Consider the following 72,089-nt stretch of genomic DNA (forward strand, 5'->3'; position numbering starts at 1 on the left):
CAATGTTCCCAACATATCCTACACATCATACAATGTATCAAACAACATATCCTATACATTAAAAATACATGCTACACATCAATCTTAACAATATACCCTACACATCATATAACATATCCTACACATTAATTAATCAACATATCCACAACCCATATATGAACCTACATAACATATAAATGATCCGACATGTTATAAAATTTACACAAAGTTCAAAATACCACATACACATTACATATATGAACTCACGCATGATAAAATTTACACATACACAATTCGAAATACCACCTCCACAGTACATACATGAAGCTACACACAATAAAGTTTACAAATACACAATTCAAAATACCACTTACACAGTACAAAATAAACTCCTTTTTTATATTAAACTACGTATAATAAATAGTGGATTACGCTAATAACTTACAATTATAAAATTTTCACATACATTAATATCTAGCTTAATGAAAGAAATAAAATAGTAAAAATTATATACGACACTATGACTATTGATTAAGCATAAAAAATGAAACCGTTAATATCACTTACACAGTACAAAATAAACTCTTTTTTTATATTAAACTACATATAATAAATAGCGGATCATGCTAATAACATACAACTATAAAATTTTCACATACACTAATGTCTAGCTTAATGAAAGAAATAAAATAATAAAAATTATATATGACACTATAACCATTGATTAAGCATTAAAAAAAATGAAACCGCTAAATGCATTAATGTCTAGCTTAATAAGGGATACATCACAAAACACATATGCACCCTTTTTAATTAAAAATATGTCATCAACATGTATTTGTATTTATGAATTTGCCATTTCTTTTGTTGACCACTGATTAAACATAATCAATGGTTCAGATTCTCTTCTCGCATTTCTCGCTATAATATCACTCCTTGCAAGATCCATCCCCTACATATATATATATGGTTGAGTTTAATAGAGAAATCATATTAGTGTGAGAAGTTGGAGAAATCTTTTGAACCAATCATATTTTTTCTTTTCTTTTTCTCATTTAATTAAATATAAGGGTATAATGCTAAACCTAATAATTTATTTTATATGATAAGTATTAATTGTATTTTATAGTTTCAAATTGTCAAAACAAATTAAATTATTAACAATAATATCAAATCATCATTCAAGTTTTGTGCCGATCATACCACTTTTTATTTATTGTTATTATTATTATTATTATTATTATTATTGTTATTATTAATCCTTGTCACTTCGTCAACCATTATTATTCATTTCCTTCTTATATTCTTATTTATCATCTAAATTTAATTTGACAACGTTTAACTTAACAAAGTGTCCCATAAGTACACTATTAACACTTCATCAAATTGTATGTATAAAGCATATGTGTAGGCTTATATCAATTTGTGTATCTTTTGACCCCTTCATGTAATATATATGTGTAGTATTTGATTCCTTTGATTTATTTATATAGTGTTTTATTTTGCATACGTATTAATAACACAACAAATTATTTTGAGTCGTATTCATATGTAGGATGTGCTCACTAGACTAGCATAATTTTTTTCAGTATTATTCATGTAACATCCTACACATTTATTATTTAAGTCGTATTCATGTGTAGGATTTGTTCACCAGACCAGCAAAAATTTCTTCAGTAGTACACATTTATTATTTGAATCATATTCATATGTAGGATTTGCTCATCCGACTAGCATATTTATTTGATTGTATTCATGTAACATCCTACACATTTAATATTTTAGTCGTATTCATGTGTAGGATTTGTTCACTAGATTAACATAATTTTTTACAGTAGTATTCATGTAACATCCTACACATATATTATTTAAGTCATATTTATGTGCAGGATTTGTTCAACAGACCAACATAATTATTTTTAGTTGCATTTATGTACCATCCTACACATTTATTATTATTATTATTCCTATACACATTATAATAACCCTACATATAAATATTTTGCATGTGTAGACTTTGTTCAAAGTGTGTGGGTTAAAATATCCATTCGAGTTCTTTATAATTCAAACCTACACAAACACATAATATACTTACAATAAATTATGATAAAAGTTACTCATCCACTATGTCAAAATAAATCTACGTCTGAAATAACAATAATTAATAACAAACAAAATCTAAAGAAATTCTGTATTTTCGTAAAATAGTTAACTTAGAATGTAAAACCTAATAGTTTGTTTTATATACAAAAATAATATAATTAACCTTATCTAAACAGGACACAAATTTGGAATGTGGCAGGCCATCAATTTGGAATGCATTAATATATGAACGTTTTAGCTCAAACTTCTAAATAACTAAATACCAATATACCCTTTTAGCATTAAATATATTAAAAAAGGAATATCAATATTACAAGATTGTCATCTTGAATGTAGGCCATAGATCAACACAATCAACGGTTGTAATTAACTTCTCATCTTCTCACGCTAATATGATTTCTTCACTGAACCATTTTATATATATATATAACATTAAATATTAAATTATTATCATACATATACTTTTATGATAATTTATTTTTATCTAATGTATGCATATTTGTCATATAATGCAATTGTTTCTTTTTATGTAATACATAATTTCTTAGAAGTTACAAGTAGTATTAAGCTCATGGCTTAAAATATACATTATAGAACTAAGGTCATGGTGCTATACAATTAATTAACATGAAACATGCAATTGTTTATTAAGCTCATGGCTTTATATATACACTTGTGGCATTAATATTTATTAATCTCTTTTTAACATGATGGAAAAGTAAGAGAGAATGTTTATTCAATAAATTAATGTAAATGTCATTACTTTTGACGAAGATCGGCTTTCCTGTCATGTCCAGTTGTTTGTGATGTTTTTTTTGGAATCCTGGCATCTTGTTTTCTTTTAATTAAATAAAGGGAAAATACCTCACAAGAACACACCATAAATATTGTTAAACAATCATGAATATTCGACGTTGAAAAAGGTAGCACGTAAATGTTTTACGTCCATAACTTTGGAATGTTTGTTCTTTCTTTTAAGTTTTAACAACGCCCTAAATCGGGAGTTTGGATAGCTACTTCAAATAGATCTAGAAAAAGAATTGGTGCAAAAGTTGCTTAATGAGACAGTTGAACTAGACAGAAGAAACTGTAGTTGAAGAATTTTTTTTTCAATGGGCTACTCTATCGGATATAGATATTAAGTATTAGCTAACGAATTATGAGTCTTACGAGTTACGACGTTATTGCCGGTAAGGTTTGCTACACAACAAGCGATAAAATCCTCCTCTTGTAATAAAAGAGAGTCCTTAATTTTGTCTACTTGTCACTTTTAGATAGCATCCAAATTGGTTTTTCAGCTCATCTTTTTACCCTTTGCATCGTGGATCCTGCGTATCAAAACTCCCAAACTAATTGAAACAAGATCTATATCGAAACCTCAATGCCTCTAACACAATTCCTATCAAAATTCCCAATCATGTGCCCTGAGGTAAAAATTCGAATTCGCTGCCATCAATTATGTGTTGTGATTAGTTCATGTCAGGATTAGGTTTTTAACGTATTATTATCAATTTTTGTTGCTTTTTGTAATTGTTGTTGTGTTAAAATATCAATTCAAATAGGTTTTATATGTAAATTTACACTTATTGTATGATTAGTATTGTACAGGTTTATATTGTTAAACTTGGATTAAAGGACTAAAAGTGTGATATGCTGAAAAGTTCAAGGATTAAAGATGATGAAGGGCTCAAGAGGCTAACAACATGGTGTATAAAATGATGCTTCTCTCACCTCGAGAGATCGATCGTAATCACGTTCAGTTTTCTTTCATCTAAAACTCTAGTTTGCCTAATCTTCAATCAAAGGAGAATCTATTGAAGAATTCTACACTGCTGCAATCTTGTAATGTTTTACTTCTTTGTTGTTTCTTTTTATCAAAACTGTTAGGTTTTAGTTTTGTGATAATTAGTAGATTAATTGTAATTGTGATTGAATCTTGTATCTTTTTTGTTTTTGTTGAAATAAAATTTGTGTTTTCTGCTCAAATTTTATCATGTTGGAAAGTGTATGATTTCTTTGCTAGTTAGGGTTTTCGTTTGCTTCGTTCTCAAGCTTAATTTGTGATATATTGGTATTTGGCTATTAAGGTTTTAGCCTATTTTATTATGAACTAGCGATCTTGTATGAGCTAACCAAAACTTTATTTTTAGTAGGATTTGGTTTGTTCTCAAGTATAAGCTACCAAAACTTTGGTATTTAGCTGGATTGGGTTTGCTATCTAAAATAGGGTTGTGACATAGGTTGTTGCCCTTTTACCCACTAGCTCATTGTAATCGTTTGGATGTTTTTAATGTGGAAGTTATTTAAAAAAAAAACTACCAATTATTCTTGCTCTTCTTCGTGTTAAGTTATGGCACGGATGACCGTGATAAAGGTATTTAATACTGAAACTTAACTCTTTACCTTCAGTGAAATAAACAAACTTTGGGAAAACATGTGTGATCATGTGTAGTTATATTTGAAAGGCACGTAATATGTAGGATCTTTTAAAGGCACCATTGCTGATTTTTGAAAGGTAGGCTTCAACCGAAACAATTATCCAGTCGGCCGGTGAACCACTTCGAGCCGGCTGGTCTGAGGATCGAACGGCCGAACTGGTCCGGCCTCAAAAGCATTGCTCTAACGTGTAACAAATAAGGAGATTTAAAGAACAAATGAAGAATGAGTTTGACATGAGTAAGCTTAGTCTCCTACTGCTTTGGACGAAGTCTCCTCCAATATAAATGATGGGTTACTTAAATATGCACTCTATACCTGGATATCAAGGAAAACGTCATGGGTGAACTCGTGATAGATGACCCAGTGGGTTGTACCTTACCCTGGCGGCTTGATTAACTACAATATCTCTTCATTTCTATTAAGGAAAATTCCAAAATAACCATTTTTATCAACTTTTTTCCAACTAGCGATGGTTTTGAAAAAAATATCCAAAATAGTCACCCTTTCCCATCGGATCCAATGTAAACAAGAACTAATCTGACGGATTAGATGGGCCTCTAAAATCTCGCCACGTGTCACGATGTTTGGTCTTCTGACGTAACACGAAGCCAATTCGTCGTCCAACGAAACTTGTTTCTTCTTCCGACATAATATTTCATCTTCTACATCTCAAAACCTGAACCTCCATAACCAATCTTCATCTCCGTCTTTCTTATTTCTCCATATAATAAACCAAATTCATAATGTAAATTGTTTAGTTTTTCGACGTGTACAAAACCATAGTATTTGTTTTCCACGAATCACATTTTTTGTTAAGAAATCGATGAAAGATTAATCCGTTAAATTCGACGGTAACTGGAATTAAACCGTTGGACCCAACGGTTTAATTTTACGTCAGTTCATCACTTTTTACGTTAGACGATTTTTTTACGTCAGATGTGACATAATATTTGTACACGTGGCGATTTCTAATATGCTGAGTTAATATGTCGGATCAGTTCTTGTTTGCGTCGGATCCGACGAAAAAATATGACTATTTTTGGTGTATTTTCAAAACCATTGCTAAATTTGGAAAACGTTGATCAAAATTGATTATTTTGAGAATTTTTCTCTTTTAATTAAGTCAAACTGTGAAAATATTCTGTTACGCTAAAGGTTTATATAACAAACTAACGATATCTCATACCATTAAAATTAAAATTTTATTCATTTTTTTACGATATCTCATCCATCATTATCACCGTGACACCGTTGGCCATGAAACCAATTTTTTTTCTTTGCCAATTTAGTGGTTGTGAGTTGTGATTACAATACAGAAAAAAAAGAAAAAGAAAAGTAGGGGTTACACCATTAAACATTTAAATGTTTAATTTGCCATCAAGCATACATGTATTGTACATGACTAAACTAAACCAAAAAAATAAGGAGCCATGATCTATGTAAACTAAGTAGCAGCGTTTGGAAACCAAGACCATACTAGAAAACTTAACTAGCCATTATCAAAGGATCGATACAAGACAGATAAATGTTTTAGAATTTGGAGAGAATATATAACAACAAAATTCAAACATACAATAATTCAACAACACTACTTCTAGCATGTACTGCTTTTTTTTTAATACGTTGGCGTAAAGAAGAAACCGATGCTTGACATTTTGGCTTACTTATGCCTTGTGGGTATAAGGAAAAGGGGGTCTTTATTTCTTAGAACCGGGGTACCTATTCCTTCTATGATCAAATCTTCACTCTTCATTCCATTAGGAAGTTCCCAATCAAACCAGTAAAGTAGGTTCGCAATCACGAACTCTATATTTCCTGGAGCTGTATTCTTCGCTGGGCAGGACCGTCGCCCCCCTCCAAACGGAAGCATCTCAAACCTGTCATATCCAAAATCAACATCCGGATTTGCAAACCTCTCTGGGTAAAACTCATGTGCATTCTCTCCCCACGTTCGTGGATCTCTTGCTAGCCCCCAAGCATTGATTAGTACAACCGTACCAGGAAAAACATCGTACCCACTAATTTGAGTTTGGTTTACACATGCGTGCGGAATCAAGTATGGGGCAGGCGTGTGGAATCTAAATGACTCCTTCACCACCATTTTCAAGTATGTCATTTTTGCGGTATCCAGTTCTTCTACCTTTTGTATTTCTCCTGCGCAATTTCGGATTTCATTTTGTAGTTTTTCCAACACTCTTGGATTTTTAATGATCTCGTACATTACCCACGTCAAGGCCAGAACAGACGAATCGATTCCACCCATAAGTATATCCTGAAACATTATTTGGGGATTATATTTAATTAGACCTCTATCAAAGAAAACACAATAAAATAAACCGTTTACCATCATAAGAGCTTTTAAATCTGCATAACTCGGTCGATAGCCAGAAGCATTTGGTTTAGAAGACATGTCAAGTACAGTATGGACAAAATCTTTGTCCTCATCACTTACATCTTCCACTTTATTTTTGAGATGGTCATCAATGATTGTGTCAATGAACCTATCAAGATTTCTAAATCCTTCATTCAGCCTACGATTCCATCCACTAAGTTGATCAATAAAATAACCCAACCACGGAAAAGAATCACCAACGGATCCATTCAATAATCTAATGGTTTCATCGAGCATAAAATCCAATGACGGATCGTCTAGCAGTTCTCCATAGCTCTTACCAAACGCCACCTTACACACCTTATGCTTTACTATTTCTAGGAACATACTGCTTAGATTCACCTCGGTGTTAGGTGGATTTATCGATAGAGAATGGACAATGCTCTCCATCTCTGTCACCAGCACATGATTAGTTAGCTTAGCTCTCTTAGGACCAAGGAACTCGGTTACCAAAAGCTTGCGCATCTCTCTCCAGTGATCGTTGTGTGGCGAGAAGGAAACATCATTAAAATTGTACGTTAGTAGTTTGGTAGCTTGGAAAAATGCGCGTGAACAAAAATTGTGATCTTGAGTTTTTAAGACTTCTTTGGCCATGTCAGTAGAAGAGATGATAAGAAAGGGTTGTGAACCAATTTGGATTTGCATAACGGGCCAAATTGTTTCGAAAGTTGCCAAAAGGCCTCATGACGAGGCTTACCGAGTAGTTGGTGCAAGTTTCCGAGTATGGGAAGTTTTGGAGGGCTTGGGGGAAGCTTAGCCTTGAATGACTTCTTGGATTTTATGGTACTATAAACAAATATGCAGAAGATGGAGATGACTAATACTGCCCATTCATTGAAAATGGCCATGTGGTCGGTTTAATTTGGCTCATGGTGGTATTTTAAGTTACTCCTTTCTCTATTTATAATGGAGGCTCTCTCTTGTTCTCTTTAATTACTTTTTTTAAACAGCGATTTTCTTATGTGTTAGGCCACTGCATTTTCTAAATTTAGAGACCCCCCTTGTCCCAATTTGTAGACTATGTTGTCTTATGGACGTTCCCCCGCTAACAGTCATTTACAGTCTTTATGTCGTCACAAGAACATAAGTCTATATAATGGTGGCTAATTAGATGAATAATGACGATATGAAAGAAGGAAAAAAGGAAAATCATTAAAATATAATATTCTTTTGAACCAATACAATCCGGTATGAAAAATATCCTTTTTTAATACAAACCGTACTATATAATTTTTTTTTTACTACATTGTTGTTCTTTAGCGCAAGCTTCATTATTTTGAGAGTTGTCTGTTATGTATGCGATATAATTATCATCAATGTATTCATTAGTGCATGTTTCGTTATTGTAACTTATGAGATTAAAATATGATGTATTCGTGGGTTGATTCCACCGGGGGGCATAGGGGCATCAGTGGCCTAACACTTTCCGTGACGGTGTGTCTGGTTTATGGCGTCTTTAGATTTGTTTAATTTTGGTGAGTGATGGTGTCTGCCTACATACAACTCACGAGTTGGTACATCAACCTGACGGGGATTGTGTACAATATTTGTTTAGTGATCAACGCTTATCACTCCTTATACCATACAACTTATGTGACCATATATTTGTTTCGTAATTTGTTATTCGTATAGATACTTATTTTAGACATTCGTTATGATTCGTTTGTTTGTGTTCTGATCATGATAATATTAACCGTATCGCTTCCGCTGCCCTTTGACTTTGTGTCCCGTTTGCTTCCTTCTTGTCGACTTATTGCATTTGTATAGTTCTTTTGTTACTGAGCAATTTTTGACACAGCCATGTATTTTTTTGTTGTTTACTTTGCTTATGTGGTAGGCACTCAAGAATCATGGGGATTTGGGAAAAGAAACTAGAGAATTTTAAAGAAATTGAAAGATACATGGCTGTGTCAAATATATATCATGTTTGCTTCTGTCTTTTCTTTTGACTTCATATAATGAACCGAGCCAAACAAGGTCTATGAACCCAACAATCTCTGACTCAAAGGACTTGAACACTTTCATATGCGCTCCTGATCGTACTTCTGTAATTTGTACATTTGCCTTCCGGTAGTTGCCACTATCAACTAACCTAAAGGCCCGTTGAAGCTCCCCAAAGCTACAACATGTCAATCATGACTAAACATGCCCCTAACCTGTTCTCTGCCCCTTGCAAGCTCCCACTCAAACAAACCATCGAATCCTAAGATATCCTGAGAACAAACACTCTCCATATTCAGCAAGTAATCCACTTGAGAGACCTTTTCAGCTGGAAAACAATTTTTCTTAATCCATTGTCGACCTGGAACTATAACCGAAACAAGATGTGTGCTCCCACTGTCACGGTGTTCTCCGACTGATTTAACCTTCTTAGCTCGCTTATCCTGAATTTTCACTTTGGCTCTAGGTTTATTACTTGCAAAAAGAACCCTCTTCTGCCCACAAATTCTGTGAACCGAGCTTTGTATTTCATTGGAACTGAATCAACTCCTTTCGGTGATACGTCGATAATATACAACGATCCCCTTTTCTTTCCACGAGCCAACATGAGATTCCCTTTGACTACCTTCCACTTCCCATTCCTGAACTTATCATCGTGCCTTGGTCGTCCAACTATCCAACTAAAATTAAATGTTTCTTCAAACTTGGAATAACCCTCATGCCTTTCAAAGTCCAAGAAGTACTGGCTGAAGTCTTCAAATCAATGTCGTTGATGGCCGTAACATCAAGAACTTCATCATTAACAAGTCTTACCTTCCCAAAATCACCAAACTTTAGATTCTTCATCATTTCACTATAGTGAGTGGCATGAAACGATGCACCAAAATCCATAACCTAGGAATCAACATTACACTCAACACTACAAACCAAAGCCTCATCATCTAAATTGTCTTATGCAGTGGTATCTTTTTTAACGTCTTTCTTATCATTCAAATATTGACTCATAATCTTGTCTCTTTATAACTCTAGCATACTATATCTTTACGAGCCTTAGACTGACTCCTCTTCCTACTCCTACTGCCTCATTCTTTTCCTAACCTCTACCTTCTGTGATTAACATATTGCATGATGATTCACCTAAACTTCTACGTCTTGAATATTCTCCCAAAATCAGGTCCCAAATCCCATAAAAGTAATTTTTGTAGATGAACTACAAACCGCAGTCACTATTCTAGACCAACTATTGAGCCAAAGGGATAATAACAACATTCCTTGAACTTCATCATAAAACTAATGTCGATTAATACTAAGCGGGACATGATCGAATTAAGATAATTAATAAGCGTTGTAATAGACCCACCCTCTTTCATTCTTGTTGTCACTAGCTATCAGATAAAATAGACCTTATTCGCTTTTGAGGTATTCTCATACATGTTGGATAGTAAATTCATCATACTACGCGTCGTGGTTTCCTTCATGATGTTAAATGCTACATCTTCTGACAACGACGGAGTTATACAAGCCATAGCTTTCTTATCTAACTTCTTCCATTCTACTTATGACATCTTTTCTGGTTTTTCATCTTTAAACACTACAATCAAGTCTTTCTAACAAAGTAGCGCTTCAATCTGCATCTACCACTAACCAAAATTCTATCCATCAGACTTCTGTATCATAACATTTCCGTCTTCTTCCATGGCAATGACTAAACGAAACTTGAATAAAAAACAGAGACATACACAGCAATGACACGGGCATTAACGACTGTTCTATTGAACTCTGTTAAACAATCAATCTATTCAACGCGCAGTGGAGTAATGAACTTTGATATTCAAAAAACTGAAAATTAGACAGAAACGATAAAACATGACAATACGGTTGGCATTGTTTTTATGGTCTCTGTAATTGGTCTCCTTTGATTCAGCAAACTGTTCTTTGCACAACAGAATTTGATTTCGGCATGATCGAAAAACACAACAGCACAAACGGCTGACTGCCAGTGGCTGAAAACTACTGTCGACGCAAAATCTGTTTTCGTTCTTGGTTATCAATGCAAACTAAATCAATAAAATTGCTTTTGACTTCTGATATCCAAATCATACATATTATTATCTAAATATTTCTGACACTTTTAATACTTTTTGAGCTAGTTTTAATAAATTCTACTCAATCCTAGTTCATATTTAAAAGTTTAAAGGTTTTAAAAGAAAACGAGCTAAGAATTATTATTTTTACTAAACTTAAGACAACGAGTAATATGTATAATAATAGTAATATAAATTAGCATGACGAGCTACACCATGAAAATTAAAAACTAAATATGTTAATTTGCATGTTACAACTAAATGAGCTTAAAAATTAAAAAGATGATAAGACATTTAAATCATTACACATGTAATTTATTATATTAGTTCTCTTATTTATTTTTATTTGTATTTTTGAGGTAGCCACATGATGGTCACGTTGGATAAGAGAAATAAGATAAGCACATGAATTGAAGAATAAGTGGGCTTTGCATTTGTTATGGCCCACAGCAAAAGAGGGCTCGTTATGTGAAAAATAGGAGTTTTTGAGATGTTAGCAATTAAAAACAGAGATGGCAGAAGGCCAGGGCATGTGCCGATAATTTATTTTAGAACCCAACAACCTTCGACAAGGAGAAAAGAGGATCAAGAATTCAAGTTCGATTGATTGGAAGAGATCTTTAATCATTCGGTTTGAGATCTTTAATTTGCTTGTCATTTAATTTATTGTCATGAACTCAAGTACTTCTTTGTTTTTATGACTATGATCGGCTAAACTTGTTAGAACCATCTAGTTTTTGGTTAAATAATGATTGATTAATGAGTTGTTGATTTTTATTGCTTTATTATGTGACATACTACTAAGTTTGATATTTTTTGTCAAAGTAAATCTCGCGTGATCTTGTCTTGCATGAATTAGTTTCGTGTCGGTTTAGGGTTACATGTTTTATCGTTTACTTGGTGTCTGCGATAAATTTATGGTAGACGTGCCATAGGATTAGTTGACTAGATTTGTTTAAGCCCAGTAGTCCACCTCTTTTTAGTCCTACCCAAATAATTAAAGTCACTTGTCTTGTTGCCTTGCCGTTTTAGGTTGGCCATTGCTAGACATCGATCAAATTATCTTTATTAGGTTTGCTCAACCTGTAAGTTGAGTTATTTATCGATTTAAGTTGAATTACTCCTTTTTCCCTAAACTTGTTAAGAGTACGAATCCAAAAGCAGGAAACTGTGTTATTGAGACCTGCCCAGAGATATAGCATTGGGGTACGCTAGGTTTTCACCAGTTATTGCTACACGCTTTCTAGTATGATTAGGGGTTATTAGTGAAATCTACCCAGAGATCTAGTTTTCCTTAGTTATCCCTAGTTAGTTATCTTTAGACCCCGATTTCACATGTTCGTTAGCGGCTGAGGCTTCTTAATCATCATTAGGATACTAGACCTAGGTGGTTCTATTCGTCATATATGAGAGTTCGCGTTAAGTTTCCCGTTGGAATCCGTTAGTGTCGTTAACTTTTGTTAAGTTTCTAGTTTAGTTAATTTAGTAATTTAGTTTTAATAATTAAAATAAAATAGGCAAATCAGGGGTGAAGCTTCTTGGGAGAGTTGTTAGTAAAGACACTGGGTTTATTAGAGGGTTGGAAAAGAAGAGAACTACTAATGTTGCTGATTTGACGCGTCTTCTCCCAAAACTTGGTGACCCGCAGAGTGAGTTACTTTTGCTTCGATCATGTATGGGTATTGCTAAACTTTTCTTCGGTTTGAGAACATGCCAACCTGTACACGTGATGGAGGCAGCGTTGTTCTTTGACAAGGGATTGCGTGAGGCGATCGAGGACATTGTAGTTTGTGGAGGTCCTTTCTTTGGAGACCTCCAATAGAGACTTACTTCCTTACCCATTAAGAATGAAGGTTTGGGGTTGTATTCGGCAGTAGAGGCTTCCTCCTATGCGTTTGTCGCCTCGAGAGCGCAATCGTGGGTGCTTCAGGATCACATTTTGCTAGATAGTGGTATACGCGGAATGGATTCTGATTATTCTTGTGCTTTGGCTTGTCTTTATGATATGATTCCAAACGTCAATTTTAGCAGTTTCACTAACAAAGAGACCGCCCCCTCTAAAACTCAACATGCATTGGCGAGTGCTCTTTTTAGTAAAATTGTTCACGACATAGAGTCAAACTTTTACATGACAAGTAGACAAAAAACCATTTTTGAGTGTCTACGAGCACCACATGCTCAAGATAGATGGGTTAGGCCAACATATGTCTCCAACGGAGTATCGTACTATCCTTAAGTATTGCCTCATAATTCCTCTATTCCTGGTTGATGAGATATGTCCAGTTTGTCGTAAGGCGTGTTTAGACTCATATGGGGAGCACGCGGTGCATTATAAAGAGCTACCGGGTTCAAGTACCGACACAATCTGATTAAGGATGTGCTCTTTGACATATTCAGGCGGGCCAGAATTTCTGTTAAGAAAGAAGCACCTGTGAATTTCCTAGCTGACCCGTCGGAGGAAAAATCATCTCTTCGACCAGCTAACATTTGGTGTTTGGATGGATATGAGGAAAACATGCTTGTGTGGATTTAACAGGGATTTCCCCTCTTGTGGGCTTAGGGAGTAGTGGGTTCACAGCCGGTCAAGCTACTTTGAAAGCTGCTTCAGGGAATGTGACCAAACATGAGAAGGCGTGTCTGAAGCTGTGTTTATTCCTTTTGCTTTGGACACTTTTGGTTTCCTCGCGCCCGAAGCTGTGGAGCTACTTACCCATATTCAACGGGTCATGCATAGTAATGTTATGACTCCAAGATCTGCAAATGTAGTTTTTAAAAGATTGGGTTTTGCAATTCAAAAAAGGATAGCGCCGCAGCTTGTTGCTCGCTTGCCTTTTGTTTCGATGTAATTTAATTTTTAAAAGCGTAAGGATTTGTAATTAAAAAAATTATTAAGTAGGACTTAGTAAGGGTTAGTATTCCAAGCCATCTTACGTGTCTGCGAGACACGATTGATACATTTACTGTTGCATGTGTGAGGCTTAATTAATTTTTTTTCTGTTTTTAAAGCTAGTTGTGAATCAAGGTTTTAATAAGTAGTTTTTCGCACATCAACCTCATAATATGAACACAAGCTGAAAACCCTAAAAATAAACAAAAAAGGGGCATATACTCTCTTGTCTGTCTTTCTTGGTGTGAACACAAGCAAAACAATAAAAATATAATTGCTTTTTTGCCTTGGTAGATTTGACACAACAACAAAAAAAATACCTCTTGCTTACTTTGTCTTTTTCTAATGTGAACTCAAATTAGAAAGCCGATGGCAAACAAGGTGGATGGCGATTGTGTCACGTGTGTAATAGTTCTCCATATTTATTCTATTTTTATTTTTAAAATTTAAAAAAATCATCTAAAACAACTTCAACTTATTCTCTATCTTTAAACTCTATTTCTAAATTTTAATGAAATAATATAGGAAGCCTATAAATTTAAAGTGTTGCAACAACACTTCATTTTTAACTACCCTTTTATAAATATATATTATAAATCAATTAATATTGAAAATGATTATAAAACAAAATAGTTAGAGTTTAGATTATAAATAGAAGAAAGAGAAAAAATAATTAAAAAAAAAGATTATAGAGATGAGAATGAAGAATGGGTTGGGGAGTTTCTAGAAAATGATGTATAAATTAAAAAAATTATGTTTTTTAGTTAAATTTTAAAGATGGAAATAGAGAACCCATTAAGAATGCTCTAAACCTCACAGACAACCCGAAGTCCACAACACCTTATTTTGATGCGGACCTTTTCAGACCTCAAGTCTATCACTGGATACGATGGCTAGCTGTCAACACCGAAAACCTAGATCAACAACCTCTTTCTCCCGCCACCGTGGTCTCCGTGTGTAGCGAGCCTAAGCTCTGATACCACTTGTTAGGATTAACGCACACACGAAACCGAGCACAAACACAAAATCAATAAACAAGCACGAGAATTTAACATAGTTCGGTCTAAAGTGGCCTACATCTACATGTGGCAATTAGGTAATCTTTAATGGGTGACAAAGGATTACAAGTACATAACATCATATATAGAGAGACTAGTCTAGAGTTCGCATCTTACTAAACAAGAAATATAAATCGGGCTGCCGCACCTGTCTCCTCTTTTAACTTTATATAATAAACCGAGCTAAACAAGGCCTACGGACCCAACAGTTTTGTTCTAATTTTTAATCCTGAGATGCTTGCTCTAGCCAAGTTGAGGTGCTACATGCACTTTTATACTTGTAATATTTTGTGTTGCTTTAGCCTTTAATAACCTAGCAAACCATTTATATAATTCACTAGACTTATTATGTTTATGTGTCGGCCAGTTGTGAACCCACCGGTATAGCTAATGTTTATTTTGAGCATGTATATATATATTTTGAGGGCAACTTTGGACGACTTTTCAAGAAAGCTGGAGACTCATACTATGGTGGGTAGACATTTGGCTTGAAGTCCTTGGAACCGTAATCCTGGAGGAAGCTTTGCTTACGATTCGTTTGCCGTTAACATTTCATTTGCTTAATATTGTGAAGTTTATGTGTAAATGTTATTTGAATGTAAACAACCCAATCAAGATCACTGTAATCCCAAATATTGATTTGTTTATGACTATGAAGTTTGTGTTTAAATATTGATTTGTTTTAAGACTTAAGTGATATCCTTTCCTAATCTGAATTCAAGTCGTTAGTAATTGATTAAGTTCACTTATTAGATTAAATATTGATAAATCTCTAGTATCGGTCGTTACGGAATCCACATATCAGTATAATTTGGTTCCTATCCTATCTACTTTACGTTGTGATAGTTCTGCATGCCTTACTATGCAAGTTGGCCATTTATTTTATATTCCATTCAGCATGCGTGAGCAATATATAATTTTATAGAAGGTGCATGAATTTCACTGCATGGTTTAAATTATACATTATAGATGGAATTCTATTCAAGATAAGAATATATTAATTGTTGTCTTCGCTTTCTTCATTTTATGATGGAAAAGAAAGAGAATGTTTGTTTTTAAAAGACAGAATTACATATATTATTGTTTATGTTTGTATTTAATTTCATTGATTGTTTTTAATATTTAAAATTGATATGTTTTATCCTTTACGTTTCAAAATGCTACGGCGTTTGTCCTTTGATCCTAACCTGGTTAGTTTTTTCTCATTAAATCAGTTGCACATAAGGGCAAATTGGGCATTTCATCCATTTGGGCAACGGTGGTCAACGGTGGTGTTCAATTAGTGGTGGGGATGGTGTTCATGTGGTGGATTTCGGTCGGCGACGGTGGTGGTGGTATTCCGGTGGTGTTCAAATTGAGTTTTCCAATAAGAAATGAGTTTTCTGGCAAAAAGACATTTCTTCGACAGCCGGAAACTAACGGAGTAACGCTTCATTAATTGTGGATAATTGGAACCAAACAAGTTAAAAGATGGGATAGTCGTGAGTTGATCGACAACGATCAAAAGATAATAGTTAAGATTATATACAATCAATATATATTTTTTTTCAAAAGGCCATAAGTTTTGAATTTTATATAGTATGCTATAAAATAAACTAATGTAAATGTCATCAATTTTTTGCGTTTTTTTAAGTCTTAACATCTTGTTTTCAATTAAATAAATAAGGAAATTTGAATTTTATTAATCCCATCATTTTTAAGTTAACTAGTAATAAGTTTATCTTCGAAAATTGTAACCACCGGTCACACTTTTAACACTATTTTTTTCATTAGACCACCGTTAAAAAAGCGTAAACCCATTAAGTTACTTTCGAATTTCAAATTGATATTTTAGGGTTTTAGTTCGAAAGGAGTGAATGAGTCGATTAATGTAAAACTTATGTCGAAATGGTGCTCCGAACCACAAAACGGTGCTTCAATTCGGGTGTTTAAACTTTCAATTTACAAAAATCAAGCCGTGAAGCGCCATTTCGTGATAAATTTTACATCAATCGACTCGTATCTTCCTTTTGATAAAAACCCTAAAACATTAATCTGAAGTTCAAAAAATAAAAATTGTTAAACTTTTGGTTTGAACAAGGTGCAATGAAAATAAAAAATATGAAATGTGGAACCAATGACATCAATTTTTAATATCAAATTAATAAAATCTAATTTTCCAACAAATAAAAAGAAAAGTGCCTCACGAAAAAAAAAATCCCCGTTTGTTAATAAATAATGAATGATGGACGTTCAAAAAGTTAGCATGCATCTTTGGAATAATTGATGAAAAGGTGGCTATGTGTTAATTTATAGAATATTCGTTGTCTTTCACTCTTTCTTTCTAAAATCATGACGTTGGATGACAATAACATCAAAGAAATCTAGAAAACAAAATTTTGAAAAAGTTGCTTAAATAATTACTAGAATTCGGTGAAAAAGACAAAGAACAAAGTCGTCGATATCTTGAAAAAAGAATGGTGGAAAAGAGTTTTTCAATGGGTTACTCCGGTAAAAGATGCTCATGTAATAAAAATTTGCAAAGCTGGCAATGAGGTTTGATAATAACAGTTCATATAACGCTATCGGTTGTGGTTTGGCTAGTATGAACTATTTAAAGTGACATGTCACTATCACGTAGACAGTGAGTTTTAACTTTTAACTAATTCGTCCTTTAATAAGCACGTTGTAGTTTACCTATATATTAAAAAAAAAACCCAAGAATTGTGATTGGCCGAAATAGTATGGACCCATCTTTTCAGACAGCCTGGGTGATAACGGGATGGCCGAAGAAGGGCAAAAAGTTTGGTGTCAGCATGTTAATGGGAGATGTTGTGGTTTGGCCGTGTGTCACGTGAGGTGGATTTTGACGCCCCACGTAGCACCTCTATAACACTCAACCTAACAAGTAATTATAGTTAATCAATGTTTATAGGAGTTTAACGCATTGATGCAAATCAAGGTTACGTGGATAGATATTTAGAGAAATAATCATCGTGAACAGTCCATAATTTTAACTATTAATATTTTAAAAAATAAGGGCATTTACATATATCATCTTCCTAAGTTTTCTTATTACATATATACCCATTTCTTAAAAATCAATTATATATTTCCCCTTCCTAAACCACATATATTACATATCTCTCAATTTTACTAAAATTAGCTAATTAAATGACAACTTTAATGTTAATGAACTAATTATAAAACTTTACGTATATCCCCTTCTTAATAACAATTACGTATATCCCTAATTTATACCCAAACCGAGTCGGTGCTAAGACAAACATGTCGATGTTAATAAATGCAATTGAAGTTGATTTTTTTCAATCATTAGCAAATATAAAAAAAAATTTATATAGTTTATAGATTGAATATATTAATTAAGGTTTTATTATTAAAAATTATTTAATTAAGAGACTTAAGAATATACGGAAAAATCTCTTTAATCATTAAGTTCAAGAAAAGTCATTTGCTTATAATCATTTATAAAGAAAAATGGCTATATATTTAATTTTCTAAAAGAAAAACAAATAAATATGTTATTTGTTTATTATGAGTTAATTAATAGTCATGTTCGTTGCAACATAGCAAATAATTGGTTCTTTTTATTTTTAATTTTTTTATAATTCAATTTTGATTTTGCAATTTAAAATATATGGCAGACTCTCTTTACAACTGAATAATGCATAATAAGGGAAAAAGGGTAATTCTATGTTAAAAGAGGAAATATATAACTAAGATTTTAACATTGGAGAAATATGTAATTAAGAAGTTTAGTAAGAGAATATATGTAAAAATTCTTAAAAAATAATACTTAAAAGTTGATATTTAATATTTAATAATGTTTACTTTTGATAGATCTTTATTTGTTATAGATAAATTACTTTGTAGTTTGGAATTGTACAATTAATATATATATATATATATATTAAATAATTAATTTCTTTATGAGCAATTGGATTTAAAAGATTCAAACCTTGGTGTGGCTCCATGGTCGTGGTGGGTGGCGGTGGTGGAGGTGTCCGGTGGGGTGGTGGGAATAGAGGTTGGGTTTTATGGAGTAGAAGAAAGAGAAGGTGGTGGTGTGGGACCCACATATTTTTATTATTCCATCATTAAAAAAGTCACATCAGCAATAATATTAACACACTTGGTGTCTTGTTAGTTTGAGAGTTGTAACATAAAATACATTGAAAGTTCAGAGTGACGATAACATTTTGTTAGTTAGGAGTGTCCACGGCCAACAATTAAAACTTAAGATTACTCAAACCTCAATTTTGGCCTCAAGTCTTCATCAAGAATTGCATAAACAATCTGAATCAACTACACTCTTATTTGATCCATATCAAGTAAGAATCATTCACAAGTTTATCTTAAAAATGTTGACTTTCAATTTATACAATCTGTAATCCTGCACCTTGCTTTATGGTGTATCAATTTCACAGTTTGAATATCCAATCTTGAATTCAATATAATCTGTTGTGAATTTCAAGAACATCGACTTGAATTATCGATTCAGATTTTAAATTATAAGACCGCCATTAAGATATTGAATTTGACTTTTGAATATCACAACTTAATTTTTACTTTTTGAAGTCAAAATATGTTCTTATCTTTGTAGAATTATTGTTCACAAACTTAAAGTACAATAATTAATATTAAATTTTCATTAATATTGATTACAATACATAAGTCGAAGAAAAAAGAACTTACAGTACTTAATAATAAATTACATGAAATAAATAACAAACATAAATACTAAAGAAAACATAAACAAAGCAAAAACGGGTGAAGCCTGATGATTTCTGTTAAACAAAGATTTCTTAAAACAGATTTCGGGTTGCCCAGGTGAACCCGTCTGTCTCCCAGGACACAGCAGACGAATCGGTGTTTACCGTCAGGATTACAACCGAACTATACCTGAAACGAGAGCATGCATGGATGAGAAAGCTGGAAACGGTTCTGGTTCAGAGTTAGAATGCTTGAACTATGTTTGAGTAATGATTTGATTTGCGTGTTTTTCCGGTTATTGTTCCATCCCCTCAAGACTCGAACTTCATCGTCTATATATAACAGGTATGTGTTGACATTTGTCACAAGATGATGACACTTGTTTGAGGCACCTGACGCTTGTAACATAACTCAATACGTAGCAGATGACTCGCTGACACATGGGACACAACTCACTAGGTGATGACACGCTAGGTGGTCACTCGTCGCTACCCAGTCCCACCATCAAACCGCCACATTAAGCATGTTGCTCTACGCCTAAGTCCGTGTGCCATACTCTTGCTAAGGCCACTAAATGTGTCTTGTCATACAAAAATATAAGCTCGTGAGTCCTCCTCTTTATAAGGTACTCATGTAACATCCTATTTATGATAATAATAATAATAATAATAAATAAATAAAAGAATCTTGTTTATTTAATGGTGTGTTATTATTTAATTGGATTAAAATAATAATAAGTTGAGTGTGGGCTTGGAAAATAAAAGATGGAGTAAGGGATGGTGATTGGCCTTTAGGTCCATAGGCTTAGGGCTCTTTAAAGCATTCTCAATCCATTTCCTAAAATTATATGAGGGGGATTTACAAATTATATGGTATTGTTATGAGTGGTTGTGAGTAGAGAAGAGAGAAAATTTATATGAGAAAGTTAAATTTGAGTCTTTATTGTAGATATTGTATAGTTTTTTAATATCTTCAGAAAGTAGTTGTGAGTGAAATAGAGAGAAAATATGATAATAAAAGTATAAAAATTATTATTTAATTAAATAGGAGAGAGAAAATACAGTGCTTTTAGTGTAATTATATGATATATATATGGATATAGGGTAGGAAACGGGCTGGGAATGCTCTTAAACACCCTTCAACCTCCCTAAAACCCTAAAATCCTCATTTCCATCATCATTGTCTCCATACACTCTAAAAAACACACACAAGCACTCTTAACATTTCGGACCCAGATCCAAGCTGAAGAAGAGGTAGATTTCGTGTCGAATATTCAACAAACAATAAGAAAACGCATCCTGATTCACGGGTTGAATTAGATCTGAACCGAGCCGAACCCAAGAGGTATGTTTTCGAATAAAAGGTCGAGTGTTTGAGGTCGGTTCATTATAAGATTTGATACTAAGACAAATCGGACCATATCATGTAAGAAAACCCAAACTTTTCCCAACGTTCAACGACTTACAAAACTGGGATTCTGACGACATCAATAACTGGGATTCTATTAGTTGCAGATCGTTGGGAGCAAACATGTTAAAAGATGAGACTATCGCCAATCAACTCGTTAGTTGGGACTGTTATTTGCCAATAGTCTATAGTTAGGATTATTTAAATCCAATTTACCTTTTAAATATGATAATTTGGCGAAATTATTTTTTAGGTTTATTTCCAATATCGTAACAAACCTGTTTGATACCAATCGAATTCGCATTGACTCGCCGCTGCAATTCCCTTGTTTTTGTTTTTGTGTAATTTTTTTAATCTAACAATATTATATTGTGGGTTTGATATTGATACTATAATGAATTTAACCGATACCGAATGAATTTCCATTGGCTTGCCGCTGTATTACCGACAAATAAACATCATTTTAATATTATTTTATCGGCTTTAAACGTGTTAATTTGAAGAAATCATTTTTTGGTTTTAGCTGCGGTATAGGAACGAACCTAGTCAATGCCGACCGAATTCGTGTCGACTCGCTGACGCAACGTATTGTTGAACTGACCCCCCGCGTTTTACCGACGAAAAAACATCATTTAACTATGTTATCTTTTTGTATCATAAGCTATACAAGTGTCACAACTATTCTCGGTGTTTACTAATTTATTTTTTGGGTTTAGTTCATGTACTGGTACGAGCTTAACCGATACTAACCAAATTCATGCTGCTTAATTATAAGCTATACGTGTGCAGATACTGTTTTAGGCCTTCACAGATTTATTTATTTATTTCATCTAGTGTCATTGACGTAACAAACTTAATCAATACAATCAAATTTGTGTTGTGACGGCTGGTTTGGTTACGTAGTTGAAATAAAGTTGGATGGGGGTAAGAATGATGATCACAGTCGATCAAGGTATGTGTGGAAAAGTTGGGTCAACCATCTATCAAACCATTTTTGTCATCATTGTTAAAGCTTGTACTGTGTGGCAATTAATTAATGGTACTTAAAAGAAAACCACGGGCCACATGGTACCTACAGAAAAGTGACCACGAGGCATCGAACACCCTTTTACTCAATACATATATTCTAGTGATTTTCTTTCCTTTATAAAGTGACATAGGAGTAAGTTGGAATACCACCATTGGCCAAATTAAAACCAATTAATAACATGGACATCTTCACTGAATGGCCTCTTACAATCATACTAGGCCTCTCCATTTTATGCATATTCATATACACCACTCTAACCTCCACTAGTTCGTCCAAGGCAAAGCTTCCCCCAAGCCCTCCAAAGCTTCCCATACTCGGAAACGTTCACCAACTACTAGGTAAATCCCGTCATGAGGCCCTTTGGCAACTTTCGAAACAATATGGTCCCGTTATGCAAATCAACATTGGTTCACAACCCTTCCTTGTCATCTCTTCTCCTGACATGGCCAAAGAAGTCTTAAAAACTCAAGATCACAATTTTTGTTCCCGTGGACGTCTCCAGGCTACCAAACGATTTACATACAACTATAATGACGCTGCCTTCTCGCCACACAGCGATCACTGGAGGGAAATGCGCAAGCTTTTGGTGACTGAGTTCCTCGGTCCGAAGAGAGCTAAATTGACTAATCACATGTTGGTGACAGAGATGGAGAGTGTCATCCATTCTCTTTCGTTAAATCCACCAAACACGGAGGTAAATCTAAGTAGTATGTTCTTAGAGATAGTAAAAAATAAGGTGTGTAAGGTGGGATTTGGTAAGAGCTATGTGGACCAACTGCTAAAGGGTCCGTCGTTAGATTTTATGCTTGATGAAACCATTCGATTACTAAATGGATCCATCGGTGATTCTTTTCCATGGTTAGGTTATTTTATTGACCAACTTAGTGGATGGAATCATAGGCTGGATGATGGCTTTAGAAATCTTGATACATTCATCGATACAATCATTGATGAGCATCGAAAAAATAAGGCGGAAGAGATAAGTGACGAAGACAAAGATTTTGTACATACTGTACTCGACATGGCTTCCAAAGAAAATGCTTCTGGCTATCGACCGAGTTATGCAGATTTAAAAGCTCTTATGATGGTAAACCATTTATTTTATTACATTTACTTTTATAAAGATCAAATTAAATGGTTAACTAATATTTCAGGATATTATTACTGGGGGAATTGATTCAACTGTTCTGGCTTTGATATGGGGAATGTTCGAGATCATTAAAAATCCAAGAGTGATGGAAAAACTACAAAGTGAAATCCGAAATTGTGCGGGAGAAATACAAAAGGTAGAAGAACTGGATACCTCAAAAATGGTATTCTTGAAAATGGTTGTCAAGGAGTCACTAAGATTGCACACGCCTGCTCCATACTTGATTCCACATGCATGCTTAAACCATACTAAAGTTAGTGGGTATGATGTCTTTCCTGGTACTGTTGTTCTCGTCAATGCTTGGGGGCTAGCAAGAGACCCAAGCATATGGGGGGAGAATGCAAAGGAGTTCTATCCAGAGAGGTTTACTGCCAATCCTGATGTTGATTTTGGAACCGATAGATTTGAGATGCTTCCGTTTGGAGGGGGGCGAAGGTCATGCCCGGCAAAGAACACAGCACCAGGTAATTTAGAGTTCGTGATCGGAAACCTTCTTTACTGGTTCGATTGGAAGCTTCCTAGTGGATCGACGATTGAAAATCTGAACACGGAAGAACTGGGTACCGCGGTTCTGAGAAAGAAAGATCCCCTTTTCCTTGTACCCACAAAGCATAAGACTTCATCAAGTACCGTATAAATAATTAATTGTCAAACATGATTTCATCTTTATGCAACAACTTAAATGAAGCACAAACATGTTATGTGCTGGAAATAATGTATTTGAGTTCTTGTATGCTTAAAGTTAGTTGTGCTATATATTTTCTGTAAGTTATAGAGCAATCATCTTTCATGTGTGGATGCTTTCATTGTCGTTCATTTGGCTAGTTATGTTTCCCGACAGTGGTGCGTTCCTCCTTGATGACGTTAAAATTAGTATGAACATTTAGCATCCCGCCTAAAAAAGGTTTGTTATTGAGGATAGTTCCAAGTTAATGCTTTAAAAAATGATGGCAAAAAGTTCCACACGAATTAAACGTCACACAAGGATCATTCTTAACTTTTTACAAATCTAAAAATGTCTCTCCACACAGTTTCACCATTGCATTGTGGCATACATATATCCCCGTGTATTCTTTCCAAGAAAATAAGGGATTTAGTCCCCACCTTAATTGGTCACGAGCGAGTAATCAACTTTCTTTTTGAGCATGCAACACATGTAATGTCCTTAGTCTGAAGAACCCTTTGGTTCTTTAAAGAGTGTCCATATGAATCTTTTAATTTTTCGCATCATTATTGAATCGGGATGGCCTAACCGATCATGCCAAATCATAAAGCTTTCTTTGTCCATAAACTTCTTGTTATGACCATATTATATTCAATTGCGGTAATTTTAGTGCAATACAAACCAGAGGCAAGTGCGGGTAGCTTTTCTAAAACTTGTTTTTTACCCGATTACATACATAAAATAAATCACAAAAATGATGCATTGATAAAAACTGGCCCAACTAGTTAAGCAACACCAAGACCTAGTGGCAAAGACAAAAAAATCACAAATGTAAAGAACTAGAGAAAAGAATGATCTCACAACAATTTATCTATTAATGAATTGCAAAAATCACTCTTGAAACAACCTAAATAATATGTCTGTAATCCACCACAACCGTTGTTCCAATATTGATTAGAACCAAGAAGACCATCAAAAACACAATACCCCAAATTAGGGTTTCAGATCTAAAAAACCCCCCAATTCTTCAATCAGAGTGAAAACCCTAATTCTTCAATCAAAGAACAACTTAGGGAAGAGTGAGCGATCAGCGCATTATTGCTTTGATACCATGTCACAAAAGAATATAAATTATTTTATTGAAAGCAAGAAACAAGAAAAATAAATCTTGAATGATTACAAGCAGAAACGTCGTTAGCAACAGCTCTATACAAACAAGAAAAGCAAACAAACTACTGATATAGAAGAAGTGTTAATTTATTGCACTCATAACAATGAATAGAATGTCTTCTTCTAAGGAGGCGACGACCTAATTGCACAAGGAAGGAGCAGATCGTTGACACGGTATTCCAAAGATAAGCCCAGAGAATTTGGTGTTTCCATAGCTAGCACATGAAAGACGCTCCATTCCAAACTAGAAGACGCGTCAATGAGAAGCTACACTGATCGGGTTAAAGAAACCTGGGCTCATAGTCGATAAATGGTCTGAAACTCTTGTCTCTATAAATTAGGATCATAAGCTTTAAAATTTCTAAAGCTACATCCTTTTTGGAGTTTCAGTTCTTTCGGGTTTCATCCCTTGGATTACTATCAGATGTGGATCTGTCATAAGCTTTTTCCTTTCTTGAATGAACAGACTTACTTCGACTTATTTTGTTTGATTGACTTTGACTTGTAGAAATGTCCTTGATTGCTTCAAGAATTGGAGTCATAGCTTATTTCATCATCTTTTGGAGTTCGTCTTTATATTGGGCGGGAATTTCTTTATTTTCATTATTAATGTTCTCCTCATTCTAGTTTTCTTGGAAGAATTGTTCTGAGAATTTTCACTTTCTTCTCTTGACATACTAAAATAAAATTTTAAAGATAAATTCAATGTTCGGGGAATTCAAAACTTATCTTTTATATATCATATTATAGTTACAAGAGTGCACAACATTATTATATAGCTACATTTGTTTACAACTACTAGGGTTCTTATTGTCTACTTCTTCTAGCGAACAATTAATTTCTTGATCTTGGTGTTTTCTTTTTCCTTTTCTTTCATCTCTATTTCTTTCTTGAGCATTGCTTCTGCTAATTTGGTAACATCAATTTCATAATGAGTTAAATCATCTTTGATATTATACATTCCTTCTAAGGAATTATAATCCGTTTCGGACATTCACCTTTAGAATGTAAGAATCTTGAATTATTGGATATCTAAAATATTTCTGTCCCTGAGGATATTCTTTCGGATAGATCATTACCTCTTTTCCCTTTATCATCATTAGTTTCTTGAATCTGCTTGATCATGCTCCATGCATATTCGGATTTGGAATGATCAGAGCTAGTGGAATGTTAGTATCGAAGGAATTTGAATCCTCCTCCATTTTTGTCTAATATGAGTCTTCATCACTGGATACAGGGATTGGGAGTAAAGTTGTCCCCATACACCCTTTTCCTTTACCCGATCGAGGTTGAAATAATCCTCGACTAAATTGACGATCGGACATCCGTGCGATGTTATATTAGGGATAGGAGTGTATTCCTATATTATCCGTACTTTTGTATCTTATTTGTAGCAATTTTATTATTTAATGTTGCAACTCTGATACTTTTAATCAAGAACCAATAACTATATAATAAGATTGAATCTTATCCGTAATATTTTTTTAATCATTCAATGATTATATCCTTTGATATTCTAAAAATGAATACCAATGATTTCATCATAAACTTAATAACTGATTAAAGCCTAGATATAATTAAATATCTAATTTTGATAGGAAAAGTTAACGTACAAATTAAATAGCATGCTAATTGTAATAATTAAGTAGTGTAATTATTCTGTAGCGTAAAATTACACTACAATGTAATTATATAATTATAGTCCTATGTGTATATATAATTGCATTATTTGATTCTCACAATTAGCATGTTAACTTAATTTATATTTGATCCAAACTCTCTCTCTCTCTCTCTCTCTCTCTATATATATATATATATATAGAAGATTTCTTTTGAGAACCACTTTGAGTTTTAAGAACTCGAAAAAGCTCAACATAACAATTTTTTTTTTGAATTTTTTTACACATACGTAATATATGTAGGTTACATATACGTAAAAAAATTACAGAATTTTTTACGCACCGCATCAACTTTTTACATATGTGTAACAAACGGTTAAATTAGTGTAATAAGTGGACAGCTTTATTTTCTCTCCTACCATAATTTTTTAATCAGATTTAATCTCAACCACATAATCTAATCTATTTAATTAAATGTGTGGTTAAAAATGAAGTTATTAAGTTCTTAAAACTCAACAAGGTTTTCAAAATATCCCTCCCCAATATATATATATATATATATATATATATATATACACTTGGTTAGATCCCGTGTTACACACGGACGAAAATATATAAAACTTCATATGTATGTGTGTGCGTGCGCGTGCGCACGCACACGTGTGTGTTATATACATTTTAATGAAATGTAAACGTCAGATAATTATAGGATTTCAGTAAATCAAGACATTTAAGTATAGATGTTGTAAAATAAGTTGTGTGTTATGAAAACTATTTTTATTGAAATTATAAGACATTTAAGTACATAACATAAAAAAATGCTACAAATATGAATATAATAATGAGATATATTTACAATTTTATTAAACTGCGCATTTAATAAAGCAACAATATAATCCAAATCTTTTGGCTTAAACACCATTTCAATCCAAACATCCATACATCCGGTCCAAGCGCTCATAAATAATTTCCCAAAATCCAAAAAAAAAAATGAAGTCTCAAAATTAAAAAAAAATAACAATTAAAAAAATTAATTGTTTTTATTACTCAATAAATGATGATTTTAACAATTAATTTTGAAACTTTCTTCAACTTAGTAGTTAATGTTTAAAATTAACATGTGAAAATTATATAAATGGAAAATTGATGAGTTGGAAGCCTTTGTGGGCATGCTAATTAAATGTCATGTGAAAACCTTATATTTCTTTAATAGTATAGTAAGATATGATCCAAACTCTCTCTCTCTCTAAATATATATATATATATATATATATATATATATATAGGGTAAGGTTAAAATAAAAACCTACTTGACTTGTGAAAAACTCTAGAAATCCATTCTCAACCACATGTTTTTAATTAAAGTTTGAAGCTTGTTGTTCAAAATTAAAGTTAATAAAAAATGTAAAAGTAAATATAATTTGTTCTCTCTCTTGAAAACATATATAAAAATTAGTAAAAAAATGTTAAAAAATAACAAAACATTTTTTTCCGATTTTTCGATGGTTTGTATTAAATGTAACAACATATATTACATGTGCATAAAAAAACAAAAACAAAAAAAAACGATGTTAAAAAGGTTGCATTTGAAAAAAAACAGTTGTGTTATCTGATAAAAATGTTGCATTAGGTCTAATGCAACTTCACCTAATGCAGCTTCTTTTTGTAAAATAAAGGTTGCCTTAGGCCACTTTTTTGTAGTGTGTGTGTGTGTGTGTATATAACCCACTTGAGTTGTGAAAACTCTAGAAACTCATTCTCAATCACATCTTTTTAATTAAAGATTTAATCTTGTGGTCCACAATTAAAGTTAATAAAAAATATAAAAGTTAATTTACACTTTCTCTCTCCTGAAAACATATATAAAAATTAGTAAAAAATGTAAAAAAAATAACACAACATTTTTTTTATGTTTTCGATGTTTTATATTAAATTTAACAACATATATTATATGTAACGAAAAAAAAACGATGTTACATAGGGTTTTCACGGGTTTTAACAACTCAAGTGGGTTTTCATTCTATACTTTGCCTGGGTTCTAGTGAAAACTCTTTTTAAAGAGAAAACTTAAAAACTCCTAAAAACTTCTAAAAAACTATTTTTAACTTTTTTTTAATTTTTTTTGAAGTTTCTTTTTTTTTCCATTATTCTTATATGTTGTTATTGGTTCAAAAAAAAAACTTGACGGTAACCTTGTCGGTATAGTGCGCATGTGTAATAGTGTGCATTGCATATATGTAAAAGTGTTTGTATTGCATAGAATACAACACTATTGCACATATTTGATACACACTATTGTATATATGCAATATAAGACTAATACACACATCGAATACACATTAGTACGTATGTGTAATACAACATTAACGCACATGTGCACCACATCGACTTTTATTTTATTATTATTTTTTTCATATAATACAACACTACTACACATATACAATACACAAATATTGAATATATGCAATAAAACACTATTAAACTAAAAAATACATAGTAATACACATGTGTAATACAACGGTATCGCACAGTAATACGTATGTGCATTACAGCGGTTTTTTTTATTTTTTTATTTATTTTTATTTTTTTATATTTTTTGAGTGAAATATAAGAATATATAAGAATAATGGCTAAAACAGAATTTTGAAAATATTTTTTTATTTTTAATTAAAAATAATTCTTTAAGAGTTTTTAGGAGTTTTTTAGTTTTCTCTTTAAAGGTGAATTTCTCTTGATCCTCTCCCTATATATATATATAGGGTTAGTTATATTTGAGAACACAAAAAAAGTTAAGAACTTTTAGAAACTCTTAAAAACCAAATGTTTTTTTTAACTTTTTTTATATATTAACATTATTTGAGACTTGTTTTATCATATTTATAAAAAAAAAATTTTGATTACATATATAAATCAAAAGTTACACATGTTATGTGATAAAAATTTACATATGTGTAAAACAACATAGATATGTGTAAAAAAACTAATTTTCATAATTGTAATCGTAAATATAGATGCCAAAAGTGATAAAATTATACTTAAATAACATTAACCTACGAAATTTTTTACAAAAAACGTTAATTATTAAGAGTTTCTTCAAGTTCTTAAGTAATTTAAGAGTTCTCAAATGATACCAATCCTATATATATATATAGGATTAGGTTCATTTCCGAAGTTTTCTTATTGCGAGAAGTTCTTCCAGCCAATCATATAATTTTCTTTTTATTTTATGTTTAATTAATTATTGGGGCATATTAGTAAAATTTTCATGTTTTGTTTTTTGGTAACTATTTAATAAGTCAGGAGTTTCACACATCATTTTCTTTTTATCCTTTTTTATATTATATTGATTATTAATTTTTTATTATTTCAAAAGTCTTTTTACAATTCCATATTTTTATATTAAAATAAGAAAAACTCACTCCGAATAATTATCCCAACACATTAAAAGTAGATGCTACACATCAATGTTAATAACATATCCTATACATATCATACAACATATCCTACACATTAAAAATATATGCTATACATCAATGTTCCCAACATATCCTACACATCATACAATGTATCAAACAACATATCCTATACATTAAAAATACATGCTACACATCAATCTTAACAATATACCCTACACATCATATAACATATCCTACACATTAATTAATCAACATATCCACAACCCATATATGAACCTACATAACACATAAATGATCCTACATGTTATAAAATTTACACGTACAAAGTTCAAAATACCACATACACAGTACATATATGAACTCACGCATGATAAAATTTACACATACACAATTCGAAATACCACCTCCACAGTACATACATGAAGCTACACACAATAAAGTTTACAAATACACAATTCAAAATACCATTTACACAGTACAAAATAAACTCCTTTTTTATATTAAACTACGTATAATAAATAGTGGATTATGCTAATAACTTACAATTATAAAATTTTCACATACATTAATATCTAGCTTAATGAAAGAAATAAAATAGTAAAAATTATATACGACACTATGACTATTGATTAAGCATAAAAAATGAAACCGTTAATATCACTTACACAGTACAAAATAAACTCATTTTTTATATTAAACTACATATAATAAATAGCGGATCATGCTAATAACATACAACTATAAAATTTTCACATACACTAATGTCTAGCATAATGAAAGAAATAAAATAATAAAAATTATATATGACACTATAACCATTGATTAAGCATTAAAAAAATGAAACCGCTAAATGCATTAATGTCTAGCTTAATAAGGGATACATCACAAAACACATATGCACCCTTTTTAATTAAAAATATGTCATCAACATGTATTTGTATTTATGAATTTGCCATTTCTTTTGTTGACCACTGATTAAACATAATCAATGGTTCAGATTCTCTTCTCGCATTTCTCGCTATAATATCACTCCTTGCAAGATCCATCCCCTATATATATATATATGGTTGAGTTTAATAGAGAAATCATATTAGTGTGAGAAGTTGGAGAAATCTTTTGAACCAATCATATTTTTTATTTTCTTTTTCTCATTTAATTAAATATAAGGGTATAATGCTAAACCTAATAATTTATTTTATATGATAAGTATTAATTGTATTTTATAGTTTCAAATTGTCAAAACAAATTAAATTATTAACAATAATATCAAATCATCATTCAAGTTTTGAGCCGATCATACCACTTTTTATTTATTATTATTATTATTATTATTATTATTATTATTAATCCTTGTCACTTCGTCAACCATTATTATTCATTTCCTTCTTATATTCTTATTTATCATCTAAATTTAATTTGACAACGTTTAAGTTAACAAAGTGTCCCATAAGTACACTATTAACACTTCATCAAATTGTATGTATAAAGCATATGTGTAGGCTTATATCAATTTGTGTATCTTTTGACCCCTTCATGTAATATATATGTGTAGTATTTGATTCCTTTGATTTATTTATATAGTGTTTTATTTTGCATACGTATTAATAACACAACAAATTATTTTGAGTCGTATTCATATGTAGGATTTGCTCACTAGACCAGCATAATTTTTTTCAGTATTATTCATGTAACATCCTACACATTTATTATTTAAGTCGTATTCATGTGTAGGATTTGTTCACCAGACCAGCAAAAATTTCTTCAGTAGTACACATTTATTATTTGAATAATATTCATATGTAGGATTTGCTCATCCGACTAGCATATTTATTTGATTGTATTCATGTAACATCCTACACATTTAATATTTTAGTCGTATTCATGTGTAGGATTTGTTCACTAGACTAACATAATTTTTTACAGTAGTATTCATGTAACATCCTACACATATATTATTTAAGTCATATTTATGTGCAGGATTTGTTCAACAGACCAACATAATTATTTTTAGTTGCATTTATGTACCATCCTACACATTTATTATTATTATTCCTATACACATTATAATAACCCTACATATAAATATTTTGCATGTGTAGACTTTGTTCAAAGTGTGTGGGTTAAAATATCCATTCGAGTTCTTTATAATTCAAACCTACACAAACACATAATATACTTACAATAAATTATGATAAAAGTTACTCATCCACTATGTCAAAATAAATCTACGTCTGAAATAACAATAATTAATAACAAACAAAATCTAAAGAAATTCTGTATTTTCGTAAAATAGTTAACTTAGAATGTAAAACCTAATAGTTTGTTTTATATACAAAAATAATATAATTAACCTTATCTAAACAGGACACAAATTTGGAATGTGGCAGGCCATCAATTTGGAATGCATTAATATATGAACGTTTTAGCTCAAACTTCTAAATAACTAAATACCAATATACCCTTTTAGCATTAAATATATTAAAAAAGGAATATCAATATTACAAGATTGTCATCTTGAATGTAGGCCATAGATCAACACAATCAACGGTTGTAATTAACTTCTCATCTTCTCACGCTAATATGATTTCTTCACTGAACCATTTCATATATATATATAACATTAAATATTAAATTATTATCATACATATACTTTTATGATAATTTATTTTTATCTAATGTATGCATATTTGTCATATAATGCAATTGTTTCTTTTTATGTAATACATAATTTCTTAGAAGTTACAAGTAGTATTAAGCTCATGGCTTAAAATATACATTATAGAACTAAGGTCATGGTGCTATACAATTAATTAACATGAAACATGCAATTGTTTATTAAGCTCATGGCTTTATATATACACTTGTGGCATTAATATTTATTAATCTCTTTTTAACATGATGGAAAAGTAAGAGAGAATGTTTATTCAATAAATTAATGTAAATGTCATTACTTTTGACGAAGATCGGCTTTCCTGTCATGTCCAGTTGTTTGTGATGTTTTTTTTGGAATCCTGGCATCTTGTTTTCTTTTAATTAAATAAAGGGAAAATACCTCACAAGAACACACCATAAATATTGTTAAACAATCATGAATATTCGACGTTGAAAAAGGTAGCACGTAAATGTTTTACGTCCATAACTTTGGAATGTTTGTTCTTTCTTTTAAGTTTTAACAACGCCCTAAATCGGGAGTTTGGATAGCTACTTCAAATAGATCTAGAAAAAGAATTGGTGCAAAAGTTGCTTAATGAGACAGTTGAACTAGACAGAAGAAACTGTAGTTGAAGAATTTTTTTTTCAATGGGCTACTCTATCGGATATAGATATTAAGTATTAGCTAACGAATTATGAGTCTTACGAGTTACGACGTTATTGCCGGTAAGGTTTGCTACACAACAAGCGATAAAATCCTCCTCTTGTAATAAAAGAGAGTCCTTAATTTTGTCTACTTGTCACTTTTAGATAGCATCCAAATTGGTTTTTCAGCTCATCTTTTTACCCTTTGCATCGTGGATCCTGCGTATCAAAACTCCCAAACTAATTGAAACAAGATCTATATCGAAACCTCAATGCCTCTAACACAATTCCTATCAAAATTCCCAATCATGTGCCCTGAGGTAAAAATTCGAATTCGCTGCCATCAATTATGTGTTGTGATTAGTTCATGTCAGGATTAGGTTTTTAACGTATTATTATCAATTTTTGTTGCTTTTTGTAATTGTTGTTGTGTTAAAATATCAATTCAAATAGGTTTTATATGTAAATTTACACTTATTGTATGATTAGTATTGTACAGGTTTATATTGTTAAACTTGGATTAAAGGACTAAAAGTGTGATATGCTGAAAAGTTCAAGGATTAAAGATGATGAAGGGCTCAAGAGGCTAACAACATGGTGTATAAAATGATGCTTCTCTCACCTCGAGAGATCGATCGTAATCACGTTCAGTTTTCTTTCATCTAAAACTCTAGTTTGCCTAATCTTCAATCAAAGGAGAATCTATTGAAGAATTCTACACTGCTGCAATCTTGTAATGTTTTACTTCTTTGTTGTTTCTTTTTATCAAAACTGTTAGGTTTTAGTTTTGTGATAATTAGTAGATTAATTGTAATTGTGATTGAATCATATCTTTTTTGTTTTTGTTGAAATAAAATTTGTGTTTTCTGCTCAAATTTTATCATGTTGGAAAGTGTATGATTTCTTTGCTAGTTAGGGTTTTCGTTTGCTTCGTTCTCAACCTTAATTTGTGATATATTGGTATTTGGCTATTAAGGTTTTAGCCTATTTTATTATGAACTAGCGATCTTGTATGAGCTAACCAAAACTTTATTTTTAGTAGGATTTGGCTTTGTTCTCATGTATAAGCTACCAAAACTTTGGTATTTAGCTGGATTGGGTTTGCTATCTAAAATAGGGTTGTGACATAGGTTGTTGCCCTTTTACCTACCAGCTCATTGTAATCGTTTGGATGTTTTTAATGTGGAAGTTATTAAAAAAAAACTACCAATTATTCTTGCTCTTCTTCGTGTTAAGTTATGGCACGGATGACCGTGATAAAGGTATTTAATACTGAAACTTAACTCTTTACCTTCAGTGAAATAAACAAACTTTGGGAAAACATGTGTGATCATGTGTAGTTATATTTGAAAGGCACGTAATATGTAGGATCTTTTAAAGGCACCATTACTGATTTTTGAAAGGTAGGCTTCAACCGAAACAATTATCCAGTCGGCCGGTGAACCACTTCGAGCCGGCCTGGTCTGAGGATCGAACGGCCGAACTGGTCCGGCCTCAAAAGCATTGCTCTAACGTGTAACAAATAAGGAGATTTAAAGAACAAATGAAGAATGAGTTTGACATGAGTAAGCTTAGTCTCCTACTGCTTTGGCCGAAGTCTCCTCCAATATAAATGATGGGTTACTTAAATATGCACTCTATACCTGGATATCAAGGCAAACGTGATGGGTGAACTGTGATAGATGACCCAGTGGGTTGTACCTTACCCTGGCGGCTTGATTAACTACAATATCTCTTCATTTCTATTAAGGAAAATTCCAAAATAACCATTTTTATCAACTTTTTTCCAACTAGCGATGGTTTTGAAAAAAATATCCAAAATAGTCACCCTTTCCCATCGGATCCAATGTAAACAAGAACTAATCTGACGGATTAGATGGGCCTCTAAAATCTCGCCACGTGTCACGATGTTTGGTCTTCTGACGTAACACGAAGCCAATTCGTCGTCCAACGAAACTTGTTTCGTCTTCCGACATAATATTTCATCTTCTACATCTCAAAACCTGAACCTCCATAACCAATCTTCATCTCCGTCTTTCTTATTTCTCCATATAATAAACCAAATTCATAATGTAAATTGTTTAGTTTTTCGACGTGTACAAAACCATAGTATTTGTTTTCCACGAATCACATTTTTTGTTAAGAAATCGATGAAAGATTAATCCGTTAAATTCGACGGTAACTGGAATTAAACCGTTGGACCCAATGGTTTAATTTTACGTCAGTTCATCACTTTTTACGTTAGACGATTTTTTTACGTCAGATGTGACATAATATTTGTACACGTGGCGATTTCTAATATGCTGAGTTAATATGTCGGATCAGTTCTTGTTTGCGTCGGATCCGACGAAAAAATATGACTATTTTTGGTGTATTTTCAAAACCATTGCTAAATTTGGAAAACGTTGATCAAAATTGATTATTTTGAGAATTTTTCTCTTTTAATTAAGTCAAACTGTGAAAATATTCTGTTACGCTAAAGGTTTATATAACAAACTAACGATATCTCATACCATTAAAATTAAAATTTTATTCATTTTTTTACGATATCTCATCCATCATTATCACCGTGACACCGTTGGCCATGAAACCAATTTTTTTTCTTTGCCAATTTAGTGGTTGTGAGTTGTGATTACAATACAGAAAAAAAAGAAAAAGAAAAGTAGGGGTTACACCATTAAACATTTAAATGTTTAATTTGCCATCAAGCATACATGTATTGTACATGACTAAACTAAACCAAAAAAATAAGGAGCCATGATCTATGTAAACTAAGTAGCAGCGTTTAGAAACCAAGACCATACTAGAAAACTTAACTAGCCATTATCAAAGGATCGATACAAGACAGATAAATGTTTTAGAATTTGGAGAGAATATATAACAACAAAATTCAAACATACAATAATTCAACAACACTACTTCTAGCATGTACTGCTTTTTTTTTAATACGTTGGCGTAAAGAAGAAACCGATGCTTGACATTTTGGCTTACTTATGCCTTGTGGGTATAAGGAAAAGGGGGTCTTTATTTCTTAGAACCGGGGTACCTATTCCTTCTATGATCAAATCTTCACTCTTCATTCCATTAGGAAGTTCCCAATCAAACCAGTAAAGTAGGTTCGCAATCACGAACTCTATATTTCCTGGAGCTGTATTCTTCGCTGGGCAGGACCGTCGCCCCCCTCCAAACGGAAGCATCTCAAACCTGTCATATCCAAAATCAACATCCGGATTTGCAAACCTCTCTGGGTAAAACTCATGTGCATTCTCTCCCCACGTTCGTGGATCTCTTGCTAGCCCCCAAGCATTGATTAGTACAACCGTACCAGGAAAAACATCGTACCCACTAATTTGAGTTTGGTTTACACATGCGTGCGGAATCAAGTATGGGGCAGGCGTGTGGAATCTAAATGACTCCTTCACCACCATTTTCAAGTATGTCATTTTTGCGGTATCCAGTTCTTCTACCTTTTGTATTTCTCCTGCGCAATTTCGGATTTCATTTTGTAGTTTTTCCAACACTCTTGGATTTTTAATGATCTCGTACATTACCCACGTCAAGGCCAGAACAGACGAATCGATTCCACCCATAAGTATATCCTGAAACATTATTTGGGGATTATATTTAATTAGACCTCTATCAAAGAAAACACAATAAAATAAACCGTTTACCATCATAAGAGCTTTTAAATCTGCATAACTCGGTCGATAGCCAGAAGCATTTGGTTTAGAAGACATGTCAAGTACAGTATGGACAAAATCTTTGTCCTCATCACTTACATCTTCCACTTTATTTTTGAGATGGTCATCAATGATTGTGTCAATGAACCTATCAAGATTTCTAAATCCTTCATTCAGCCTACGATTCCATCCACTAAGTTGATCAATAAAATAACCCAACCACAGAAAAGAATCACCAACGGATCCATTCAATAATCTAATGGTTTCATCGAGCATAAAATCCAATGACGGACCGTCTAGCAGTTCTCCATAGCTCTTACCAAACGCCACCTTACACACCTTATGCTTTACTATTTCTAGGAACATACTGCTTAGATTCACCTCGGTGTTAGGTGGATTTATCGATAGAGAATGGACAATGCTCTCCATCTCTGTCACCAGCACATGATTAGTCAGCTTAGCTCTCTTAGGACCAAGGAACTCGGTTACCAAAAGCTTGCGCATCTCTCTCCAGTGATCGTTGTGTGGCGAGAAGGAAACATCATTAAAATTGTACGTTAGTAGTTTGGTAGCTTGGAAAAATGCGCGTGAACAAAAATTGTGATCTTGAGTTTTTAAGACTTCTTTGGCCATGTCAGTAGAAGAGATGATAAGAAAGGGTTGTGAACCAATTTGGATTTGCATAACGGGGCCAAATTGTTTCGAAAGTTGCCAAAAGGCCTCATGACGAGGCTTACCGAGTAGTTGGTGCAAGTTTCCGAGTATGGGAAGTTTTGGAGGGCTTGGGGGAAGCTTAGCCTTGAATGACTTCTTGGATTTTATGGTACTATAAACAAATATGCAGAAGATGGAGATGACTAATACTGCCCATTCATTGAAAATGGCCATGTGGTCGGTTTAATTTGGCTCATGGTGGTATTTTAAGTTACTCCTTTCTCTATTTATAATGGAGGCTCTCTCTTGTTCTCTTTAATTACTTTTTTTAAACAGCGATTTTCTTATGTGTTAGGCCACTGCATTTTCTAAATTTAGAGACCCCCCTTGTCCCAATTTGTAGACTATGTTGTCTTATGGACGTTCCCCCGCTAACAGTCATTTACAGTCGTTATGTCGTCACAAGAACATAAGTCTATATAATGGTGGCTAATTAGATGACTAATGACGATATGAAAGAAGGAAAAAAGGAAAATCATTAAAATATAATATTCTTTTGAACCAATACAATCCGGTATGAAAAATATCCTTTTTTAATACAAACCGTACTATATAATTTTTTTTTTACTACATTGTTGTTCTTTAGCGCAAGCTTCATTATTTTGAGAGTTGTCTGTTATGTATGCGATATAATTATCATCAATGTATTCATTAGTGCATGCTTCGTTATTGTAACTTATGAGATTAAAATATGATGTATTCGTGGGTTGATTCCACCGGGGGGCATAGGGGCATCAGTGGCCTAACACTTTCCGTGACGGTGTGTCTGGTTTATGGCGTCTTTAGATTTGTTTAATTTTGGTGAGTGATGGTGTCTGCCTACATACAACTCACGAGTTGGTACATCAACCTGACGGGGATTGTGTACAATATTTGTTTAGTGATCAACGCTTATCACTCCTTATACCATACAACTTATGTGACCATATATTTGTTTCGTAATTTGTTATTCGTATAGATACTTATTTTAGACATTCGTTATGATTCGTTTGTTTGTGTTCTGATCATGATAATATTAACCGTATCGCTTCCGCTGCCCTTTGACTTTGTGTCCCGTTTGCTTCCTTCTTGTCGACTTATTGCATTTGTATAGTTCTTTTGTTACTGAGCAATTTTTGACACAGCCATGTATTTTTTTGTTGTTTACTTTGCTTATGTGGTAGGCACTCAAGAATCATGGGGATTTGGGAAGAGAAACTAGAGAATTTTAAAGAAATTGAAAGATACATGGCTGTGTCAAATATATATCATGTTTGCTTCTGTCTTTTCTTTTGACTTCATATAATGAACCGAGCCAAACAAGGTCTATGAACCCAACAATCTCTGACTCAAAGGCCTTGAACACTTTCATATGCGCTCCTGATCGTACTTCTGTAATTTGTACATTTGCCTTCTGGTAGTTGCCACTATCAACTAACCTAAAGGCCCGTTGAAGCTCCCCAAAGCTACAACATGTCAATCATGACTAAACATGCCCCTAACCTGTTCTCTGCCCCCTGCAAGCTCCCACTCAAACAAACCATCGAATCCTAAGATATCCTGAGAACAAACACTCTCCATATTCAGCAAGTAATCCACTTGAGAGACCTTTTCAGCTGGAAAACAATTTTTCTTAATCCATTGTCGACCTGGAACTGTAACCGAAACAAGATGTGTGCTCCCACTGTCACGGTGTTCTCCGACTGATTTAACCTTCTTAGCTCGCTTATCCTGAATTTTCACTTTGGCTCTAGGTTTATTACTTGCAAAAAGAACCCTCTTCTGCCCACAAATTCTGTGAACCGAGCTTTGTATTTCATTGGAACTGAATCAACTCCTTTCGGTGATACGTCGATAATATACAACGATCCCCTTTTCTTTCCACGAGCCAACATGAGATTCCCTTTGACTACCTTCCACTTCCCATTCCTGAACTTATCATCGTGCCTTGGTCGTCCAACTATCCAACTAAAATTAAATGTTTCTTCAAACTTGGAATAACCCTCATGCCTTTCAAAGTCCAAGAAGTACTGGCTGAAGTCTTCAAATCAATGTCGTTGATGGCCGTAACATCAAGAACTTCATCATTAACAAGTCTTACCTTCCCAAAATCACCAAACTTTAGATTCTTCATCATTTCACTATAGTGAGTGGCATGAAACGATGCACCAAAATCCATAACCTAGGAATCAACATTACACTCAACACTACAAACCAAAGCCTCATCATCTAAATTGTCTTATGCAGTGGTATCTTTTTTAACGTCTTTCTTATCATTCAAATATTGACTCATAATCTTGTCTCTTTATAACTCTAGCATACTATATCTTTACGAGCCTTAGACTAACTCCTCTTCCTACTCCTACTGCCTCATTCTTTTCCTAACCTCTACCTTCTGTGATTAACATATTGCATGATGATTCACCTAAACTTCTACGTCTTGAATATTCTCCCAAAATCAGGTCCCAAATCCCATAAAAGTAATTTTTGTAGATGAACTACAAACCGCAGTCACTATTCTAGACCAACTATTGAGCCAAAGGGATAATAACAACATTCCTTGAACTTCATCATAAAACTAATGTCGATTAATACTAAGCGGGACATGATCGAATTAAGATAATTAATAAGCGTTGTAATAGACCCACCCTCTTTCATTCTTGTTGTCACTAGCTATCAGATAAAATAGACCTTATTCGCTTTTGAGGTATTCTCATACATGTTGGATAGTAAATTCATCATACTACGCGTCGTGGTTTCCTTCATGATGTTAAATGCTACATCTTCTGACAACGACGGAGTTATACAAGCCATAGCTTTCTTATCTAACTTCTTCCATTCTACTTATGACATCTTTTCTGGTTTTTCATCTTTAAACACTACAATCAAGTCTTTCTAACAAAGTAGCGCTTCAATCTGCATCTACCACTAACCAAAATTCTATCCATCAGACTTCTGTATCATAACATTTCCGTCTTCTTCCATGGCAATGACTAAACGAAACTTGAATAAAAAACAGAGACATACACAGCAATGACACGGGCATTAACGACTGTTCTATTGAACTCTGTTAAACAATCAATCTATTCAACGCGCAGTGGAGTAATGAACTTTGATATTCAAAAAACTGAAAATTAGACAGAAACGATAAAACATGACAATACGGTTGGCATTGTTTTTATGGTCTCTGTAATTGGTCTCCTTTGATTCAGCAAACTGTTCTTTGCACAACAGAATTTGATTTCGGCATGATCGAAAAACACAACAGCACAAACGGCTGACTGCCAGTGGCTGAAAACTACTGTCGACGCAAAATATGTTTTCGTTCTTGGTTATCAATGCAAACTAAATCAATAAAATTGCTTTTGACTTCTGATATCCAAATCATACATATTATTATCTAAATATTTCTGACACTTTTAATACTTTTTGAGCTAGTTTTAATAAATTCTACTCGATCCTAGTTCATATTTAAAAGTTTAAAGGTTTTAAAAGAAAACGAGCTAAGAATTATTATTTTTACTAAACTTAAGACAACGAGTAATATGTATAATAATAGTAATATAAATTAGCATGACGAGCTACACCATGAAAATTAAAAACTAAATATGTTAATTTGCATGTTACAACTAAATGAGCTTAAAAATTAAAAAGATGATAAGACATTTAAATCATTACACATGTAATTTATTATATTAGTTCTCTTATTTATTTTTATTTGTATTTTTGAGGTAGCCACATGATGGTCACGTTGGATAAGAGAAATAAGATAAGCACATGAATTGAAGAATAAGTGGGCTTTGCATTTGTTATGGCCCACAGCAAAAGAGGGCTCGTTATGTGAAAAATAGGAGTTTTTGAGATGTTAGCAATTAAAAACAGAGATGGCAGAAGGCCAGGGCATGTGCCGATAATTTATTTTAGAACCCTACAACCTTCGACAAGGAGAAAAGAGGATCAAGAATTCAAGTTCGATTGATTGGAAGAGATCTTTAATCATTCGGTTTGAGATCTTTAATTTGCTTGTCATTTAATTTATTGTCATGAACTCAAGTACTTCTTTGTTTTTATGACTATGATCGGCTAAACTTGTTAGAACCATCTAGTTTTTGGTTAAATAATGATTGATTAATGAGTTGTTGATTTTTATTGCTTTATTATGTGACATACTACTAAGTTTGATATTTTTTTTGTCAAAGTAAATCTCGCGTGATCTTGTCTTGCATGAATTAGTTTCGTGTCGGTTTAGGGTTACATGTTTTATCGTTTACTTGGTGTCTGCGATAAATTTATGGTAGACGTGCCATAGGATTAGTTGACTAGATTTGTTTAAGCCCAGTAGTCCACCTCTTTTTAGTCCTACCCAAATAATTAGAGTCACTTGTCTTGTTGCCTTGCCGTTTTAGGTTGGCCATTGCTAGACATCGATCAGATTATCTTTATTAGGTTTGCTCAACCTGTAAGTTGAGTTATTTATCGATTTAAGTTGAATTACTCCTTTTTCCCTAAACTTGTTAAGAGTACGAATCCAAAAGCAGGAAACTGTGTTATTGAGACCTGCCCAGAGATATAGCATTGGGGTACGCTAGGTTTTCACCAGTTATTGCTACACGCTTTCTAGTATGATTAGGGGTTATTAGTGAAATCTACCCAGAGATCTAGTTTTCCTTAGTTATCCCTAGTTAGTTATCTTTAGACCCCGATTTCACATGTTCGTTAGCGGCCGAGGCTTCTTAATCATCATTAGGATACTAGACCTAGGTGGTTCTATTCGTCATATATGAGAGTTCGCGTTAAGTTTCCCGTTGGAATCCGTTAGTGTCGTTAACTTTTGTTAAGTTTCTAGTTTAGTTAATTTAGTAATTTAGTTTTAATAATTAAAATAAAATAGGCAAATCAGGGGTGAAGCTTCTTGGGAGAGTTGTTAGTAAAGACACTGGGTTTATTAGAGGGTTGGAAAAGAAGAGAACTACTAATGTTGCTGATTTGACGCGTCTTCTCCCAAAACTTGGTGACCCGCAGAGTGAGTTACTTTTGCTTCGATCATGTATGGGTATTGCTAAACTTTTCTTCGGTTTGAGAACATGCCAACCTGTACACGTGATGGAGGCAGCGTTGTTCTTTGACAAGGGATTGCGTGAGGCGATCGAGGACATTGTAGTTTGTGGAGGTCCTTTCTTTGGAGACCTCCAATGGAGACTTACTTCCTTACCCATTAAGAATGAAGGTTTGGGGTTGTATTCGGCAGTAGAGGCTTCCTCCTATGCGTTTGTCGCCTCGAGAGCGCAATCGTGGGTGCTTCAGGATCACATTTTGCTAGATAGTGGTATACGCGGAATGGATTCTGATTATTCTTGTGCTTTGGCTTGTCTTCATGATATGATTCCAAACGTCAATTTTAGCAGTTTCACTAACAAAGAGACCGCCCCCTCTAAAACCCAACATGCATTGGCGAGTGCTCTTTTTAGTAAAATTGTTCACGACATAGAGTCAAACTTTTACATGACAAGTAGACAAAAAACCATTTTTGAGTGTCTACGAGCACCACATGCTCAAGATAGATGGGTTAGGCCAACATATGTCTCCAACGGAGTATCGTAATATCCTTAAGTATTGCCTCATAATTCCTCTATTCCTGGTTGATGAGATATGTCCAGTTTGTCGTAAGGCGTGTTTAGACTCATATGGGGAGCACGCGGTGCATTATAAAGAGCTACCGGGTTCAAGTACCGACACAATCTGATTAAGGATGTGCTCTTTGACATATTCAGGCGGGCCAGAATTTCTGTTAAGAAAGAAGCACCTGTGAATTTCCTAGCTGACCCGTCGGAGGAAAAATCATCTCTTCGACCAGCTAACATTTGGTGTTTGGATGGATATGAGGAAAACATGCTTGTGTGGATTTAACAGGGATTTCCCCTCTTGTGGGCTTAGGGAGTAGTGGGTTCACAGCCGGTCAAGCTACTTTGAAAGCTGCTTCAGGGAATGTGACCAAACATGAGAAGGCGTGTCTGAAGCTGTGTTTATTCCTTTTGCTTTGGACACTTTTGGTTTCCTCGCGCCCGAAGCTGTGGAGCTACTTACCCATATTCAACGGGTCATGCATAGTAATGTTATGACTCCAAGATCTGCAAATGTAGTTTTTAAAAGATTGGGTTTTGCAATTCAAAAAAGGATAGCGTCGCAGCTTGTTGCTCGCTTGCCTTTTGTTTCGATGTAATTTAATTTTTAAAAGCGTAAGGATTTGTAATTAAAAAATTATTAAGTAGGACTTAGTAAGGGTTAGTATTCCAAGCCATCTTACGTGTCTGCGAGACACGATTGATACATTTACTGTTGCATGTGTGAGGCTTAATTAATTTTTTTTCTGTTTTTAAAGCTAGTTGTGAATCAAGGTTTTAATAAGTAGTTTTTCGCACATCAACCTCATAATATGAACACAAGCTGAAAACCCTAAAAATAAACAAAAAAGGGGCATATACTCTCTTGTCTGTCTTTCTTGGTGTGAACACAAGCAAAACAATAAAAATATAATTGCTTTTTTGCCTTGGTAGATTTGACACAACAACGAAAAAAATACCTCTTGCTTACTTTGTCTTTTTCTAATGTGAACTCAAATTAGAAAGCCGATGGCAAACAAGGTGGATGGCGATTGTGTCACGTGTGTAATAGTTCTCCATATTTATTCTATTTTTATTTTTAAAATTTAAAAAAATCATCTAAAACCACTTCAACTTATTCTCTATCTTTAAACTCTATTTCTAAATTTTAATGAAATAATATAGAAAGCCTATAAATTTAAAGTGTTGCAACAACACTTCATTTTTAACTACCCTTTTATAAATATATATTATAAATCAATTAATATTGAAAATGATTATAAAACAAAATAGTTAGAGTTTAGATTATAAATAGAAGAAAGAGAAAAAATAATTAAAAAAAAAAGAATATAGAGTTGAGAATGAAGAATGGGTTGGGGAGTTTCTAGAAAATGATGTATAAATTAAAAAATTATGTTTTTTAGTTAAATTTTAAAGATGCAAATAGAGAACCCATTAAGAATGCTCTAAACCTCACAGACAACCCGAAGTCCACAACACCTTATTTTGATGCGGACCTTTTCAGACCTCAAGTCTATCACTGGATACGATGGCTAGCTGTCAACACCGAAAACCTAGATCAACAACCTCTTTCTCCCGCCACCGTGGTCTCCGTGTGTAGCGAGCCTAAGCTCTGATACCACTTGTTAGAATTAACGCACACACGAAACCGAGCACAAACACAAAATCAATAAACAAGCACGAGAATTTAACATAGTTCGGTCTAAAGTGGCCTACATCTACATGTGGCAATTAGGTAATCTTTAATGGGTGACAAAGGATTACAAGTACATAACATCATATATAGAGAGACTAGTCTAGAGTTCGCATCTTACTAAACAAGAAATATAAATCGGGCTGCCGCACCTGTCTCCTCTTTTAACTTTATATAATAAACCGAGCTAAACAAGGCCTACGGACCCAACAGTTTTGTTCTAATTTTTAATCCTGAGATGCTTGCTCTAGCCAAGTTGAGGTGCTACATGCACTTTTATACTTGTAATATTTTGTGTTGCTTTAGCCTTTAATAACCTAGCAAACCATTTATATAATTCACTAGACTTATTATGTTTATGTGTCGGCCAGTTGTGAACCCACCGGTATAGCTAATGTTTATTTTGAGCATGTATATATATATTTTGAGGGCAACTTTGGACGACTTTTCAAGAAAGCTGGAGACTCATACTATGGTGGGTAGACATTTGGCTTGAAGTCCTTGGAACCGTAATCCTGGAGGAAGCTTTGCTTACGATTCGTTTGCCGTTAGCATTTCATTTGCTTAATATTGTGAAGTTTATGTGTAAATGTTATTTGAATGTAAACAACCCAATCAAGATCACTGTAATCCCAAATATTGATTTGTTTATGACTATGAAGTTTGTGTTTAAATATTGATTTGTTTTAAGACTTAAGTGATATCCTTTCCTAATCTGAATTCAAGTCGTTAGTAATTGATTAAGTTCACTTATTAGATTAAATATTGATAAATCTCTAGTATCGGTCGTTACGGAATCCACATATCAGTATAATTTGGTTCCTATCCTATCTACTTTACGTTGTGATAGTTCTGCATGCCTTACTATGCAAGTTGGCCATTTATTTTATATTCCATTCAGCATGCGTGAGCAATATATAATTTCATAGAAGGTGCATGAATTTCACTGCATGGTTTAAATTATACGTTATAGATGGAATTCTATTCAAGATAAGAATATATTAATTGTTGTCTTCGCTTTCTTCATTTTATGATGGAAAAGAAAGAGAATGTTTGTTTTTAAAAGACAGAATTACATATATTATTGTTTATGTTTGTATTTAATTTCATTGATTATTTTTTATATTTAAAATTGATATGTTTTATCCTTTACGTTTCAAAATGCTACGGCGTTTGTCCTTTGATCCTAAGCTGGTTGGTTTTTTCTCATTAAATCAGTTGCACATAAGGGCAAATTGGGCATTTCATCCATTTGGGCAACGGTGGTCAACGGTGGTGTTCAATTAGTGGTGGGGATGGTGTTCATGTGGTGGATTTCGGTCGGCGACGGTGGTGGTGGTATTCCGGTGGTGTTCAAATTGAGTTTTCCAATAAGAAATGAGTTTTCTGGCAAAAAGACATTTCTTCGACAGCCGGAAACTAACGGAGTAACGCTTCATTAATTGTGGATAATTGGAACCAAACAAGTTAAAAGATGGGATAGTCGTGAGTTGATCGACAACGATCAAAAGATAATAGTTAAGATTATATACAATCAATATATATTTTTTTTCAAAAGGCCATAAGTTTTGAATTTTATATAGTATGCTATAAAATAAACTAATGTAAATGTCATCAATTTTTTGCGTTTTTTTAAGTCTTAACATCTTGTTTTCAATTAAATAAATAAGGAAATTTGAATTTTATTAATCCCATCATTTTTAAGTTAACTAGTAATAAGTTTATCTTCGAAAATTGTAACCACCGGTCACACTTTTAACACTATTTTTTTCATTAGACCACCGTTAAAAAAGCGTAAACCCATTAAGTTACTTTCGAATTTCAAATTGATATTTTAGGGTTTTAGTTCGAAAGGAGTGAATGAGTCGATTAATGTAAAACTTATGTCGAAATGGTGCTCCGAACCACAAAACGGTGCTTCAATTCGGGTGTTTAAACTTTCAATTTACAAAAATCAAGCCGTGAAGCGCCATTTCGTGATAAGTTTTACATCAATCGACTCGTATCTTCCTTTTGATAAAAACCCTAAAACATTAATCTGAAGTTCAAAAAATAAAAATTGTTAAACTTTTGGTTTGAACAAGGTGCAATGAAAATAAAAAATATGAAATGTGGAACCAATGACATCAATTTTTAATATCAAATTAATAAAATCTAATTTTCCAACAAATAAAAAGAAAAGTGCCTCACGAAAAAAAAAATCCCCGTTTGTTAATAAATAATGAATGATGGACGTTCAAAAAGTTAGCATGCATCTTTGGAATAATTGATGAAAAGGTGGCTGTGTTAATTTATAGAATATTCGTTGTCTTTCACTCTTTCTTTCTAAAATCATGACGTTGGATGACAATAACATCAAAGAAATCTAGAAAACAAAATTTTGAAAAAGTTGCTTAAATAATTACTAGAATTCGGTGAAAAAGACAAAGAACAAAGTCGTCGATATCTTGAAAAAAGAATGGTGGAAAAGAGTTTTTCAATGGGTTACTCCGGTAAAAGATGCTCATGTAATAAAAATTTGCAAAGCTGGCAATGAGGTTTGATAATAACAGTTCATATAACGCTATCGGTTGTGGTTTGGCTAGTATGAACTATTTAAAGTGGCATGTCACTGTCACGTAGACAGTGAGTTTTAACTTTTAACTAATTCGTCCTTTAATAAGCACGTTGTAGTTTACCTATATATTAAAAAAAAACCCAAGAATTGTGATTGGCCGAAATAGTATGGACCCATCTTTTCAGACAGCCTGGGTGATAACGGGATGGCCGAAGAAGGGCAAAAAGTTTGGTGTCAGCATGTTAATGGGAGATGTTGTGGTTTGGCCGTGTGTCACGTGAGGTGGATTTTGACGCCCCACGTAGCACCTCTATAACACTCAACCTAACAAGTAATTATAGTTAATCAATGTTTATAGGAGTTTAACGCATTGATGCAAATCAAAGTTACGTGGATAGATATTTAGAGAAATAATCATCGTGAACAGTCCATAATTTTAACTATTAATATTTTAAAAAATAAGGGCATTTACATATATCATCTTCCTAAGTTTTCTTATTACATATATACCCATTTCTTAAAAATCAATTATATATTTCCCCTTCCTAAACCACATATATTACATATCTCTCAATTTTACTAAAATTAGCTAATTAAATGACAGCTTTAATGTTAATGAACTAATTATAAAACTTTACGTATATCCCCTTCTTAATAACAATTACATATATCCCTAATTTATACCCAAACCGAGTCGGTGCTAAGACAAACATGTCGATGTTAATAAATGCAATTGAAGTTGATTTTTTTCAATCATTAGCAAATATAAAAAAAAATTTATATAGTTTATAGATTGAATATATTAATTAAGGTTTTATTATTAAAAAATATTTAATTAAGAGACTTAAGAATATACGGAAAAATCTCTTTAATCATTAAGTTCAAGAAAAGTCATTTGCTTATAATCATTTATAAAGAAAAATGGCTATATATTTAATTTTCTAAAAGAAAAACAAATAAATATGTTATTTGTTTATTATGAGTTAATTAATAGTCATGTTCGTTGCAACATAGCAAATAATTGGTTCTTTTTATTTTTAATTTTTTTATAATTCAATTTTGATTTTGCAATTTAAAATATATGGCAGACTCTCTTTACAACTGAATAATGCATAATAAGGGAAAAAGGGTAATTCTATGTTAAAAGAGGAAATATATAACTAAGATTTTAACATTGGAGAAATATGTAATTAAGAAGTTTAGTAAGAGAATATATGTAAAAATTCTTAAAAAATAATACTTAAAAGTTGATATTTAATATTTAATAATGTTTACTTTTGATAGATCTTTATTTGTTATAGATAAATTACTTTGTAGTTTGGAATTGTACAATTAATATATATATATATATATATATATATTAAATAATTAATTTCTTTATGAGCAATTGGATTTAAAAGATTCAAACCTTGGTGTGGCTCCATGGTCGTGGTGGGTGGCGGTGGTGGAGGTGTTCGGTGGGGTGGTGGGAATAGAGGTTGGGTTTTATGGAGTAGAAGAAAGAGAAGGTGGTGGTGTGGGACTCACATATTTTTATTATTCCATCATTAAAAAAGTCACATCAGCAATAATATTAACACACTTGGTGTCTTGTTAGTTTGAGAGTTGTAACATAAAATACATTGAAAGTTCAGAGTGACGATAACATTTTGTTAGTTAGGAGTGTTCACGGCCAACAATTAAAACTTAAGATTACTCAAACCTCAATTTTGGCCTCAAGTCTTCATCAAGAATTGCATAAACAATCTGAATCAACTACACTCTTATTTGATCCATATCAAGTAAGAATCGTTCACAAGTTTATCTTAAAAATGTTGACTTTCAATTTATACAATCTGTAATCCTGCACCTTGCTTTATGGTGTATCAATTTCACAGTTTGAATATCCAATCTTGAATTCAATATAATCTGTTGTGAATTTCAAGAACATCGACTTGAATTATCGATTCAGATTTTAAATTATAAGACCGCCATTAAGTTATTGAATTTGACTTTTGAATATCACAACTTAATTTTTACTTTTTGAAGTCAAAATATGTTCTTATCTTTGTAGAATTATTGTTCACAAACTTAAAGTACAATAATTAATATTAAATTTTCATTAATATTGATTACAATACATAAGTCGAAGAAAAAAGAACTTACAGTACTTAATAATAAATTACATGAAATAAATAACAAACATAAATACTAAAGAAAACATAAACAAAGCAAAAACGGGTGAAGCCTGATGATTTCTGTTAAACAAAGATTTCTTAAAACAGATTTCGGGTTGCCCAGGTGAACCCGTCTGTCTCCCAGGACACAGCAGACGAATCGGTGTTTACCGTCAGGATTACAACCGAACTATACCTGAAACGAGAGCATGCATGGATGAGAAAGCTGGAAACGGTTCTGGTTCAGAGTTAGAATGCTTGAACTATGTTTGAGTAATGATTTGATTTGCGTGTTTTTCCGGTTATTGTTCCATCCCCTCAAGACTCGAACTTCATCGTCTATATATAACAGGTATGTGTTGACATTTGTCACAAGATGATGACACTTGTTTGAGGCACCTGACGCTTGTCACATAACTCAATACGTAGCAGATGACTCACTGACACATGGGGACACAACTCACCAGGTGATGACACGCTAGGTGGTCACTCGTCGCTACCCAGTCCCACCATCAAACCGCCACATTAAGCATGTTGCTCTACGCCTAAGTCCGTGTCTCATACTCTTGCTAAGGCCACTAAATGTGTCTTGTCATACAAAAATATAAGCTCGTGAGTCCTCCTCTTTATAAGGTACTCATGTAACATCCTATTTATGATAATAATAATAATAATAATAATAATAATAATAATAATAATAAATAAATAAAAGAATCTTGTTTATTTAATGGTGTGTTATGATTTAATTGGATTAAAATAATAATAAGTTGAGTGTGGGCTTGGAAAATAAAAGATGGAGTAAGGGATGGTGATTGGCCTTAAGGTCCATAGGCTTAGGGCTCTTTAAAGCATTCTCAATCCATTTCCTAAAATTATATGAGGGGGATTTACAAATTATATGGTATGGTTATGAGTGGTTGTGAGTAGAGAAGAGAGAAAATTTATATGAGAAAGTTAAATTTGAGTCTTTATTGTAGATATTGTATAGTTTTTTAATATCTTCAGAAAGTAGTTGTGAGTGAAATAGAGAGAAAATATGATAATAAAAGTATAAAAATTATTATTTAATTAAATAGGAGAGAGAAAATACAGTGCTTTTAGTGTAATTATATGATATATATATATGGATATAAGGTAGGAAACGGGCTGGGAATGCTCTTAAACACCCTTCAACCTCCCTAAAACCCTAAAATCCTCATTTCCATCATCATTGTCTCCATACACTCTAAAAAACACACACAAGCACTCTTAACATTTCGGACCCAGATCCAAGCTGAAGAAGAGGTAGATTTCGTGTCGAATATTCAACAAACAATAAGAAAACGCATCCTGATTCACGGGTTGAATTAGATCTGAACCGAGCCGAACCCAAGAGGTATGTTTTCGAATAAAAGGTCGAGTGTTTGAGGTCGGTTCATTATAAGATTTGATACTAAGACAAATCGGACCATATCATGTAAGAAAACCCAAACTTTTCCACAAACGAGCTATCGGACGTGAGACAGAACCAACCGGGTTTCGTTCGGTCCTTGTAAACGTAAAAAAAATGAAGTTGTTATGACCCAGAACTCGTTTTATCGGTAAAACGGGCATAAGGGGAGGAAAGAAATCGATTAAAATAGAAAGGCATGAAAAACCAGTTTTGAATCTAATTCATGAGAATTTGTTTCGTTTTGGAATTCGACGCAATTCGTTTTGAAATTCGATTCAATTCGTTTAGGATTTGATTCGATTCGTTTTGGAATATGATTCGATTCGTTTGGGATTCAATTCGATTCGATTCAATTCATTTGGGATCCGACGTTTGGAATTCGATTCAATTCGTTTGGGATTCAACGTTTGGAATTCGATTCGATTCATTTTGAAATTCGATTTGATTCGTTTGGGATTCGATACGATTCGTTTAAAAATTCAATTTTCTGATGAAATTTTAATAAAGCTTAACCCCAGCCAGGGGCTATGCCCTTTGGACCCTACTAGGGACTGCCGCCCCTAGGACCCCGCTACCAAAGGCGTTGCCCCCGGACCCCCATTTGTTAGGGGCTTAAATAACCTAGAAGTATGATTTGATTAGAAGTAGTTAATTGATACTTATAAATAATTATACAGTTAGCCGTGTGCAACTAAGGAGAGGTGTTACGAGATTCATATGAGTTTCTAGCCCCTTTCTCTTTGAATGTTTTCAAGGCTATGTGCATAGTTGTAAGAAAAGAAGTGTAAGATGATTGAGTATAACTATGAATTGTGAGATATTGTCGTATGTTTTTAGTTAGGCTTATAAATATATGAATGTAAGAATTAAGGTGGCATACCCTTACAATATCTGTGAGAATGAGGGTGTGGTAGACCCTTAAAATATATGTGCAAGAATTAGGGTGGTAGACTCTATAATATCTGTGTAGGAATGTAAGAATAAAAGTATTAATCTAAAATGATAAAAGTATAAGAATGAAATAAGTAAAAAAAGGTAAGTATAGGTTGCATGTAAGAACGGTATCTTCGGATACGAAAGTGTATGTTTAATGTGTAAGAATAGCCTGCGACTTGTTTAATTGGAACTCACTCAGCATATCTGACTTTTAGAATGCACGCAAATTAGTAGAATGAGGCTGCTGGCTTGAAGCAGGACACATGGCAGTGGACTGAGGTGGCTAGCATTTGAAGAAAGAAGGATGTTAAGTTTTATGATTATGTTTTATGTTAAGACAATTTGTGATGTTTAAGGACAATAATTCAATGATTTGTAAGAAATGGTTAATGTTTTATATTTCCGCAAAAGTTTTAATTTGCTCTGATATTTAGAACTGTGTTTATTAGTAAATCCAACACCCAATGTAAGCACCGAAATCAGGGCCTTACAACTCATAAGTTTATGATTCAATCAGTGTGAGAGAAACTAATTTTCTCATTTCACCAATGTGGAACAAACCACTTTTCATAGTTCATATTCTCAAACATACAACTTAGAGTATCGATGTCGCATTCATCAATACTCTACCTGGTACACGTTAACAAATAATTTATTAGTAACACATACTAATTATTTTTGTGTCCAAATTTCCAACAATCTTGGCAAATATTGATCCAAGTTCACGAAACTTCGTAGAAACTAACACGGATCTTAAACACTAGTTTCTTGAAAAATGATAAAATTTTCAAATTCAAATAAGTTGTAAGACACGAATTATCCAACTTATGTTCATCACCAATTAACCTGCAGAATCCATTAATTCATGTGATGAATCGTGATTAGTTATGAGAAGAACGAGATAAATGCAAATATTTGCACCCAAATTGTATTGATGAATGCAATTATGATGTAACAACAAAAACCCTCATATTCTGTCTTTTATCTTTTGCATTTACGGTGAATTCCCTGTTTTATCACAAAGTATTCTCATAAGTATCACAAAGTACCCACAAAACCTTCCACACATAGAGTACACACGACGTGACCTAAATTATATATAAATTACATAAATAATTCATACGCTTTTCATTATTTTTAAGTTTGTTTTTATTAAATTTTACTCATTCCTCGTTTATATTTAAAATTTAAAGGTTTCAAATTGAATTATATCATTTAGGAAAGATTTTTCATAAAATGAATGAAAATGCCTATCATCTTTTAAAATCAATTATCAACTATAACAGAAATTCGAACTTTTTTCATCCCGAACATGCTTTTAGAATATGAAAACGCTCAAAGATCGTGTTCCATTCAACATGCGCTTGTTGAAAATATACGCACTGTCTTCCACACCCGCATTCAAGCAATTCATTCTATGCCTGTAATAGTGTAATCCACCAACAGATTAGTAAAAAGACTTCGTCCAATAATTCGAGTTGACTTTACGTTGAAAAGTCAAATTCAAACTCAGGACTTTGGTTATTCAAGATTGATGTAGATGCTGATTGCGTTTTAGTTCCACATTTTTCAATTATGATACTTTTTCTAAAAGAAATTTAATTTAAAAAATATAAATATTTAAAAAACTATTTTGAAAAGGCGAGCTATACCAAGCAAAGTGATCTTCACAACAGATGGAGCCGGAAATAATCGATGTTCCTGCCGATTTCCTAAAAAAATAAAGATTTAAAAACACAAACAACGAGTAGTTAAAACTTTAAACATTTATTCTTGGTTTAAGATAAATAACGTACCATGTTGCGTTGTACATGTCATAGAACTTGTCGAACGCTTTATCAAAGCAAAAGTGACAAGCAAGAAGATCCTTGATATCAGTCACCTTACAACTTGATTTACAGCATTTAACCTATGCCAACAAAAAGTAAATATAAAGAGGATTTTCAGCAAAAAGAACAAAATTAATATGCAAAAAAAGTGGCTAAGAAGACTCACGAGACGGTTGAGTTTAAAAGAGTAATACTTGCTATGCGAAGGGTGTGTCTTAATATGCTCCATTAAGTGTCCTGCACTGGAAATCCACATCCACAAGAGGTTGAAAGTAACATGAAATGTATTTTTATGAAAGAAAAAAAAAATTGTTCAGATTATTATTTATGTAAATTACCTATCACAAAATGATATTCTACAATCAAGGCATGATGCCAGAGTAGATACCCTATGGCAAGCATTGCATTTAGTTGCTGCAGACGTCTTCCCGATTTGATGGCATCTATACATAATGAAAACACGTTATATGCTATAGTTATCCCATTTTTACCCTTGTAAAAAAAATTTTAAAAATATGTTTTGAACTATTAAGGTAAAAAAAAATGAAATTGCAAATCCGATGAGTGGTAACAAATTTAAGAGTAAATTTTATTTTGCGTCCTTAAACTAAGGAAATAACTAACGTCATCCTTTTATGCTCGTATGTTGTAACACTTAGCGTCAATGGGCGTTAAATTTGTCTATTAAGTCCAGTCATATGCATTACATAAGCAGTTCCTAAAAGGGTAAGCAGACCAATTTGCCCTCGTGTGCAATGCTCACTAACTGGATTTAAGTGACAACATTAACGCCTGTTAAAGGAAAGAACGTAAAATGTTACAATATATGAACATAAAGAATTATTTATGTTATTTCTTTAGTTTAAGAACACAAAAGTGTAATTTAGTCTTAATAGATACACAAGCTAGTGAGGAATAAATAATGGACCTTTTGTATAGTTCAAGAAGATCCTTGGGTATAACACTTTGTCTATTTGAAGATGATGACGCCTACAAATGAAATATGCAAATTTAAATTGTTTATCATACAATTTAAAACATTTAAAATTCAAGATATTAAGAACGAAAAAGGATATAAACAAAGTACCTTGTTACTACATGACGAAGACTGAGGATTCCAATCCATTACTAAACAATCTTCAGCAAGATGACCGGCCTTTTTACATTTCCAACTAAGATAAAAAAACATAAATTAATATAAATTATTAACCTATTTATGTTCCAAAACTTTTTTAGGTTTCAAGTGAACCGGCAGCTGAATGTACCATTCATAAGTAGAAAGACTAGATCTTTTTGTTGACCAACGATTACGGTCAAAATCCCACGTGTCTCCTCCACTTTCAAAAACTTGTAACGGGAATTTAGGCCCGCTTGATGCTTCAACTAAACTTTGGTTGCTTCGAGACCCCTAAAAAATGTTAAGATGTCACTTGTAAATTAAATAAAAAGTCAAAGTCAAATGTCAGTACCTGAGAAAACTTGAGATTGTTCAAAAGCTCAGTTTTGCAATACATGCTGCAAATATCATCATCAGTCTGCAAAACAATTGATATGAATAAAAGAAAACATTAAAAAATGTATATTATTTGGAATATGACATTAGATAGTAACCATAAATAACAAATGGCACCTCATCGCATATATATTCCCCGTATTTGCCACAAACAACACATGCAGGCTCTCCAGGAACTGCAAACCGCTGCTCACTTCTTTTCTTTACAAGATTTGTAGGGTCTGTATTTCCTAAAATAAAGTTGGAACATAACAAAACAAATATTAAAATCATTGCACACGCCAAAAAACCGATAAACACAAAAATAATTAGAATTCGTGTTGGCATATCTATCCTGTTTTAACAATTTAGTTAAACGGGTCATGTTTGGGTTGACCTGGTTAACCAATTTAGTTAAACAAGTTGACCCATTAACTTGTTTATGACCAGTTTAGCCCATTTGGGTTACAACCCACCAACTCGATTAACACATTTACAACTTGGTTATTATTATTACCCGCAAACCTGTTTGATACATTTGGATAAACAGGTTAAATGGGTTGTGTTCGGGTTGCACAATCTTAAGTGTGTGGGCTGGAGTTGATTTATTGACACGAATAAAAATATTGGTCATGCTGGAGTTGACTAACTTATCACTAATACATAATTACGCATCAGATGTAAACACTATTCTTTAATGAATGAAAACTGTTTCTAAATAACATAAGATCACAACTAATTTTATACAAAAAAAAAAATTAGACATGCAACATATACACAAAAAAAGATGAAGAACCAACCGTCGTTATCTTGATCCGGATCATTCTTTTCTTCATAGATATTACTAATCAAACCAGATACACGATCCTCTTCACCTTCCGAGAAACTACTTTTATCACCTGTGTATCCATTAACAAGTTAACATAAGAACAAACTCGCCTGAAATATGTTTCATCATCCAATATTCAACTAACTTAGAAACCTAATTACACAATAATAATAATAATAATAATAATAACAACAACAATAATATATCTAAAGTTAACAAAATTAAACTTACTATCATACTGCACTAACCGTCGACCTGCAGTCGAGCTCTCCTGCAACATGAACACCAAGTTTTTAAACCTAAGTACCAAAAATGTAACAAAAACTATAAATGTGCTGAAAATGAAAACAGAGTGTACCAATACATCATTAGTTAATTCCTCAATTAACTGAGTTGAATTGGCTTCCTTCCTGTATCATACACATCGAAAAATAGGTTTCAAATAATTTCTTATACTAAAACATAAAATCACCTTATTTTAGGAGTGCAAACAAACCAAGCTGCTCGCAAGCTACTCGAGCTCGGATCGATAAAAAGCTCAAAACAAGCCTAGCCGAGCGCCCGAGCCCCAAACAAAACTCGTTTAGTTATCGAGCCCGAGCTCAACCCTTGTATGCAAACTTGTTTAGGCCCGTTGGTCCTCATCAATTTAAGTTTTACAATTTTTGAACTTCTATGTATTAATTTTACACTGCACAGTCGAGGTCTGGCCGAGCTTTCGCTCGCTTAAGGTACTAAAGGAGCACGAGCTGAGCTTAGGCTTGTTTAATTTTTTCGCCATATTAATAAAAATAACTAAAAACAAATATAAACTAATTAATGCATAATAAACGAGCCAAGCTCGAGCCTTGTATGTGAAGCTCGTTTGAGTTCGTCAGTCCTTATCAAGTCTTGTGTATTTTTAAGTTTTACATTCTTTGAACTTCTATGTATTAAGCTCGACCAAGCTTAGGCTTATTTAAAGTTTTCTCAAAAAATATAAAAATAATTAATAACGTATATATAAATTAATAAAAAGCTCGAAACAAGCCAAGCTACCAACGATCTACTCGAGCTCATATCAATAAAAAGCTCGAGCAGAGCCCGAGCCCGAACCCCAACCAAAGCTAGTTTAGTTATCGCGCCCGAGCTCGAGCCTTGTATGTGAAGCTTGTTTAGGCTCGTAGGTCCATATCGAGCCTTGTGTATTTTTATGTTTTACATTTTTTGAGCTAGCCTGACCCAAGCTTTAGCTCGTTTAAGTTTATTGAAGCCCTAGAGCTGAGCTTAGGCTTGCTTTAACTTTTAAGGTTTTACTCGATATATAAATATAAAATATTTAAAACTAATATACATTTGTATCTTTGCCCCCGAAGCTAAAAGGGGTATCGACGTCAAAGAATTAAATAAAACATTAGTTAAAAAATAATTTAAAAAAAAAGCTTTTAAGTCAAAACAAGTCGAGCTCAAGGTCAGTACCTAATTTTGTGAACATAATCATGGTGAGACATGGGCCCATCGATTTCTTGGATTTCGTGCGTTTGTTTAGCGGAATTCTTCTTCTGTCGCTTACGGCAGTCGGATTGCGAAGAGGGTTTTTTGTGATCGCCGGAGAGTGGTTGTTCGTCCGGCGAATTTGGGGTTCCGGTGGCGGCATTATAAGCTTTGAAATTTGATGGGAAATGATTAAGATATGAGGGTTATAAGCAAAAAATTGAGATGGGTATTTGGGGGATTTGATTTTGATGTTTACCTTTAAGGTTTTGAAGAACGGAGTTGAGATTGAAAGCTTTGTTGTATGTGAAAGATGGGTTCTTGTACAAGTTTGATCTTGTTCCCATATTTGTTCTTGTTCTTGTTCTTGTTTGCTGCTGCCAATCAATGGAGATTGGGTCGGTAGCGGTGTTATAGAAGTCGCGAGCGGCGATTATTCGGGATTAATGGAATCTAAACTTTAACGTATAATTTTCAGTTTTATATACGCGAACATATTTTAATATGTAATTTTTAGTTTTATATGTGTATATTTTTTGGGCGGAATCTCATTGGAAATCGCTAAATTCGACCGCAATCTTGTTGGAAACCGTTGATTCTTGTCGGAGCCTTAGTAGAAAAAGCCGATTAATTTTAATTTTGGCTGGATTTGACCATTGGCCGATTAATTTGCCGACTAACCCAAAATTAATCATTGGAGCAACTGATGGAAAATTCACAGCCATGGTGAAAAATATAAAATTTTTCTATGTCCAACAAATCTATATAATTGACATTGCCTATTTTATAAACTTTGTGGTAGTTGCTGATGAAAAATTCTCTACCATGGTGAATTATGATAGAAAAAATATCTGGATGAAGGCCTGAATCCAAAAAATATAAAAATACGGTTTTTTAATTTCATCTCACTATCAAGAACAAAGGGTCTAAAAAGCATATCATTACCAAAATTACGTACCGTAAGTCATGTTGAATTCAAAGTTTTGAAACTTTGTCCTAATTGCCCACGCGTCCATTGCTCTTCATTTGCCCTAATCATGACTTTGTGTTTTCTCTATATTACAAATATAGAGTGAAGAAGAAGCAGTTGATACGTTAGTATGGGTTAAAGGTGTAATGGCAAGATTTCCTTTAGTTTTTTATCACATGACTCCCATTCTGGTAAATTTTTAACGGATGTTAGACTTAGTATCCAACTTTATTACAAAATTGAAAGTAGAATACTTAAACAAGTGACTTTTAAATGTTAATACCCAATGTTGTTACTTTCATGAAACGTTAGACACCAATTGTATAGTTAAGTCTTTATTTTATTTTATTTTATTTCAATAAGTTTTGGTTTTGATTCTATAATTTTGAGGTTATAAGCCCTTGGTTTAATGGTAAATATCAAACACGTCCACAAGTTAGGATATTAACAAATGCTGGATTTATATTTAGCAAGAGCGTTCTCAGCTCATGCCTTATAATAACGTGAATGTGTTTTGTAAAATATATGGTAGGTTTTGAGTAATTGTAAGCAGCGAAAAGAGAAAATGCTATACGAAAAAAATTATATTTGAAGTTTCATTATTCACACTGTATAATTTTTTTTAATATTTTTAGAAATTGGTGATGAGTAGAGGGGAGAGAAAAGATAAAGATAAATATATAAACATATATTATTTAATTGAAACTGAAAGAGAAAAAGATATTGATTTTAAGGTAATTATATGAATATGGATAGGGAAAGGGCCGGAGATGATTATGAAGAACTATGGGTATGTTTGTTTGGAGGTAATGGAATGAAGACGGAATGAAATGGGAGAAGGAATGGAATGGACAATGGAATGAAATGGATCATTACCATTACTTTGTCTTGTTTGGTTAACCTATAAAAATGAAATGAATTATTACTTTTTGTTATTTGGTATCCAAAAATATTGTATGAATGAAATAGAAATAATAAAACTCTCCTATCTCAAAATAATTTGTTTTACAAAAAAAATGCAATGGCAACGATGGTGGTGGTGGCGAAAGTGGTGATGGCTAGGTAGCGACAGTGGTGGTGGCGATGATGGTAGGCAGCGGCGGTGACAATATTTGCGGTGGTTACGGGGACAATGGTGGCGGCGAAGGTGGTAGTGGTTGCGCTAATGGTGGCGGAGCGGGTGGCGGCGGCGATGGTAGGGGTGGTTGTTGTTGTTGTTGTTGTTAGGTGGTGGTGATGTTGAGAAAGTAGGGTGAAGGATGAATGGAATGAAAAAAAGAGGGAGGGGGGTGGGAATGAATGGTTTTGATGGAATGAGATTCCATGTGTAATGGATGATTTCATTCCATTGAGCAATCAAACACCACTTTTCTCATTCCCACACAATAAATCATTCCATTCCCTCTATCAATCCTGCATACCAAACGCTACCTATGTTTGAAAGTTTTGTTGTTCGGATGGTAACAAAACTTTCGTAGCCATTTTCGCATCAAGCGTGTTTGTAAGTTGTGCATCCATTCAGGGTATGCATTAAGGTTTGCATTTAAGTATAGTTATTAAATGTCACATGTATATGATTTTAAAATCTTATCACATTCTTGGTCTCATACTCATCAGGTATCTAGTATACATATTAGTTTGTTAAAGTTATCCTTTACGATTTTCATATACATAACTTAATATATTTTTTTACAACTTTATCATATAAGAAAAATTAAAAATACATAACTAAAAGAAAGAAAATATTTACTACACATAATTCGGGTAAACCAGACTCGTGTATCACTTGATACCACACACGTCCCAAACCCACGAAACTTTTAAATTAATCTCCTGCCCAAATACCTATCCATAATATTTCAAGTTTACCCGTTGTCCCCGGCTCCCCGCTCACATACCAGATACATTTTGTCCAAAGTGAATAACACGAGGTTCAAACCGTTAAAAGATAAAACTACTTTGTTGAGTACATTACAACTTTAGGGTAAAGTTCAAATGCAAATAGAGACAAAATGAAAAGTGAGATGGATTTTTGGTCACACAAAAAACCTCTAAAAAAATTCAAAAAAAGTAATAATAACTTAATATATAATAAAAATGAAAAAAATTAAAAAACCAAAATGTTTTCCTTGTTATTCACATTCCAAAAAAAAAAACGAAGAAAAGACAGTGCCGAAAATGAACAAATAACACAACGATAAACCAAAAAAGGCGCAATAGATTGCAAAATATAACACAATGACGAACAAAATATGACACAATATTGAGTAATATAATATAATATAAAAAAAAGACACAATTAATGACGAAAATAAATAGAAAACATAATGATAAACAAAAATACACACTCAACATTGTGTCTTTTTCGATTTTTTTTTTTTCTTTTTTTTTTTGAGAATGAGAAAGACGGTGGAAACATTTTTGTGTTTTTATATTAAAATTTGAGTTATATTTTTTTATTACTTTTTATAAGGGTTTTTTTTTTTTTTGCTACAAATCATTCTCATTTTTGTTAGAATAACTTGACCTGTTAACAGAACCCATAATTCACTTTCCTTTTTTTTTTTTGCTACAAATCCTTCTCATTTTTGTTAGAATAACTTGACCTATTAACAGAACCCATAATTCACTTTCCTTTTTTTTTTGCTATAAATCCTTCTCATTTTGTTAGAATAACTTGACCTGTTAACAGAACCCATAATTCGCTTTCTTTTTTTTTTGTTATAAATCCTTCTCATTTTTGTTAGAATAACTTGACCTGTTAACAGAACCCATAATTCACTTTCTTTTTTTTTTTTGCTACAAATCCTTCTCATTTTTGTTAGAATAAGTTCACCTGTACAGAACCCATAATTCACACACCCCAATCAGATTCTCCTCTGCAATTTATCAAACAGGTTCGTCACATTCAATTGCATAGATCATATTATTCGTTTATAACTATACTGTTAAGTTATCTTGATTTTTGTGGATCATCTTGTTATATGTGTGGGGTTGACATGATCATAAAACTTTGACTTATTAGTTACATGTGGGTGAGACTTTATCAATTATCATAAAGTATATAGATATAAATACTTTGATGGTCTTCTTTATAAATTTATATTTGCAAATATTGGATTACATCGAAACAGAAGGCAAATATTATATTTGCAAATAAAATATGCAAATATTATAAATTAATATGTGGTTTTATTTGAAATACAGTGAAATGGACAGGAGTTTATTTAAGCAAGAACATAATCTTGGTATGTGCTTATTTGTTACGTCGATTTTTCTTTGCAAGTGAACCGTTGTTGCAGTTTGGTGTTAGTGTTATCGGTTTTATGAGTTATGGGTTTGTGTTGGTTTCAGAGAAGAGGCGAGCCGAGGCTGCTAGAATTAGGGATAAATACCCTGATAGGATTCCGGTAAGTGTTGATCTTTTCTACAGAATTGATAAGTTATTTGGTGCATTTAGCATGAGATATAACAGTTTGAATGTAAATAGTTCAAAAAGGCTTTCTTTTTTTACTTATTTGCGTTGACATTGATGTTATCGAGCATGAGATTCAACAATTTGATTGTGAATAGTTCGAATAAGTGTTCTTTTTTCACTTATTTGTTGCAAGTTTGATGTTCTTGAGCTTAAAATATGATTATAAATAGTTCAAAAAAGTGTTTGTTTTCACTTGTTTGTTGCAAGTTTGATGTTCTTGAGCATATAATTTGATTGTAAATAGTTCATAAAAGTATTCTGTTTCACCTATTTGTAGCAAGCTTGACTTTCTTGAGCATATAATTTGATTGTAAATAGTTCAAAACGGTGTTCTTTTTCGCCTATTTGTTGCAGTTTTGATGTTCTTGAGCATGAGATTCTACAATTTGATTGTAAATAGTTAGAAAAAGTGTTCTTTTTTTTCACTTATTTGTTGAGTTTGATGTTCTTGAGCATATAATTTGATTGTGAATAGTTCAAAAAAGTGTTCTTTTTCACTTGTTTGTTGCAAGTTTGATGTTCTTGAGCATATAATTTGATTGTTAATAGTTCAAAAAAGGTGGTGTTTTTCACTTATTTTCTACAAGTTTGATGTTATTGAGCATGAGATTCAATATTTTGATTGTAAACGGTTAAAAAATAGTTTTCTTTTTTACTTATTGCCTCCAAGTTTGATGTTTTTGTGTATGAGATTCAACATTTTGATAGTAATAAATAGTTGAATCGGTGATCATTTAAGGTAATCGTTGAGAAAGCAGAAAGAAGTGATGTTCCCAATATCGATAAGAAAAAGTACGCTATAAGATTATTTTTTGCAATATTTTCTAAAGTTCTTTATAGACATTATTGTGGGTTGAATTTAGTATTTAAGTCAATGAGTTGTGGCTTGCAGGTACCTTATTCCAGCTGACTTGACAGTTGGTTAATTTGTGTATGTTATTCGTAAACGGATTAAGCTAAGTGCGGAGAAGGCTATTTTCGTATTTATTGATAATGCATTGCCACCAACCGGTAAATTTCACTTCTAATATTAAAAAAAATAAATAAAAATCAATATAGATACGGAGATTAAAGTTAGTTAGTTAGTTTGTTTGACTTCAAAAGTCAAACCTCCCTCTCGTGAACCTTCGCTTCGAGATATTAGCATATATTGGCTTGTGAATGTTTACCTGATGTTGTATTGTATTGTGTTGTATCATAGGGGCAATTATGTCTGCAATATACGAAGAAAAGAAAAACGAAGATGGTTTTCTATATGTTTGTTACAGTGGAGAGAACACGTTCAGTTGGGACTAGTGCATCGTTATGTCTTTCATCAACAACTTTCTAAGAATGTTTGTATATAATAATCTAAACCTTGCTATTTAATATTTGTCAATAATCTTGTGTTCTTTTTCTATTTAATGAGCTCTTTATCAAGCGTGTTTCGATCCCCAAAATGATGCCGAAGATTTGTCCTTAGATAAACTTGAATCATATATGCATGTGAACACTCTTGTTCTTTTCATTACAAAGCATAGGTGATAGACATTCTCACCAAATCCTTGAGACTTTCCTTATCATTAAGCCGCAAGCATTCCCGTCTTTAAGTTTTGTTCCCGTTAGCTGGTTATCCTTTTCCATTAGATTAGTTTGTTCTTTTCATGTATTGTATGAGACCTTGTTCATTTGAATGTAATGAGAAAATGAGATTCTAACATGACTATGTGTTCTCTTATTTTTGTCAACGTGTAGTTTACAAGACTAAAATGTCCATTTGGTCGAAATATAAACATTGATGCAGTCATTAATGTTTAGCATGGGCTTTACAAGATTATATAATCGAAACCTTGTAAACGGAGATGATAAATAGGCTTTACAAGACTAAATCCAAGTTTTCTGGTTCACGCGCATATGTTGAGAGCCCAAAATGTATAAGCCCATATATGCAGAATAAAGAATAAGACCATATGAGAAATAATATATAAAAGTTGGATTATAAAATTGACAAGATAAAATAAACCATAACATATTTTTAACGATTTTTTTTTCAAAATAGGACATAGAGTGAAATGGTTTGTAGGAAAGAGAAAATATGGCAATGGTTTCTAGGAGATCTGTGATTTGAAGTGACGGATCTTAGATTATATATAGGGTCTGTCAGTTTCTGTTGGGTGAGTTGGAACAATTAGCCGGTGTTCTGTCATTTGAAATGACGGATGTAATACTTTCAAACTGCGGTGGATGTCACTTTTTTCTGATCCACCACTTTGGCTGTTGGTGCACAATACCCAAAATAGTCTACCTCTATATGTTAAAATGGCTTTTGACAGACATCTATCATTTGAAATGGCAAGTGTCGTCTGGCATCCGTCATTTCAATAACAAGTGTGAACAGTATTTGTTAGATTTCAAATGACTAGCCTGACATATTTTTAACCATATAACTCATATCATTTTGATTGCAGAAACATGTTAAATCTTTAATTTGAGTAATTTATCCATTTATTTTAGCATAAAAGAAAATTTCAGTCTCGGTTAATTTTCGTGATTTGATCATTCTTATCGAATTTAAAATTCATTTATAAAAGGTGGCTTGATGTATTAAGCATTCACTTTATAATTTTTGTGATCTTTCATTTTCCCTATTAGAGTATTCTCTTCCCTTAGTGCTTCCGCTCTTCATCGGTTCAAGACATGAAAATCAATGTGAACACAAACACGCATAACGCCTTTGTTGCATACTCTTTGTCTCGTCCATAAAACACGCATTTTCGTATCATCTATCAAGACAAAGGACAAACGATACTCTAAAAACCTCTTACTAGTGTGTAAGGATTGACAAAAACAAATACAGTGCATTTAATCAATCAAATAATAATACGTTACTTTCATCTCCTACCACTTGCTACTCACTATATTTCAACTTTGTAAGAAGATTTTAATTTGTAATATCCTTTGCCTAACAACAAGATGCATGATGCTATCACCTTTCTATTACTTATAAAATAATAATATTCCAACGTCAACGATATTGTACCCAAAGTGCACGGAATGCTACACACCATAAACTCTGAGTTCCGCGTGAGGACCATTTCTTTCACTCATCTAAGACAGATTTGGTGGGCTCATCCCCCGGGGGGCCTGCGTGGTCGAGAGCACCCGGCCAGCTGACACACAATTATGCCTGAATTTTTTTTTAGAAAATATTATATGTATTTTTATAAAAAACAATATTTTTATTTAATGTTTAAATTCAATTATATAACAACTAGCTTGATCTAGTGGCAAACGGTTGGTTGTGAGTTATAGTCTCATTTGAGACATATTTAAGTCTATTTTTATACAAAACTTTTTTCACAACTCAATCATAATCAAGTAAGCCCGGTTTAAAAATTAAATTATTTAAACTCAACAAAATACTCATTTTATTTAAAGCCCAAAATATTTTTCCTCTTTATCTCAAATTTTTTGTCAATTCTCGAAGCCGGCCCTGGTTCATGTTCATCATATTCAAAATTTTTTAAAATATTTCTTTCTACTTCATTAGTTAGTTTTTGTAAAATAAAAATATAAATAAAAAAGGAAACCATTTTGTTTGTAAATTGTAGAATGTGAGACGGTTTTACGGTTTTACCCCTCTGAAATTTATAATTTATTACAAACATAAAACGAATAAATACATAATAATATAATAAATGATTATTGGATCTTAATAATTTCAACTTTCAATTATTGACCGGGACTAATCCCAACGTTAGAAATGTTTATATATAGTTCCAACTTTGAATGTACTTTCCTCTAGTAATTCCTTTGCGTATTTTCCACGTAATTAAAAAGTTAACAGGGTTACTTTTAAGTTAGTATGAGAACATGAGATTGTTGGAGAGAAATACGTTCAAAATTGGGTTAGGATTTATCCCGACCAATAAGTAAGAGTGTTAAAATCCAATAACCCTATAATATTATAGTTTGACTTGTACACAAATTTTATAGCTGTTCAGTTTTTATTTATTTATTTTTCTATTTACACTACTAGAGAAGACTAAAATGAGACCATTAAAGATATATGATTAAAGCCTTTGAAAGTAATTATTCAACTTTTAAATTAGTATAAATCAGTGTGGGCCGATTAAAACAACATAATCTGACGAGAATGAGGGCATCAAAACTCTATAAATTAAAAAAGTGCAGTAGCCTAAATACAAAAAAGTTTCATTTTTAAGAAATAATCATCCTCCCCTAATAAAATTCAATAGACTTTTTTAGGCATTTATGCTTCTTATTATTTACAAAAATAAAACTTCAGTATGTGGCAAGTGGCAACCCTTACTCCATGTGGTTCTGTCTTCAACCTATTACTACTCGCATGCAAGTTGGTGGCTCATATAGTTTGATAACGATTTTGTCTACGGCTATGTCATTTCTATTTCCCAAAACAAGATAAAATATAATAAACACACACGTGTACATGTGCATGTGTTATGAGAGCCCAATCTTAAACTAATTCAACAATTATTTTTAATTTTACTTTTTTACATTTCTTTTAATTAATTATAACAAGTATTTTTACCCGTGTATTGCGGTGAACCGTGTTAAACACACTACATGCTCAAAAGCTACAACACGTAGCGGCCAGAAGTCGGTCGACATCAGTTCGACTTGTCAGGTTAAATTTTGTGGCCAAAGGTTAAAAATCTTAACCTTTTGTGGCCAAAATTGAAAGTATAATAGTTTTTATTAAAGTTTTGTGGCAAAGATGAAAGAGAAAAAAGTTTTATTAACAAAGTTGAGACAAAAATAAGATTTAAGTTAAAAGAGTAAAAGTTTTATTACGAAAGTTGAGGATCCAAAAAGTAAAAATGTTAAACTAAAGTGGAGTGATCAAAATTCATATATACGTTATATGCGACTTACAAGCTATATATATGTTTTTTTAAGTGTTATTTCACTAAATTTTCAAGTATCTTAATATTGATTTTATTTTATCATCTCCGATATATAAGGTGTACATGAGGAAGGGACACGGTATGTCTCCAATGAACATAGTGAGGTGGTAAGTTGCCTCCCCTCTGTCCTCTAGATATCGAGGATTCAAATCCTAAAAGATGCAGATACTGATGCTTATATATATATACATATAAACACAATACAATGTCACAATTGAGCGTTTCCGTCCAATCACTACATAGACACAGTACAATGTCTTATTCTCAAAGGTGCTCCTTGAGTTTATTTGCTTTTGGTTTAATCTAGTATCGATGACAATAGTTGTTTTCAGTTCGTCAAGCCGTTCGCATCGAGAAACAATGGATGTTGTGAACGATGGGAGGTCACATAGAATTTACCTATTCATAGAGTGATCGGTCAAGATTATAAGAGTGTTATTTTGCTAATAGTGTTTTTTAGTTTTAGATACTTGGAGCATTTCAAAGGGGGTAAAATGATTTAAACACGTAGAATCAAATTTTAATATATGAAAAACATTATGAACTAAAACTTAGCATGAAGAATATCATGGACTAAGACACGCAATGAAGAACATACAAACATGATACACAAAAATATTGTGAATAGAAAATACACATACCGTTCATGAAGTAATACTAAATAGTAGTGTTTCGGTTATATTTGGAGGAAGTATTAGATTGGAATTGAAATTAATTAATTTATTTAATTTTGGATGTGAAGCTTTCAAGCTTTTTTTTTTCTTCTTATTACTTATTTGAAAGTTTATGTTCGTTGTAGATGTAGAGTGCTGGGTTTACAGAAGGATACTGAACATAAATTTGTTTATGTTCTTAAAAGCTAATAGAAAACTTTCAGAAGACTAAAATAGAGGTAGGCTATTGTATAAAAATACTTATCATACAAAAACATACGCGAGAAAAGTAAACGTACCTAAATCTAATTTTGCGATCTAATTCATCGATCGTAATCCAATTGAAACTACGACACTGTATTTGGGGTTCCCAATGTTTCTGAAACTATTGTTGCTATTGCCGATATGCATTGAACGCGAACAAAATCTTGTCCCAAAACACAAATGCAAATTGGAGTTCACCACAATTATTACTCAATTTCAATCTACCGACACTTGCCTACAACCACTATAATCAACCATAATTATTAAAAGAGAACATTTTGTAAAACTATGCTCAAATATTATAACATTAACTGAACCACCAACCACCTGTAAGTTCATTTTACCTTTAATTAAAAAAATGCAATTCATTCACTTGAATCACGATCGATTTAAGCATGCAGGGAGTTAGGCAGTTAGCACCTTTTTAGCACATCACTTATTATACTCTGTTTTTTATACAAAACTCTCAAATCCAATTACACTCAATTGTACGCTACAATTCTTCTTCATCGCAACAGCACTCCTCGCTCTCGTCAGTTATTAGGTTCTATCTCTAGTAGATTCATGATTTTCATATGGTATTACGCAAACAATTTTAATGAATTCAGTTGATTCAATTCATTCAATTAAAATGATTTGCAAACTGAATCAATTTACAGGTGGATCGTAACTAGTTGCGTGTCAGAAAGGGAATCGAAATCTTAGTTCAAAATTCAAATCTTCATTGTTTGCCGAGTGAAATTAATTGCAGGTCAGAACATAATTAATTGAAGTTCTTAGTTAATTGATTCTAGAAATTTTGAAATTGGAATGGAATGACTGTTAAAAATTCAATCAAATCCTATTTCTAGAGTATTGCAATCGCGCTCTTAATTGTAGATGTTAATTTGGACGAAGCGAAATTGAAATAATTTACAATTATGCCATCGCGTGTTTTTTTTAGATCCAATTGAAATCAACGATGATATTAGTTGCGCGTTTTTGTACGATTAGCATTATTGTATTCTATCTTTTATCAACTAAAATATTTAAAAACAAAATATGATATAATGTTGTGAACACATAAAAATATAGGCTACCAAAAAAAAACAAGGTAAAACTTAAAAGGATCAAACCTTAACATCGATCGAAGTTCGCAATAAAACCTCCAAAATAGATTAGAGAATTGAAAACTAAGGGTCTGCCTGGTATGACATAATAGAATGGATGAGAGAATGAAATGAACAAAGGAATGAAATTGGTCATTACCATTTCATTGTCATGTTTGATTACCATGTAGGAATAGAACTATCATCCCTGTTGTTGATTCCATTCCATGAAGGAATGAAAAAAAAACACCTATTCCTTAAAAGATGAAAATCCTATATTTGAAAGGAATTTCATTCATTATGAAATGGTTTATTCCATTACCGCATGACAACCAAACATGTTTTTTGTCATTCCCTTGGAATGATCGTTCCATTCCGCCTCTCATTCCTTTATACCAAACATTACCTAAGTGAAAAAAAATTATAGATTATGTTATATCATATGAATAATTTACACTTACAACAACCACTACCTTATCTAGTATATCCTATAAATAGCAAAAGCTATTGGTAGGGGCGGGGAAGTGTAGTGTAGACGGACCTTACCTTTATTGGAGATAGAGAGGCTGCTTCCAGATATACCACTCCAAAACAGACAACATAAAAACACACATGTATCAATAAAAAAACATATAATGATAAAGTGACATAGTAAAAAACAAACACACCAAATAGACATACAAACAAAAGAACAATCAGATTGGAAGTCTATCTAATATAGGAGAGACTAAGGGGTTGTGTGGTAGCCTCTTAATGGTTATTAAGAGACTACCTCTTAATGATTCATAGCCCCTATTTAATGATTAAAAGGTAACCTTATGTCTGAATGTTTAAGAGGCTACATCTTAACGGTTACCTCTTAACCATTCAGATTTAAGGCTACCTCTTAATCATTAAGAGGTTATGAACCATTAAGAAGTAGCCTCTTAATGACCATTAAGAGGCTACCAAAAAGCCCATAAGCCCCCAAACTAAATCTAAGACATAAAAGTAACATTTGTTAGAAGTCCTTAACCTTATTACAGTTAAAGAAAGTTAATATGCTATTTTGGGCTAGCCAACATGGTAAAAAAGCCTCTTAGACGGTAGATATTGGGTTCAATTCCAATTCCTAAACAATATAAGCCTCTTTAGTCATGTTTCAAACCTAAGATCATGTAATATTAAGCTTTAATCATCACCTCATGCTTTCTTAAACAAATAATCAATATATGAGTTTTTACAAATGATCAATAGCAATTATAGCCAATATATAAAACTTACTATCATACAATCCATCCTTTTAAGCTATAATTCATTTTTTTTTTTGTTTTTTCAAAGATATACAAGGGTGGAAAAGGGCACTTATGGTCTCATTGGTACTATCCGTGCATCGGCTAATCATGTAATGCCACATTATTTCTACCATTAAGTATCCAAAAATTACAAAATTGTTGTCAGCATCTATCCACATATATAATAAATTAGTTATTAATTTATTTTAATTCTTCAACATTTGTCATGAAATCAATTTTATGTGGCAAACATTTACCATAGAATGAAGCCATACACCTACCCACATGGGATGACAACGGTGCTACCATATAGTTTGAAAGCCATACACGCTACCCATGTGGGTGCCGCGTCCTCTTTAATGAAACAAGTATAGACTTGATAAGAGTAAACTAACTTTGTACAAACGCTGGATGCCGGATGGCCTTAAAAATCAACCAACTTGCTTCTTGATTACCCCACCTCCAAAACAAAGTCTTGCATTCCTACCGGCGTACTTAGGAACAAAACAAAGGGAGCATCATAAAAAAACAAAGCATAAAATCTGCAAATCATGATGCTTGATCTATATCCTTGATTTCATATCCTGCTGGGCCTGCGCAAACTCAATATGCGTAATTGATCTTCTGGCTCAATAGTATGAGGTGATGGTTAAGGCTTGATCGATTCTTAAGGTCTCGAGTTTTAAATCTGACTTAGTGGGGTTTTCTCACAGTGGCGAGTTTTTTTCTTAGTGATGTTATTCGGTGAGTCAGACCTGAAACGTCAAAATGAGTATTGACGGCTGACATTTCGTCTTAAAAGACTCACTTAGGTATTGGGAGTGGCTCCAAACACTATTAAAAAAAAGTTTAATGAAAATGGCCAATATATTTTTCAAACTACATTGGTTGCATGTAACCCATTATTGACTATATAAAAGGATTAGATAGACTAAAAATAAGGCCATATGCCAACCAAAAGACATCCATAATTTTGATATAGAAACCATTATAATCAATGTCTAAAATAGCTATGCGATAAATATGATATTTATATTCTTAAATTCTACATTTGCTATTGCTAAGCGAGTCACTAAGGCAATGCGTAGTGGGCTACAAATTTGAGCGATATTGGGCGACATGAGGCGAGAACACTGCCCCTCGGCCGATAAGATGGGCGACAATGGAGGAGGGATATATGTGTGTGTTTATATATATATATATATATATATATATATATGGGGATGGTTCAGGAGAGAAATAAGATTACTGTGAGAAATGAATATGGACCACTATTTTTATTTTAAGTTTTAAATGCTTAAAGATAAATGGGGAAAGTATTAATACATGCTCTCTCTTCAATTAATATAACTAATAAATATAAAAGTTATCTATTTAATTAATATAACTAATCAAATTATTATAATTGGAAAATATTAAGAATTTATTTATTTTTATAACTTATTTTTTCTCTCTTAAATTTTTATCCTACACAAGTACAATTTATTCATACATTAAAATTTCTTTTTATCCAAAATCAAATTCTTTTAACTCAATATATTAATATCCATCAACACGTAGTTACATTGTGATGAATGGTACAAAAAACTATCTTACACGTGTTTGCATTAAATATCAACAAAAAAGTACTCAACCTACACAAAAACATATAACCTACACTTGTTCTAAGAATAAGAAAACATATAACCTACACA

At 32.7% G+C, this 72,089-nt stretch overlaps 3 protein-coding genes and 2 pseudogenes across 5 annotated transcripts; 2 read left to right on the forward strand and 3 right to left on the reverse strand.

Moving 5' to 3' along the window:
• Positions 1-6,174: 6,174 nt before the first annotated feature.
• Positions 6,175-7,770, reverse strand: LOC143550318 (parthenolide synthase-like; annotated as a pseudogene).
• A 14,384-nt stretch (positions 7,771-22,154) lies between these two features.
• Positions 22,155-23,852, forward strand: LOC143550329 (parthenolide synthase-like). The gene is made up of 2 exons (XM_077041000.1): positions 22,155-23,120; positions 23,188-23,852. Exons 1-2 carry the CDS (start codon positions 22,212-22,214, stop codon positions 23,818-23,820), a joined length of 1,542 nt encoding a protein of 513 aa, XP_076897115.1. The 5' UTR covers positions 22,155-22,211; the 3' UTR covers positions 23,821-23,852.
• Positions 23,853-36,329: 12,477 nt separating this feature from the next.
• Positions 36,330-37,978, reverse strand: LOC143550319 (parthenolide synthase-like). The gene is made up of 2 exons (XM_077040990.1): positions 37,021-37,978; positions 36,330-36,948 (listed from the first exon to the last, which is right to left on the reverse strand). The coding sequence occupies exons 1-2, from the start codon at positions 37,915-37,917 to the stop codon at positions 36,337-36,339; spliced, it is 1,509 nt and encodes a 502-aa protein (XP_076897105.1). The 5' UTR covers positions 37,918-37,978; the 3' UTR covers positions 36,330-36,336.
• A 15,436-nt stretch (positions 37,979-53,414) lies between these two features.
• LOC143550320 (uncharacterized) lies at positions 53,415-57,804 on the reverse strand. 2 transcript variants are annotated; one of them, XM_077040992.1, is made up of 14 exons: positions 57,726-57,804; positions 56,626-56,677; positions 56,499-56,538; positions 56,293-56,337; positions 55,577-55,689; positions 55,416-55,481; positions 55,212-55,354; positions 55,034-55,118; positions 54,875-54,936; positions 54,285-54,389; positions 54,113-54,188; positions 53,914-54,026; positions 53,770-53,829; positions 53,415-53,538 (listed from the first exon to the last, which is right to left on the reverse strand). In XM_077040992.1, exons 1-14 carry the CDS (start codon positions 57,755-57,757, stop codon positions 53,436-53,438), a joined length of 1,095 nt encoding a protein of 364 aa, XP_076897107.1. In that variant the 5' UTR covers positions 57,758-57,804; the 3' UTR covers positions 53,415-53,435. The 2 variants fall into 2 exon arrangements, with proteins under 2 accessions (XP_076897107.1, XP_076897106.1); XM_077040991.1 differs by having other exon boundaries at positions 56,239-56,337.
• A 3,750-nt stretch (positions 57,805-61,554) lies between these two features.
• On the forward strand, positions 61,555-63,663 carry LOC143550321 (autophagy-related protein 8f-like; annotated as a pseudogene). The gene is made up of 6 exons (XR_013138306.1): positions 61,555-61,607; positions 61,918-61,958; positions 62,065-62,120; positions 62,928-62,980; positions 63,081-63,199; positions 63,390-63,663. The product of XR_013138306.1 is annotated as an autophagy-related protein 8f-like (transcript).
• Positions 63,664-72,089: the final 8,426 nt, after the last annotated feature.

This window comes from Bidens hawaiensis, unplaced genomic scaffold (genome assembly GCF_021521415.1).
Source record: "Bidens hawaiensis isolate Kalapana, Puna unplaced genomic scaffold, B.hawaiensis_p1.1 tig00016006_1, whole genome shotgun sequence".
Lineage (NCBI taxonomy): Eukaryota > Viridiplantae > Streptophyta > Magnoliopsida > Asterales > Asteraceae > Bidens > Bidens hawaiensis.

Bases quoted from the DNA above. Each gene is read 5' to 3' on its own strand.
- LOC143550329 (XM_077041000.1), top strand. From the start codon at position 22,212: ATGGACATCTTCACTGAATGGCCTCTTACAATCATACTAGGCCTCTCC. The intron at 23,121-23,187 runs GTAAACCATTTA...CTAATATTTCAG, and splicing joins ATTTAAAAGCTCTTATGATG to GATATTATTACTGGGGGAAT.
- LOC143550319 (XM_077040990.1), bottom strand. From the start codon at position 37,917: ATGGCCATTTTCAATGAATGGGCAGTATTAGTCATCTCCATCTTCTGC. The intron at 36,949-37,020 runs GTAAACGGTTTA...ATAATGTTTCAG, and splicing joins ATTTAAAAGCTCTTATGATG to GATATACTTATGGGTGGAAT.
- LOC143550320 (XM_077040991.1), bottom strand. From the start codon at position 57,757: ATGTCTCACCATGATTATGTTCACAAAATTAG. The intron at 54,189-54,284 runs GTAATTTACATA...GTGGATTTCCAG, and splicing joins AGAATATCATTTTGTGATAG to TGCAGGACACTTAATGGAGC. The intron at 53,830-53,913 runs GTACGTTATTTA...TTATTTTTTTAG, and splicing joins GACATGTACAACGCAACATG to GAAATCGGCAGGAACATCGA.